This window comes from Sinocyclocheilus grahami, unplaced genomic scaffold, assembly GCF_001515645.1.
Source record: "Sinocyclocheilus grahami isolate Dianchi unplaced genomic scaffold, SAMN03320097.WGS_v1.1 scaffold660.1, whole genome shotgun sequence".
Taxonomy (NCBI): Eukaryota; Metazoa; Chordata; class Actinopteri; order Cypriniformes; family Cyprinidae; genus Sinocyclocheilus; species Sinocyclocheilus grahami.
In genome coordinates, this window is record NW_015505839.1 from 168,185 (window position 1) to 240,273 (window position 72,089).

The window sequence follows — 72,089 nt, forward strand, 5'->3', positions numbered from 1 at the left end:
GTTTCCCATATCTCATCTATCTGTGTCCCCATTCAAACACAACCATCCATCTCTGTGACTACACAGCAGTGTGTGCATGTGTGATGAAAGTGAATTTCAAAAAGGACAATTACAGGTTTTCAGCTAGTCCTGGTTATTCCATCTCCAACCACCATTCACCAACCATAATGGCCCAAAATAAAGGCAGCATGCTCCTGTTGGGCCAACCTTTTCTTCATCTTCTTCTCATATCATGCATTTGTCATGTCACACTCACACACAGTGATTGAAGCCCGTCAAGTCTCTTAACATATTGCAGGATGTGTCTTTTAAAACTTGAGGGATAATTATGCTGTGTGCAACAACAGGCATGCAAATGGCAAAAGTGAGTAGACTTTGATCAGTTGTGATGTGTGGGTTCATTTGTAACTGTCACAATAGTTGCTGCATGGAGGTGAAGCTCTGATGGGCGTAAATCAATGATCGTATGATTAATTAATCTGTCCTCAGTGATGCTGCGGTGTGATTGAATCAATGGAGGAATACGACATTTATGGGAATTATGATAGAGAATTGGTTGGCCATTGAGCTTATATTGATGGCAATATAACCATAATTAATTATTGTGATTAGTGGTAGACCGGACCCCTCCATAAACATCCTGTAAAAGCGTTCATTATTGATCAGAGCCCATCATGAGAGAGGGGGGGGGGGGGGGGGCTGAAGGGTATAAGTGGTTAAAACAAATGCCACATTTCACGTGGGAGGTACAAACACGACCAGCTGTCAAAGGGGATCAGATGCTTTAAAAGGTGGACAAAGACTAGAGGGACAGAATAATGTCCCCTCTTTAGAAGCATGAGGATGCTGTTTAAGCATGCATAAGAAATTAATCTCCTTGACACCCGGGTGCATTTTAATGAGATATTTTTAGAATCCAGCGTCACTGCGCACTGAGGATGCACATCACATAGTCATCATCTCTGTTCAGTCGTATTACATACACAGCAGTACATACTGAAGTATACACTACAGTATGTACTACACTATTTTCTATAACTACATATATACTAAATGCTATAACAATATACTCCTACAAAAAAGTACCTTGCTGATGCCATAGTACAATGATTGTATTAGATTGAGTACTGTGGTATTATACCATGGTACTGAATGATTACACAAAACAGGTTCTCATGAGGTTTACATGTTGCTATGAATAACACGGTATTGCCATGGTATTTCCAAAAAGTCTAAACAAACACAGTAATAGCATAGGGCTTTTTGGTACGTTTTTGTTTCTGTGAAATACTCTATATAGAATATTCTACTCGTACTATGTACTACACTAAAGAATATACTGAATACTGCACTATATACTACACTAAATACAAAATAACACACAATATACTCAATTCTTCAGTGTGCACTAGACAGGATAATTTACAGAACACCGTATACGGTAGTATACAAGACTTGATTCTATATCACACCCTACTGAATACTTCAGTATGAACTAGACTGAACACTATATAGCACACTACCACAGTATACTGAATATTCTAGACTATATACCATATAGTACACTATATAGAATAAACTACCCTTTGTTTTATACATTGCACAATAAACCAAATACTAATTCTAGTACACGATATACACTAAAAAACAACCTAGGAACTAGATGTATGTATTTTACCTTATTTAATATATTAAATACCACAGTATGAACAACATAGAATATACTACACTACGTATTAAAGCTACACTATACACTGTACTACAATATTCTGAACACTTCAAAATAATCTAGACTATACAGAATATGCTACTCTATGTACTATACACAATATACTAAATAAACTATAAATGACTGTATACTATGTAAAACACTATATTGAATATACTACACTACATATTGATATAGTATTGTATATTATATTATACTGCACAATATAGTATACACTACTACACTATAATAGTAAACAACTGCACACTATTTAGTCTACAACACAGAATGTACTATACTATACTACTCTATGAACTGACTACTAGATATCCAGTATCTAGATTGTGTACTACATTCTATAGAATATACTACACTGTTAAGTATGCACTATACAATGTATTAAATAATAAACAACTGCATACTGTATAGTGCACCACAGAGAAGATACTACACTACATACTATGTACTGAATACTACAGTAGATAGTATACTTAGATTGTACACTACATATTGATATAGTATTGTATATTACATTCTATAGAATATACTACACAATATAGTATACACTACTACACTATAATAATAAACAACTACATACTATATAGTGTAATACATAGAATACAGTATACTATACTACCTACTACTCTATGAACTGACTACTAGATATCCAGTATCTAGATTGTGTACTACATTCTATAGAATATACTACACTGTTAAGTATGCACTATACAATGTATTAAATAATAAACAACTGCATACTGTATAGTGCACCACAGAGAAGATACTACACTACATACTATGTACTGAATACTACAGTATAATCTACACTGTTTAGTACATTCTATAGAATATACTACACTGTTTAGTATACACTGTACATTGCATTAAATAATAAACTGCTTACTACATAGTGCGCTACATAGAATACACTACACTACATACGATGTACTGAATACTACGGTATAATCTAAACTGTATAGTACATTATATAGCATTTACTACACTATATAGTGTACACAACACAATTAAGTATACACTACACAATATATTAAATGATATACAACTGTGCAGTACATAATGGACTACACAGATCATACTAGACAGTATATTACATAACGTAGTGCATTAGAATATACCACACTATATGCTATTCATACTGTACAATAGGCTATTAAATACTTATAAACAGCATTATATAGTACATTGTATAGAATACTCTCCCTACTATGCACTGTACTACACTATATGCTCCACTGCCATGCGCTAACATAATCCAAATGTTTTATCAGGCACTGAAGATCTGCCGTGTAATATGCAGTGTTGGGGAGTAACTAGTTACATGTAACAGAATTATGTAATTTAATTACAAAATAAATGTAACTGTAATCTGTTACAGTTACTGAGAAACAAATGTGTTATTAAATTACAGTTACTTATGAAAATGTTAAAGATTGGTTACATCTGAATATTTTCACACACATTCAGATTTGATTGATTTCTTTCCTCTAAAATATGAGACACCAATGTTTCAGGAGTTCAGGACACAGAATAGGATACATGCTTATTCAATAACTGTTTCATTTCCTATTTGGGTTTATGTATATGCTTTATTATTTTTTAAGATTAACTGTTTTTTCCCCAACATTGTTAGATGCCAGTGTTTCCTGTCACAGCTATGCAAAGATTTGATTTCAAAAACAGCATCATGACTATTAAACAATATCTTATGATTTTAAATCTGTATTTGACCTCAGAACGATCTCAAGTAAAAAGTGCTACTAAAGTCTGATTCTGTGGTGGCTGTGCTTTAAAATGACATTTTTATAATCTTAATTCAAGAATGAAGGATTTTGAAAGTCTGACAGTGATCAAGGCAAGGCAAGTTTATTTATATAGCACATTTCGTACACAATGGTATAAAAGAAAGTAAAATATTCATAAAAAAATAATGCCAAACAACTACTGTAACCCTGCCTGCTTTAAATGTTTCAAAATGATTAACAGTTGAAAACATCTGTTAGAAATTTAGAAAAGCAATCAAAAAGTAACTACTTAATGCTTTTTAAATAGGGTAACTTGTAATCTGTAACCGATTACATTTCCAAAGTAACCTTCCCAACACTGGCAATTTGATATATGAACGTGCATAATTTCATCTGGTTACCAAGCACAGTAAGGAGTTTATTACTGCTTTATCACAGCCACGCATGACCCACATGGCCTCGGAAGGTTATAAAGGCTAAAGGTGAAAAGACTGGAAGACACCCGAACGAGCAGTTGAGCAAGCAGCTGCCATCTTTCCGACAGTGTCAAAGCTCAGCAGCATTCAGACCGGGCGGACTGGTCTGCTCTGCGCCTCCTGAATAATGAATGACTGACGCGCACATTGCGGCTCTCTCTGCGGCTGCGAGGGAGGCGGGTCGCGCATGCATTATGCAAAAAGCCGACCGACTCGACCGAAAGCTCCTCCTCTCTCGCTCCAAACAGGCTTTAGGAAGTTACAGGACACGGTGCCTCTCTTATTGTTCTTGGCCAGGCCTGGGAATACGAGAGCTGCGCCGTTTTGACGCAATTAAATGGGTGATTACGGGTTCGGCTCGTTGCAGACAGCGAACATCATCAGCAGCAGCAGCAGCAGCAGCTCCGCACTGCTCGGCGGAGGTGCGTTCACACCCTACTCCAGCCCGTCTCCGGTGCGCCCCAGCAGCTCGCCTCCGGTGTCCCCTCTTTTCCCGTCACATCCGCGCAACATGCAGGATGAGCCCGCGGGGCTGACAGCTTCTCAGTCCAGCGCCTCCGACAACGACCTGAGCCGTTTCTCCGCTGTAGGTCACGCACAGACAGCCGGTGACCTTCAGCACGACCGGAACACACATCAGCAGGCAGAGCCGCCGCAGCAGCAGCCGTACTCCTCCTCCTCCACGGGCCTGGACACCGATGCGCCATCGTCCAAGGTGAAGATCCAGATGGAGTCTCCCAGCGCCCACCACATCAACAACGGCACCGGCGGCAGTAACATGCTCTCGGCCGCTTTCCCGGAGATGCAGAACCCCGGCGGCGGCTCTGCTTCCCCCACCCTGCCCGGCTTCGGAACACCGTGGTCCGTGCAGACGAGCTCACCGCCTCCGCACGTCTCCAATTCCGCTAACGCAATAAACCAGATCCCCACCACCGAGTCTGACAACTACTACCCGGGCATCCCCTCCTCAATCAACCCCGGCTTCTTCCAGAGCTTCTCGGCCAACCCGTGCCCAGTGCAGGGCTTCAGCAGCCCCTTTCCCCCCCAGATCAACGTCCCCCCGCAGGCACCGCAGAGCCGCCGGTCCCCGGTCAGCCCGCAGATTCCTCCGCAGCAGGGCGCCTTTCTGCAGCAGAGGAACAACTACAACCACCACCACCAGGTGAGAGAACCCATTCAGTCAAACACAACATATAACGTGTTCACTGAGAAAATAAGCACATACTTAGTGCAGCTACGGAGCCTTTGTAGAAGGCGGCTGTTGGACTGTCATTGAGACGCAATGGCGGCCTTTACATTTTTTTAATTCTTTATTTTACAGTTATACTGTATATTTGATTAAATGCAGCTTTAGTAAGCATAGGATAAGTCTGTCCAAAAATCATATTAACACCAGTATGTGACAACAGTATGCATTATGCAACAGTAAATGTTTCAAGCTTGTAGCATCATACATGAAACATTGTGAATGGCAGTTGTGATCTCATAATTTTGGTGCTTTTTAATGCAATTTGGTGTTGTGTCATTACTTGTGGTAGTACAATCACTTGGTGAGTCAAGAAAGAGAAGTCAGTGGAAATGCACGGTCGGATCGAATTCAGTGCATTGTGGGATACGGTATTCTGAACAGCTTGCACTGGTTATTATACGAAACACAAGTCTGTCCAAAAATCATATTAACACCAGTATGTGACAACAGTATGCATTATGCAACAGTAAATGTTTCAAGCTTGTAGCATCATACATGAAACATTGTGAATGGCAGTTGTGATCTCATAATTTTGGTGCTTTTTGATGCAATTTGGTGTTGTGTCATTACTTGTGGTAGTACAATCACTTGGTGAGTCAAGAAAGAGAAGTCAGTGGAAATGCACGGTCGGATCGAGTTCAGTGCATTGTGGGATACGGTATTCTGAACAGCTTGCACTGGTTATTATACGAAACAGTTTTGCGCAAATGTAGCTGGTTATCTGCGTTCACACCGCATAGTGCAGAAAATAGTAGTATGTTTTTCCACACAGCCATGTTTGTTTCTGAAAGCGGACACGGGCCGTGGTAATATCGTTCAAGGGCTACACGTGACATTCCAGGGATGTCTTGACCTCTAGGGCGTTCAGTGAAATCTCCCATTGAGGGCTTAGAGGCCGGAGATGTCAACACCCTGCTAAACTGCAGCAGTTTTAGAAAAAGCTGTTATTACTGTAATCTGCTGTTTGCACAGGCATTTCACTTATATGGCACGGTGGCCATTTTGGTGAATGTTATTCCTTTGCTTTTCAGCATTTCTTTGATATTATATTTGCATATTTAAAAATGTATAACAGTGTTCATTGCATAGCTACCGAATCTACATTAGCACAAAATAAATTATAATTTATTAGATCAATGTTGTGCCTTTGCAGTCTGATTTGAACTTGATATAAGATGAGGTGCTGCCAAAATAAATAAATAAAAACAACAAATACACAGAATGCTTTTTTATTGCGTTGTCTTCCCTGGCAAGCAACAGCAAACATGCAATATAATCAGATTTACAAATAAATGACTTATTAGCCCGTTTTGTTTTCGATGAATCGACTCAAAACACAAGGTACTGATCTGAATCAGTCTAGCATCTGTTTCTCACATACAGTGAAGTGTTCTAGATGCATTATGAGTGATATGCATTGTGCAGAACCCAGTGTATTTGATGTTACAGAGGCAATATCTTCATATCTGGTGGTGGTGAATTATGGTAGGCCTCAGTGTGTGTGTGTGTGTCTGGTCTTGTGGGGGTGGGGTAGAGGCGGAGGGGGGACGGTCACATGATTTTAGGAGTGGCCCTATATGTCACAGTGATATTCCTACATGTGAAGTCATGCTGGTGTAACAGCTGTTAAGAGTGAATGTCTTTTAGCATGATATTAGGGCTAAGCTGAAGACACCCTTCATTCAGGAGTCCAGAATCATGTGTGTGTGTGGTAGGTGTGAGAGGTATGACCATGATCTTATATCACACTATGAGTTCCGGGAAATGTATGTTATCGTTGTAGTGAGATTTTTTTTTTTACTTTTAGTAAGGATGCCTTAAATTGATCAAATGTGACAGTAAAGACATTTGCAATGTTACAAAAGATTTCTGTTTCAAAATAAATGCTGTTCTATTGGTTAAAGAATCCTGAAAAAGAATGCACAGAAAAATATTCAGCTGCACAATTGTTTTCAACATTGATAATAATCAGAAATGTTTCGTGAGCAGCAAATCAGCATATCAGAATGATTTCTGAAGATCATGTGACACTGAAGACCAAAGCTGAAAATACAGCTTTGATCAAAGCAATAAATTACATTTGAACAGATATTCACATAGAAAACAGCTATTTGAAAATGTAATAATATTTGACAATATTACTGTTTTTACTGTACATTTGATCAAATAAAGTCAGCCTTAGTGAGCATACGAGACTTCTTTAATTGTCTAAATCAAAGACAATTAATGATTTCTGTATTAATTAAATTAATTAATTAAATACTATTAAAATTAAAGGTACTCAAAAAAATTAAAGGTACTTCATTTTCATTGTTTGCACTTTTTCGTTGGAACTTGATGAAACAAACCAAAGGTTAAGATCATTTATAACAAGTGAATGCTAAATCTGGAATCAGTACAAAAACATCTTAACGTTATGTAACACTTGAGTTAAAAATCAAACACACAAATCAGTAATATACCTAATATTGCAAAATGAATAGATCTGATTTTAAATGATGACTTTATAAGCCATTGTTCAACAGCCAATGAATGCATAACTGTGAATGCATATGAATATAAATCTGTGGTTGTGTCTGAAAGCTGAGAAATGCTGTCCGGATACGAATGTAGGAAGGCAACAAGATACGTCTGAAACCAAAACGTGTACTACATCCCGTCCACTAAGATGCCTTTTTAAAGTCAGCATTGATGTATCTTTCGCTGCCTGTGATATCCCACAATCCTGTTCATTCGGTTCTGTGTTAGTTGAGTTGAAGAATAAAATGGCATCTGAAAGCTGTAGTTGGCGGTCATTGTAGTAATTAAATATATGCTTTAATATGCACCAAAGCTTCTTCTGTTTGGGACTCTTTGTGCTTTGTTTCTTGTGTCTTTCTTATGTTTAAATAACCTACACACACAGTATAGAAAAGAATCACCCCCTTTAAAATAATCACATTTTGTTGCTTTGCAGCCTGAAATGAAGACGGACTCTTTTTGTTTTATACAGCTGTATTCACTCAGTGCAACTTATAACATCCAAGTAAAAGATATAACACCACCATGTCAGAAAAAAAATAAAATAAAAACCAGAATCACTGAGTTGGAAAAAGGATCACCCACTTGTGTCAGTATTTTGTCGAAGCACCTTTTGCTTTAATTACAGCCTTTAGTCTGTTGGGATTTGTCTCTACTAACTTTGCACATCTAGACTTTGCAATATTTGCCCGCTATTCTTTGAACAGAACTGCTCAACTTCAGTTAAATGTGATGGTGAGTGTTTGTGGACTGCAGTCTTCAAGTTATTCCACAGATTTTCAGTGGTGTTTAACAACTCTGTTTTTAATTTTTTTTCTGACATGTTGGTGTTATATCTTTCACTTGGATGTTATAAGTTGCACTGAGTAAATACAGCTGGATAAAACAAAAACTGAGTCCGTCTTCATTTCAGGCTGAAAAGCAACACAATGTGATTATTTTAAGGGGGGGGGGGACTCTTTTCTATACCCACTGTATGTGGTTTACTTCTTGCCACATAGTACTCTACACCATCTCTCCAGTGTCTAGACGCCATCAACGGTAATTATCTCTCACTATCCCTTAAACACTCAACCAGATTCTATGTGTGCACAGTCACACACACACACACACGCAGGCCATTACCCAATTACACACAAAGACATTATGGAGATGGGTGCAACACTTATTTGGGGAGAGTTGTGCACACAATGCAGTGACAACACATGCTGATACTGAAAATGTGTTTGTCTGTTCGTCACTGTATGCTTTGTGTGTTTTTGCCTAATGTTCTAGGATCAAGAGAGTGTGTGTTGTTGCCACTGTGTTCACGAGATGTGGAGTGTAAGATGTAAAGCTTTAAATCTTCTTACTTGTACAGCGAGGCAAAGCCTGGCCACGTTCAAAGCAACATACACACTGACATACGGGCGATTACGCCAGTCAGTCTCATTCAGATTCCCACACACAGGTTATATTTGTAGCTTTTAGTTTCTGTTAGCATTGAGGTCATCTGTATGCTAGTGTACTCCAAATAGATGATGAAATTAACCTTTAACACATTTATGCAATAAAGTGCACGCTCAATACAATTAAGCGCAACTTCGCACTTAACTAGGCAGATTTTTGTTCAATAAAATGCTCTTTCTCCAACACCACATGCTCACTGTCTACGGTATATCAACCTGAAATATACAGCTTATTAACGTAATTTGAGGAAAATAAACATTTATGATACCATTCATTCATGTCAGATGTTATTGCTGATTTGAAATGTTATAGAAAAGTGTACTTATGTAAAAGTACTTTTTGTTTTGTACCTGACTATACTTTCCGTCTGTCTGTAGCCCATGATGAAGCAGTCACCGTGGGGCAGCCATCAGGGCAGCGGCTGGTCCTCTGGAGGGGTGTCCTGGGGTAGAGACCATCGGCGCGGGGGCGGCATGGGTGTGCCCGGCTCGGTCAACCAGATCTCTCCCATGAAGAAACCCTTCTCCAGCAACATCATCGCCCCGCCCAAGTTTCCCCGCTCCGCCGGCTCTCTGGGACCTAAATCCTGGATCGAAGAAAACATGTACCGTACTGACAACAACAGCAACACGCTGCTGCCGCTGCAGGTATGTGCGGGCGCTGGGATGAGCTTTGAGGTATTTGGGTTGGGATGGGCGGCCCATGCAGCAGGGTCCATGCTATTATTGAATTGCTGGTCAGTATGCATCTGCATCGGACGTGTTGTGTGTGTGTACTCACTCACTCACTCACTCACTCTGTGCGTGGTTGTTGAGCTTCACTGTTGATCAAGAGGCCATTCAGGACCTTCTACAGGATCTGAAGACAAAGATGACTCACAGTGAGGTCATCAAGGGTTTCAGCGGTTTCATCCTGAAGGAACCTGTCCTCTCCCTTCATTATTGTTTGGCTCGGGCGGTTTCTCACAGTCTGAACTCAATGACCACCAACCTGTGTTTATTGATTTTCTAAGATCTCCTGGCACTGGGATGGTGAGGTATATATTTGCTCTGAAATGGGTTTAAAAATATAAAAATGTATGTATGCACTACCCATTCAAAAGTTTGGGGTAGGTATTTTTTTTTTCTTTTTCTGAAATAAATTAATACTTTTATTCAGCAAGGATGCGTTAAATTGATAAAAAGTGACAGTAAACACATTTATGGTAAACAATATTTATATTTTATATAAATGCTGTTCTTTTGACCTTTCTATCAACTTTCATGAAAATTGCTGAAAAAAAAATATATATATATCACAGTTTTCTCAAAAATATGAAGCAGCACAACTGTTTTCAACATTGATAATAATAATAAATGTTTCTTGAACAGCAAATCATCATATTAGAATGATTTCTGAAGATCATGTGACACTGAAGACTGGAGTAATGATGCTGAAAATACAGATTTGATCACAGAAATAAATTACATTTTAACATATATTCACATAGAAAACAGTTATGTTAAATTGCAATAATATTTCACAGTTTTATTGTTTGATCAAATAAATGCAGTCTTGATGAGCATAAGCGATTTTTTTCAAAAACATTAAAATCTTACCGACCCCGAACTTTTGAACAGTAGTGTATATATTAGAGGAACGATCATTTCAACCAAACTACTGTAGCAATTTAAAAGTACAGTTTTTAAAATGTTTAATGCAAGAAGTAAAATACATAAAACTTTAGCTAAAAATAATCCAGGAATGTTTTTTTTTACATGTAAATTGTGACACTTCTGTGAACATTTTTGAGTGATGTGCCAACAAACCATTCAGTTCTTCTGAAGTGATTATTTGAATCAACAGTTTGAACCATTTTTGCTACTAAAATTGAAATTAAAATAGCCAAGATTTTAAAGGAACAATATGTAATTTTCGCTGCTAGAGGGCGCGTATTCAAAATAAACAAAGAGGCAAAGGCGTAGTTTGATGACGCAGTGAGTGTGGAATCATGGGAGTTGTGGTCTTCATCCCCACAGCCGATGCAATCCGACGGGACTCGTGCAGAAATCATGTTCATGAATGAGCTAATGATTTATTAACGAAGTAGAATGAAGCAGGGTGAGGCTGAAAGCTGTCGAAGCGAAACGAGGCCGCTGAAAGAGTGCGACTCACGACTCGAAAGCAGCGGAGCTTTTATTATGCCACAGTCGAGCGCTGCCGCTCCTTTCGGTCGTGCGTATGTGGGGTAAAGCTGAGCTTTTATAAAAGCGGAGCTTTTATTATGACACAGTCGACCTCTTCCACTGCTTCCGGTCGTGCGTATGTGGGGTAAAGCAGCGGAGCTTTTATAATGCCACAGTCGAGCGCTTCCGCTGCTTCCGGTCGTGTGTATGTGGGGTAAAGCAGCGGAGCTTTTATAATGCCACAGTCGAGCGCTTCCGCTGCTTCCGGTCGTGTGTATGTGGGGTAAAGCAGCGGAGCTTTTATAATGCCACAGTCGAGCGCTTCCGCTGCTTCCGGTCGTGTGTATGTGGGGTAAAGCAGCGGAGCTTTTATAATGCCACAGTCGAGCGCTTCCGCTGCTTCCGGTCGTGTGTATGTGGGGTAAAGCAGCGGAGCTTTTATAATGCCACAGTCGAGCGCTTCCGCTGCTTCCGGTCGTGTGTATGTGGGGTAAAGCAGCGGAGCTTTTATAATGCCACAGTCGAGCGCTTCCGCTGCTTCCGGTCGTGTGTATGTGGGGTAAAGCAGCGGAGCTTTTATAATGCCACAGTCGAGCGCTTCCGCTGCTTCCGGTCGTGTGTATGTGGGGTAAAGCAGCGGAGCTTTTATAATGCCACAGTCGAGCGCTTCCGCTGCTTCCGGTCGTGTGTATGTGGGGTAAAGCAGCGGAGCTTTTATAATGCCACAGTCGAGCGCTTCCGCTGCTTCCGGTCGTGTGTATGTGGGGTAAAGCAGCGGAGCTTTTATAATGCCACAGTCGAGCGCTTCCGCTGCTTCCGGTCGTGTGTATGTGGGGTAAAGCAGCGGAGCTTTTATAATGCCACAGTCGAGCGCTTCCGCTGCTTCCGGTCGTGTGTATGTGGGGTAAAGCAGCGGAGCTTTTATAATGCCACAGTCGAGCGCTTCCGCTGCTTCCGGTCGTGTGTATGTGGGGTAAAGCAGCGGAGCTTTTATAATGCCACAGTCGAGCGCTTCCGCTGCTTCCGGTCGTGTGTATGTGGGGTAAAGCAGCGGAGCTTTTATAATGCCACAGTCGAGCGCTTCCGCTGCTTCCGGTCGTGTGTATGTGGGGTAAAGCAGCGGAGCTTTTATAATGCCACAGTCGAGCGCTTCCGCTGCTTCCGGTCGTGTGTATGTGGGGTAAAGCAGCGGAGCTTTTATAATGCCACAGTCGAGCGCTTCCGCTGCTTCCGGTCGTGTGTATGTGGGGTAAAGCAGCGGAGCTTTTATAATGCCACAGTCGAGCGCTTCCGCTGCTTCCGGTCGTGTGTATGTGGGGTAAAGCAGCGGAGCTTTTATAATGCCACAGTCGAGCGCTTCCGCTGCTTCCGGTCGTGTGTATGTGGGGTAAAGCAGCGGAGCTTTTATAATGCCACAGTCGAGCGCTTCCGCTGCTTCCGGTCGTGTGTATGTGGGGTAAAGCAGCGGAGCTTTTATAATGCCACAGTCGAGCGCTTCCGCTGCTTCCGGTCGTGTGTATGTGGGGTAAAGCAGCGGAGCTTTTATAATGCCACAGTCGAGCGCTTCCGCTGCTTCCGGTCGTGTGTATGTGGGGTAAAGCAGCGGAGCTTTTATTATGCCACAGTCGAGCGCTTCCGCTCCTTCCGGTCGTACGTATGTGGGGTAAAGGAGCGGAGATTTTATTATGCCACAGTCGAGCGCTTCTGCTGCTTCCGGTCGTGCGTATGTGGGGTAAAGCAGCGGAGCTTTTATTATGCCACAGTCGAGCGCTTCCGCTGCTTCCGGTTGTGTGTATGTGGGGTAAAGCAGCGCTGTTTTATCATACTAGATACATTTGAAAGTTATGTTATAATGCTACTCTGTGCGGTCGTCACCGGTCTATTAAATCGCACAACATATTAAAGTGTCTTTTGTTTAAAATCGAGGGGTTATGACGTCATTGGCAGGCGACACACTATGGACACGCTCCGTGTCACTAGTTAAAATAGCTTATTTCTCTGGATTTAAACATTCTTCGAAACATTTGGGATAATGTAAGTACACAAGTCAGCAAAATATATAACACTGTTCTAGTGGTTTTTTGATATTTTAATAAAAACATATTGTGCCTTTAAAATACTCTCACTATCATAGGTCGCAAAATGATGGCCAAATAAACGAAAATAAATTGCGATATTCACAATGTTTTATATTACCAAAAAAAAAAAAATGATCGCAAATATCTAGTAAATAATATTCAATATATTGCTTTCATTTTAGATCATGAGAATCTGAAAGTTTCTCACTTCCAAGCTGAACGTGAGAAACTGTGAGGGTGTGAGAGGCTGACAGAGAAAGGAGGCAAGAGTAACACATTTTTGTCATTGTTTTGGAGATGGAATGAAACAGCAGGTCATTTATACGTGAATCACTGAAGTGTACGAGGAAACTCCCCGCCTGTGGCACGCTTCAGCTTTAAACCTCCACTGCTATTGTTACTTTTCATCTTAGTACCGACATGGTACCATATACTGGTACTTTTAGCGACAGTGGAGAGTAAAGATGGCAAATCTTATTCAGGCCCTGTGTGCTAATGGCTGTAGATCCCCATAGAAAATCTTGGGTTAACCTGCTTTGTTTTGACCTGCTTTGTCTTTCTGTCATCAAGAGCTGTGGTTTGCAATATTGGTATGGTCTAAGGACTCAAGTACAAAATGACATTGTTTGTTTGTACTTCATTTTGGAGCAGATCAGTGTTTGGCACGTCACAGCTAATTCCTTTAATGCCAAGCCTAACAGAACTGAAACGAGGAACCTGAGATGCTTGCGGTCTGGCCTTCATCACTTTCTTTTCTCCTCTCTCAGGAAACAGGTCTGACTCCTGGTGTCTACTGCATTGTTCATGTCCTTAAACAGGGTTCCGTTTGGAATTCCTCACATTCCACAGCCTCTCCTCTCTCCTCCTGTCTTCTCCTTCCTTCTCCGCGTTCCAGAGATCAAATGTGTCATGTTCTGACAAGAGAAACAAGACAGAGGAAGGAGGAAAGGACAGAGATACGATGTTGTTACAGAGAGTTCATTCAATTTCACAAGCAATGTTTTGAACTTTCAGATTCGGATGTGAATGAGTGTTGTAGTCGAGATGTGTTTGAATCAATGCCGAGACCAGAACAGGGTGGAATCTGACTCCACATGCTCCTGAGTCCATGAAAATATGGAGACTGACTCCAAGACCCTATTTTCATGGTCTTGGTCTTTTAAAGAACTCAGGATCTTATGGCCTCAGTCTTGAACCAAACTGGTTTTGACTATAATGAGAACCTCTTTGAAATGGAGGAACAAAAGGTTATAAAAAGTTGATCTTATAAACGTTTTAATAAACATTTCAGCCTTGGTATTGATTGGTAGCATAAACCCCTAACTCTCGGATCAAGAGTCTTCAGGCCTCGTGTTCTTCACTGGAGGACTGAGCTGCTTTTCAGACACTATTTCTGGCAATGTTGCTGCTAAAACTATATTTAGCTTCTTGCAGCCTCGCGCTGTCTGTAAGCTCCGCCGTGAGGGCCCGTGAATACGACTGGATGCTGAAAGCGGCACAGGAATGATATAAGCTCCTGCTTTAACTGTGGGAGGCAGATGGCCGTGACAGGGCCAATTGGAAGCATCTGCGTGTAATGCGGTCAACACTTGCTCCCTTTGTGCTTTGCAAATGGCGTCCGTCATAAGTATACATTGATCTGTCAGCAAGGCTATAGCTGTAGCACATATTAGACTGTAGCCTATAGACCTCATGTAGCTCCGCCCCTTTTCAGCACTGCACTCGTCGTCTTCTGTCTTCCGTTAGTATTTCCACAGCGTAAAGGTAAAGGTGTACAAATTTATGAATGAACCGCTCGTTTTAAAATGTACTGACATTTGTTATGACATCTGCCTCGAATATTAAATAACTTCCGTTAACTCTACAATAAGTGAATCTACTTCACCACCAGCTGATAACAGAAGTTCAAAGACAGAATTATACAGATGGCTGCATGCTTGTTTTTTTCTTTTCTTTTCTTTTTTTAATGTGATATATATAAACTTTTTTCCACTCTAAATAATCTTTTCTGCAATGTAACGATTTCATGGATATTAAAGGTTCTTCATGAAACCGTTGCTTTCAAAAAATAACCTTTTATTTTAAGAGTGTATAAAACCTTTTTTGTGCATTTTTTATCTAAATTTGATAGTTTTGTTATTCATACTACACACTGTTGGAGCAGTATGGGATTCCGAACATATAACATGTCCATTTTCTCACCCAACACCAAAGTGCACATCTTCAGACCTAATAATTTTGTCAAGGTGCTTTCATGCTTGTTTGGTCTCAACACAGAGTGTTTTATATATATTATGTATATATATATGTTATATATATAATATGTCTTTTCCATTAGAATGACTGTATTTATTATGGAAATTATATACTTAAAGGGGTCATATGATACTGCTAAAAAGAACATTATTTTGTGTATTTGGAGTAATGAAATGTGTTTATGCGGTTTAAAGTAAAAAAAAAACACATTATTTTCCACATACTGTACATTATTGTTTCTCCTCTATGCCCCACCTTTCTGATGAGCTGAGGTCGGGCAAGAGTGAGCTGAGGCGGCGGGGGCGAGAACGGCGGGGTCGAGAACGGCGTGCCCGACGGATCCGACGAATGAGCGGCAATCACATGTGACGACCCCGGGCTGAACTCCGCTTCGTCCACGGTGAAAGTTGATGTATTAACTGAATGTAATGTTTTCAGACACTGTTGCAATTTAGTACATGTAAAATCTGAACGACAAACTGCTAGTATAATCAAGTACTTTACATGTGTTTTAGTATGTTAGCCAGCACATCAAAATAAGTGTACAACAGTTAAATTGTTAAATTTAAGATGATAATTTTTGGAAATATATTTTAAAACTTTAAATTTGATATCACAAGTGCACTTTTACAAAGTCTATAAGGCACTTAGCCATGAAAGAGTGCTCTTTAAGTACACTCAAGCGGCCTTTTATTAATATTATCTGTAAGTACACTACAAGTGCACATTCAATGCAAAGTCCATTTCTTTTTCAGAAGTGTGTTCATAATGAGGGTCTCCTGTGTTGAGCCTGAAGTGTGTGTGAGCGTGTGTTTCCTGTGATGTACACACACAGGTCTGTGAGGGCCAGCGGGTGGCGGAGAGCTGTGTTTATGTTCACATTCCTTCTTGGGCTCATTGCGGTAATGACGCAGATATCTTGTGGCATGTTGTCAGGCAGGTGTTGTGATGTTGTGACCGGGAGATGGGATGCCGAATCTGCAGAATAGAAGAGGGATATTGTGGTAATGCAGCTGAAAAACAAAAACAAGCGACACACACAAATCTGCCACACATACGCTGGTTTCGTTCTGCCTAAAAACAGCCACGCGCCGAGACTAGTTTGGCTGAACCTTCGGTCCAAAATACACTAAACCTAACAAAGCAGCCTGGTTAATTCCACTCGTGACAGCTCTACAAACAACATTCCAGCGGCCATACCAGCATTCAGTCTGCCGCAGTATTCAGGGATTCAGTGGTGACCTGCGTACTGGCGGCCCACATTCCCTGCGTTCTGGTGTGCCTGCTTGCATTAGTGTGCTGCATGCAATCCCATTATTCTGTACCGCACATACTGACACGTTCCTCAACTCCCTCTTCCTCAGGATCGGTCCAGGATGTATGACAGCTTGAACATGCACTCATTGGAGAGCTCCCTGATCGACATCATGAGGGCGGAGCAGGACCCTCTGAAGGGTAAGATCCATTTCCTGTCACCAAGAGAGTCTCAAAAGGCTTTTATAGACAGAATACATGTTCAGTACGGAAGTTGAGGACAGATTTCACGATATATGGCTCATGTTATGATTTAGCTTATTTTCTTTACTTTTGATTGATGGAAATAAAAAGAGGGTATAATTGAGAAGGCTGTGTTGAGCTTTGCGACGGCCACCGTTGGTTCTAGATGTTTCATAATATCTAAAAGTGGGGTTATAAAACAGATATTTGGGCTCTAAAATCTGATCGGATGACATTCAAAGAGGTTGTAAAATAGCCAGTGTGCGCACACCTGTGAACACACAGCAGTTAAAGGTGCACTAAGCAATATTTGCCAAATGATGTTGATATTTAAAAGCAGCAAAACAAACACGCCCATACCCCAACAGGACCTCGCCCTTATTTTGATAACTCCGCCCCACACATACGTACACAATCCTGGCAGCGACGATGGCGGAATCTGCTATGCCTGCTAGCCGCAGCATATTCAAGCAAAAGCCAACACAGATAAGTTGTGTGAAACAAAGCAAAATCAACACAACGCACCTACCAAGAAGAAACAAAGCAACCTCGGTGTCTGATTCCAGGCCTTCCGCTCCTTGAGTTTCTCCACCGCTGGAAAGCTGCTCCAATATTTAAACGGGTGCTACCTCTTGCCTGATCGTAACCCTTCTTTTTAATGTTTTGTTCCTTTGAAATGTTCCTATTTTTTTATCTGCCATCTCTCTCTATCTATAGTCGATCTGCTGATGTTTGTCCTGTGCACTCACTGAGCACTCTCATTACTAGACACGCCCCTTACTGCTGACTGGCTGCGAGTGTGTTTTGGGACTCGGTCCGACACTGTGGTCAAAAGCGTTTTTCAAAAGTCGCTTAGTGCACCTTTAAATTAACATAATCATGCACAAACGTGTTGCATCTCATATTTTTTGTCTTGTAACAGTTCTTTATTCATAAATTAGTCTAACTTAAGCAATAAGCTACCTGTGGCTGTGTGAAATAGTGAGTTTGCCATGCTGCATGTCAGTATGAAATCACAGTTGATTATTTTGTTCCCTACTTATTGTGCAGTATTCAACATATCATTACTCCAATATCTTTAAAATATTTCATCAAGATTGAACTCTTGTGAAAAAGTACACTTTAGCATACATTTAAAAAAGTACTTTTTACAAAAAATAATATACTTTAAAAATAGACTTAAGTATGAACTGAATGTAATGTTTTCCGACACACAATTGCATGTTAATTGTTGTTTAAATTTATATTAAATGCAATTAGGTGAACGTTTTGACCCCGTGAAGTAAGACTTAAGTACATATTTATATGTAATTTCATAAATACTTCTATTGTCTTTGAAATATGGTTAAAATGAAGTGCTGAATGTACGACAAGCATTTATGCTAAACTAAAATTTACTTTAGTTTAGTGTAATTTGTTTTGATACTTGTGTGTCATATATTTAAATATATTTGTAATTACACATTTGTAATGCTCCGGTTGCAATATACTACATTTAATATATTTTATAACTTTAAATGTATGTAAAATAACAACACGATTAAATTATAATCAATTACTTTACATGTGCTTTGGTATGTTAGTCAACACATCAAAACAAGTGTACTTCTTTAAAGCACAACAAAAGATCATTGAAACATAATGATTTAAAATGTACTTTAAAGTAAAACTTTTAAGTTGACATTATTTCAAAGTGCACATTTTAAAAGTGTGCTTAAGTGTGTTAAACAGTCATGAAAATGTCTAATGGGCTTGTATTTCATTAATTATATTATCTATGCATACAGTTTTTTTTAAAATATACTTTTATAAAATATTCTACAAGTGCACATTCAATAGTTAAGTGCACTTCTTTGCTAGGCCTCTGAAATGACTTTTCCTTCATCACAAATCTCGCATAGTTTGTAGCCCTTCCCTTCAACCTCCTCCGTATGTTTTGTTATCTTACAACCACTTTTCCCCATTAAGTGAATTCTCAGTGGATAAGATCAAGTCCCTTAGCATTTCATGTTGAAGGTTTCAAGTACTCCATGCTCTAGGGCGGCACAATTAATCAAATTTCTAATCGCGATTACAATTACGGATGCCACAATTACGTAATCATTCAAAGTCCACTTATGTTATTCTGCATGCTTAAGATGTGTTTTTTTCTTTCTACGGGTTATCTTTTAAGGGTTTTAATTCTAGTTTTAATATAACATTATAATATGCATATTTTTTGCTTTTTTATTTAAATTAGAAACCAATCCAATGTGTAGTTGACGGTTGAGGCTTAATGCTATAGAAAAGCAATAAACGTTTTTCAGTTAAGAGTGTTTTCAGCTTGTTTATTTTCATCGGTTGCTTCAAACAATGGTATACACACCATTCAATGTAAATTGTGATAATCGTAATTAATAATCGCAATTACAATTTCAAGGGAATAGTCGACAATTATGATTTTTGTCATAATCGTGCAGCCCTACAGTATGCTCCATGGTAATGCACTGTCTGTCGTGGCCTTTTGCTTTATTTAATCCCAAGTATCGTTCAGTGGGAGATGTTTTTGTGTTGAGCGGTGTGTCTCTGTGTCATAGGAGGGCAGAGAGGTGCGTGTGGTGCTGTGAGCAGGGTGTGGCACTGCGCTACACTCACTCCCTCTGCTTCTCTCACTGGAGCTTCTCGCTCAGCCTGCTGGAGCAGATGGACCAGACACATGGGGCGGCACCTACTGCAGAGACCGAGAGAGAGAGAGAGAGAGAGGGAGAGGGAAGGGTGTGGGTACGGCCTATATTTAGCGCAGGACACACTCTGCCATCCTGTGTTTGACAGATAAAGGACAGGAGCGTGAGTGAGGGTCTCTATGGTTTACACAGGCCCTCCTTTAAAGTCAACATGAAACCTTATTTATGTTAACACTTGATCGTGCATGATTTATAATGCAGCCGTTCTAAGATATCGCCTCAGTTGACACTATAATTTAATAGTGGTTACTGTTAATGTAATAAAGGTTACAGCAATAACAGCAAATAACAATATATAATAGAAATTGTATCATTTGGAAGGATGCTCTGGAATATCCTGTTTCAGTCAGGAAGTATGGAAGTAATATAACTTTCTAATGACATTTCATGTTGACTTTAATCTGTAAATTAGGGGGTTAATAGTACAAAACAACCAGATTATGATCTAAATGTTTTATTAGCTGAGCTACCTGTGCTTTAGCTTTTCAAACATGCTGTCGTGCGCTTAATCGAACAGATCATGGGAGATGTCCTGAGCGAACCACTCCTAAGAAACCTGCTTAATAAGCGACGGCTCGGTTAATGGGTCGTCACGAGCGGTTGCCGGCATCAGGGAATGTGCTGACACCAGCTAAAGCACTCAAAACAACACAATGCTGTTGAAATATTAAACACTTGGCTGACTTGGCTTGTGATGCTGTTGTGTGTAATCAAAAAAGCAGATGAAACGAAACAATAGTTTGATTCACTGTGGATAGACGACAGGAGCTCTGTGAAACATTGTAATGTATCTAGGAGCGTCCACGTTTAATAATCGGACACCAGATGGTGTGTGTGTGTGTTTGTGTGTGTGTGTTAAGAGGACTTGGAAGAATTACAGCTGATTCTCTGTGTACCTGGATGTTTTCTAAAAAAATCTGTCAGACAAGATTATGGATAAATCTCAGGACAACATGTGCAGGTTTCCACATTTGACCCCAAAATCAAACAGAAAAAAAAGAGAATTTATATTTAGCATACAAAAAAATAAAAATAAAAAATGAAGCCCTGCAGCCCTTGCAATTTCAACAAAATCTAATCTATGGGTGACAAATCAGCAGAATTTGCAACAACAATGTGTAATGCAACACAGAAAACCAAACATTTCTATTTGCCCTTCCCTCTATCTGACGGGGCCCCTCGCTCTGGCTGGGCCCTTCATCCTAACCATCCCCCAAGTTACAGAGCCCCTGACAAACACAGATGCAAAGTGAATTGTTCTGTGTCTTAAGTGCTCACGGGTCTAACTGGGATGTGTCATGTGACAGAGCTTCAGAGATTTGACGCTCTGTGTTTGCATGTGTCATGTGACCGGGGTCAAACGTAAGGGTGACCTAGTAACACAGCAAAGCTAGTTCATAATTTCTAGAAACATTCCTCTTGAGGGACAAGGGTTCCCTTTCAAAACCCACTGAGTCGCTTTGTTGTCCTCTGCCTTATCAGGCAGAATCCCAATGGAAATAGAACTTCTTAAGGCCTGTTTATGTGAATTATAACTATAACAATAACTATATTAGCATCCATATCAGCACACAATCTCATTCTGTTTATTATAAGCACACACTGCAGTTTTGTCGTTTACAGCTTTAAATGCTCAGTATCTTTTAATTCTGGGGGATTCTGATTGCTTGATTCTGATTGGTGTTTTTATCATTCATTAGTTGGGAAAAAAGCCGTTCTGAAAATGTTTCAATTAACATGTTGCTAAGCCAATGATATGATGTTTAATAAAACGCTACCAGAAATGCAAAGGTTGTTAGCTGGTCTGTTCCAGTGAGCTTGTAGCAGTGCAATCTGGGATCTAGATGCTTACAAATGCTCCCTACATAGGCAGCTTTGTAGGTTTTGTAACACTGGCATGTGGCTGTATGTTTCATACTGCTCTCTCTCTCTCTGTCTCCCTCTCTCATGTTCAGGCCGTGTGGGATGCCCCCACCCAGGCGCTGACAGTCTACTCATGCTCAATGGTAATTATGACAGTGAGCTACAGTTTATTTTTTCTTTTCTTCTGTCTGTAATACACTCATTTGTAGCAGAGGCCATCTTTAGAGACAGTCCTACCAATGTAGGCCTGGAAATTACATATTTTAAACTTAAAAGTGAGTTAAAAACTGCTTAAAACAAGTTACTATTCCCAGAGGTGTGACGTACTTGTACTAATTTGTGTATTTTAGCATGAATGGATGTCTGTTAGCATTTAGCATCCAGGGCCACAACTATTTTTTTTTTATTCTAGTAATTATATTGCTATTTAATTGTTACAGAAATGATGTTAAACCTTAAAGTTCTGCCCAGTCACACCTTGGAGCATTGAAGGTTACTGTACCTTTGGACCATTGGGCCACAATAAATCATTTTAAAGATATGTTTTATAATTGAAGTACCAATGTAGTCTGGGGCTTGATGTCTTCATCTGTGTTTCTGAAATCCTCTGCTCAGGCATGTGCTTCGGTTTAAAACTGTCATACTTATTAGTCATAATGCTGTTGTTTGGCTCACTTTGCCACTCTCAAATGTTCTCACTTGCGTCATTTACGGTGATGTATTGTTTGTTGCCTTAATGTTATTTTACACATATGTTCCTGATGTTTTTGCACCCAAGTAGTTCTGTAATGGAATTTCAACAATTTAGCATTTTACTTTGATACATGGTGAGGTAATCCTGTCTGACCAATCAGCTCGCTGCATCCAGACGGAGTGTCTGCCAGTTGGGCTCCATCCATTTTTAGCCAGCATGACTGAACTCTTGCTGCTTGTGTTTGGCTGAGCTGATATTCGGTTCGCTCGGTTTGGATCACAGTCTCTGAAGCTGCGCACGATTGTGCTTTGCTCTCTTGTGATGACATATTTCAGTAACAGCTGTTGCTTTCTTTTTTGGATATTTGGATCATCATAGATTATACTCTAAAAATAACTGTCGTTGTAGACAAAAGCCTTCATTTTGTTTACTTTGTTTACTTTGTGTCTTTAATCAGTGGTGTTTACTAAGTCTTTTTTGGTTCGATTGAATTTAACTCAAGTTCGTTTTCCCCCTTGGTGCAGATCATTTGGGCAGGTGTGAATACAGCAGTCGCACTCGGGTGCGGACCAAACAACCACACCGAGACCCAGCTGAAGAGGTGGTCTCGGTCCGGTTCCAAACGAACTCTGGTACACTTGAGAATTTCTGTCCAATGAATGGATTACCTTTAGCACACGTGTAGTTTTGTTTTGCAATTTCTGGTTCACTTGCAAAAAGGGCAGTGTGAAAGCGAACCACGCCAAACAAAAAAAATCAACATTGTATTTGGTCCGGACCAAAGCAAGTGAACTAGCGGACTTTCCTGGTCTGAATACATCCTAAGTCAGCCATTAGTATTACTATTGCTCATATTTAGGGTTAGTGACCTGAACAAAGCCCAAACCAGAAATATTACAAAGTTTTTGTCTGGTGGACCTCCATAGAGGTACATTGATGGATTGACCTGAGCCATATTTAGAGACTAGATTATCAGTTTTGGGAATGGATTTTGAATCTGTCCTGTGGTCGACCAGTATAGATTTTTCTGATGGCCGATGCCAAAATCTTAGAGAGCAGGGTGGTCCATATGAAGTGAAATATGTGATCAGCCTATTTAATCCAGAGGCCTTTAGCCCCCGGGGTCCAGGAGTTACGGGCGGTTAAATTTGCGGTCGGTCGCCGACCGATCTGGTGATCCAGGGGGGCTACCGACGCACGGAGGGTGGTGTTCGAGAGGGCTCCTTGAGCTGAAGGGATCCCCCGAATTTGGTGGAGATCCACTGCCGCGTTCGCAAGATAGTGACACCAGTCAACACTTTCACTTCAGTAAGGAGGTCCCTTGTTCAGGCAGCAGCATTCAAGCGTTGTCTTATTGGACCGTAAGTGCCCTGCGAAGTGGACTTTACATGATATTCCACCATGAATCCAGTTCCAAGGGAACGACACGTTACATTCAAAGGGCATTAAAGTGCGCGAGACGTGAATTTATATTGTATTTATTTACAGAGGTATATTATGTCACACTTCACACTTCTGTAAGTTTCGTCTGTGTGTGTGAAGACAGTAGCGCAAATCCATGAATGAATGTTCCGAAGTGACATAAACTTTAACCGAATAAAGTTGAATGGAATTGAATTTTGCTGAACTTTACTGTTCAGTGCACTGATGTCAGACTCATTTTGGATAATAAAGTGTATTGTTAAATTGTTATATACCCTGCTTCCATTACATATCTTGGTCACGTCATTATAAGTGTTTGATCACCACATTTGAGTGATCATTGCAAAAATGTGTTTATGTATATATATTCTGTTTATTTATATACTGCATTCTATATATAGTATCAGTCAAATGTTTGGACACACGAATGGGAAAGTTTCCAAACTTTTGACTGGTACTGTACTATAATATACACAAATAATATAAAAAAAATTTTACTCCCAAATATCGGTATCGGCCCAAAAAAAAACATATCGGTTGGGCTCTAATTAAAATGCAGTGAAAAACTGTAAAAAAAACTTCTCATTTTAAATGGAAAGAGCACAGACAAAGCCTTTACACAAAGAATATCGGACGATATATCGATATATGCCTTTTTTTACTCCCTAATATTGGTATCAGTATCGGCCCCCAAAAAAACATATTGGTCGGGCTCTACTACTTAGGCTTACAATGCTTTTGAGAAACTTCATGAGTGCGTCATGTGATTATTTGGAGTGACATGTGAAGAGGTTCTGGAATATTGTGCTTTTAGGAATAACAACTTAATTCATGTTTCTTCACTCAGATCAAAAGCTCTTCTTACTGACCCTTCAGTCTTCAGTTTATTCTGGTTTCCAGTTTATTCTGTTTCATGCCGGTTTGTACAAATTAATGAGAATATCATAAGACGCAGTCTACTGCAGCTTTCCAACAGAATCACATGACATTTAATAACTAATTTATGTTTAGGTAAACAGGTTACAAACGGTATCAGTATCGGCCCCCAAAAAAACATATTGGTCGGGCTCTACTACTTAGGCTTACAATGCTTTTGAGAAACTTCATGAGTGCGTCATGTGATTATTTGGAGTGACATGTGAAGAGGTTCTGGAATATTGTGCTTTTAGGAATAACAACTTAATTCATGTTTCACATCACTCAGATCAAAAGCTCTTCTTACTGACCCTTCAGTCTTCAGTTTATTCTGGTTTCCAGTTTATTCTGTTTCATGCCGGTTTGTACAAATTAATGAGAATATCATAAGACGCAGTCTACTGCAGCTTTCCAACAGAATCACATGACATTTAATAACTAATTTATGTTTAGGTAAACAGGTTACAAATTCATATGAATTCATGTCATACAACCTGCCCACACCACACTGAGGGTTAGGTTTAGGGCTGCAGGTTCATGATAACTTTTTTCTGTTTGTTTTCCAACAAATCACATCATACAAATTTGCAGTAAAATCTGGTTGCACCTAAATGGTCAAATACAAACAAAAATATGTCAGAATGCTTGTCTTGGAGAGTATGCATGTAAACACAGTTGGTGTCTTGATTGTAAACAGTTGGGAGAAAATCGGATGTGCGTCATTACATTGGATCCGTGAATTAGGTCTTAAAATGACAGCAGCCTAATAAACCTGCCGCTGTCTGTGTCCTTATTGTTAATCGAAACCAATCAAAAACCAAACTGATCTTGACTGAATAACTTTGTAGCTTTAATAAGAATCAATGTGAGTGTAATACAGTGAAGGCTATGCAGTGTTTTATTTTACATTTAAATACTTTCTGTAGTTTGTAGTATTTCTTGGTATCTTTCTTCTCTTGTGTTGATTTGTTCCATTGTTTGTAATTTGCTTCATTTTTATTTCAATAATTGCTTGAGGACTTTCTGACATTAGTTAGCCGAATTGTGAAATTATACTGGTATCTACAATTTCGGTATCATTACAACCTTATTTTCAGCAAGAAATAGTTATTTCATTATATATAGATCAGCATATACAAGATTTTAGTCGTATCGCCTATCCCTATGTCTAACTAGTGTACCTACATCTGCATGCTAGTTTCAAAAGTATGTTTGTGGCCTTAGGGAACACCAGCATCCAGACCATGATGACCAGCTGTAGTGAATATTTCATCCATAAACATTTGCCTGTATTTACACAGTCATGAAGTTAAGCGTTCAGTCAGATGTTTCATAGTGCTCTGTATTGTTTTTGTTCACATGCAGCCAGGAGCTATGGGAGACGACGAGGTAAAATCCACTGTTCGTTACGCTATCTGTGTTGGCATGGCAATATTCTGTGTCTGTGTATGGTGTATATGTGTGTACACTGCTCTTTGTGAACTCATCACTGACCACTAGCAACAATTTGATGAGTTTATCAATATAATGGAGTTTTACATGTGTTTTGAGGCTTATACTGACTGAGAGCCGCAGTTCACTGACTCAACCCATGATTCATACATGCATTGACATTACACTACATTGGCATTATCTATCTCAGGTGGTCTGATCACAAATGGACAGCGCTAAATACAACCGTGGACAGGGTTTAGAGTGATCCAATCACTCAAACCACATTCAGAGATAGTTAGAAACAAATGTGCTGTTTATATGTCCTATTGCACACTAGACATGAATAACCACCTGTTAACGTCATATATATTCATTGCACCAAAACAAGGGCCCTTGTTTCTATAGTGGTCATCAGAGTTGCATTTGAGATGCATAATGCTGATCACGGTCAGATCACCCAAGATGGATGTTAACACCAGGTGTAAACAAGGGTCCTCACCTGTCGTTCACTTTTTAACAGGACGTTCCTCACTCTTCCCCATCGATGACGGTCTTCTAGACGACGGCCATGGCAACCAGGGGGTCCTGGGCTCTCCTCACTGTTACCCCCATCAGAATGGCGAGCGCATCGAGAGGTTCTCCCGCAAAGTGTTTGTGGGCGGTCTGCCCCCCGACATCGATGAAGGTTCGTTTGAGAGAGTGTTTGAACCATATTGTATTATATTACATTGCAGTCTGTCTAGATCAGGGGTGTCTAAACTTGCTCCTGGAGCGCCAGTTGTCCTGCAGAGTTTAGCTCCAATGCTAACGAAACACATTGGATTGCATAGCCCAGGTCTAGATGTGTTATAAAACAGGAACGCGTCCTGCCTTTACGCCTCTGCTCACACTCTTAGTGGTTTCATCAGCTGGCCCGTACCATCCTTGAGCCATCTAGGGATCCTTATTATCAAGCCCTGAATCCACATTCTTACAGATGTCCACATTTATGTTTTGCACATCTGTTTCAGTTTTGCCCTGAAGCCTCTGAGATGTTTCTGGCATCTCCTGGTGGCAGGTTACTGATAACAGCACTGAGACACATAAAACCTCTAACCTCCACAGAGTGGAGTTTGCAAACAAAATGGCTGAGAAATGCTGATTTACTGTCATTCAGAGGACAATTTGATTTATATCAGTGAACTTCACCTTGCTTTTAACCTCTGATGTTTGATTTTGTTCTACTCGTACAGATTAAAATCATTATATTTCTATTCTCGCTATCTGACTCGCACGATCTCGTCTTTCCCACAGATGAAATCACAAGCAGTTTTCGGCGCTTTGGTCATCTGTTTGTTGATTGGCCACACAAAGCAGAGAGCAAGTCTTACTTCCCCCCTAAAGGTACTTCTAGAAATAATCACCACATTCATAGCAAACAGAGCAATAGTAATCTGCATGGACATACTGTAAACACACTACCAGTCAAAAGTTTGCACACACCTTCCCATTCTTTATTACTGTTTTTCACATTGTAGAATAACAAGTCTGCATAACAAGGACATCATGATCATGAAAAAGATAGATTTAATCAGATGCGTCCAAACATCTGGTTATGGATATATTATAATACAAATGACCAATTAATTATATTTACAAATTTCAGAAACACAAAAATAGTTGCTTATTTCATATTATATTCATGCAGTGAATGTGCGTTCAGAGAAATGTGACGACAATGTAGTGATTGAAGTCACTTTCAATCCAAACAGCTTTCTATTGGTCAGTGCAGAAAATCTGCATGACCACTTTCAACCCGATGCAAAATCTGCATGGAAAATGTCTATTGAATCTCTTTTCATTGTTTTTATTAAGTACATTTTAAATTTATTAATTTGAGTATTATAAATTGAACGTTTAGATATGTAATAATGAATAATGTGTGCTCTGTAACTAGCGAGATTCACCCAATGCCTCTGGTTGCTGTGATCCTTAGTTTTTATTCATTCAGTCAGAACTCAGATGTTACACTGAGCTCTGGTTGCCGTGGTTACAGTGATTGACTGTTGTCTAGGTTACGCCTTCCTCCTGTTCCAAGAAGAGAGCTCAGTTCAGGCGCTGATCGAAGCCTGTCTGGAGGAGGATGGGAAACTCTACCTGTGTGTGTCCAGCCCCACCATCAAAGACAAGCCCGTGAGTCCAGATACATTCACATGCTGCCAGAGTCCATGATACCATCTCAGTCATGAGAGGAAAGTGTGTTTATTCTTTCATTTGAGTCTGAAGTCTTCAGATATTTAAACCAAAAGGGACACAACAAAACATCACTATGATTGATTCCAAAACGGAATAAACATCATTCAATCTTGCCTGCATCTGTTCTTAACTAGTGTCTGACACATGCCATCTGTTTTTAAAGAAGTGTGTTGTTGCTTTGGAAAAAATACATGGATTTAATTTTAAATATGCTGTAATTGTGAATATTCTCTAATTGTGAAAAAGAAGCGCACTTTATGGTGGAGGGTGGAAGAGAGTGCTGTTCATTCACTTCCCCCACTTCCATTTCCTGCCGGTACGGAGTCTCGAACCCACGGCCTTTGGGTTACAAGTTCAATGAGCTTGCTGCTCTTCATTTAAATACTTGGCTAGTGCTTGCTTGCTTGCGTTCTCGAACCCACGGCCTTTGGGTTACAAGTCCAGTGAGCTTGCTGCTCTTCTTTTAAATACATGGCTAGTGCTTGCTGTAGCAGTTCAGAAACCCTCCACCTCCCCCAGCTCCACCTGTATAGATCCGTTACGGGTTGATTTCATGTATGTTATATGTGCAGCAGCAGTATTTATTGCATGCTCACTGCAGCATGTCTGTGGATGTATTGGCAAGTAGCAAGTACTTGTTGCTATGCATAAAATATAATCATTTAATTGTACTTATAAGCAGCATTTCTTATTTGACATTATTACAAAGTGAGTTGAGAAACAGTCATGGAACTCTTTTAGTACACTACAAATGCTTATTCAGTGTACAGTTCAACATACAATTAAGTGCACTTCTTTTTTCTGTTTTCATGTACACTGTGTTTCATATGCGGGATTTGTATGTGGTTTTTCAGGTCCAGATTCGTCCTTGGAACCTGAGTGACAGTGATTTTGTGATGGATGGATCTCAGCCGCTGGACCCTCGTAAGACCATCTTTGTTGGAGGAGTGCCACGTCCACTCAGAGCTGGTACGGCAAACACGTGGCTCGTTGTTGTATTTGTTTTAAACTACAGAATATGATGTCCACAATGTGAAGAGATGCCAGTTTTCTCAACAAAGATTCTAAAATTAATTTCACTGTGGTTCGTTTTTTAACTGTTTCAAAAAGTATTAAAAAGTTCGTTTTTTGGGGGTATTAAAGAGACTTTAATGGTATCTTTCTCTGCAGTGGAGCTGGCCATGATCATGGACCGCTTGTATGGTGGAGTGTGTTACGCGGGTATTGACACTGATCCAGAGCTGAAGTACCCAAAGGGGGCGGGGCGTGTGGCCTTCTCCAATCAGCAGAGCTACATTGCTGCCATCAGCGCCCGATTCGTCCAGCTGCAGCATGGTGACATCGACAAACGGGTAAGTAGACGGCAGTTACGTGTTTGTTTGAGACTAGTAACATCCAGAATAGCACACTACCATACTACTCTAAGTGTATAGTATGCATACTGTGCACAGTGCCGTCCTTAGGGGGGTGCAACTGGTGCGGTTGCACCAGGGCCCCGCGTCAGCTAAGAACGGCCCTGACTGTGCATAGTATGCTATTTTAATTTATTATTTCCTGTGTACATAGACTTGCTAGATTTGATAAAATGTGCAGTATAACAAAGAACATATGCCACTGATATTATTTTCATTTAATCCGTCGCATTGTGTTAAGAAACATAGCGCTCAAAGAGCACTTAACGTTGTAATATTACATTATCGGCAAGTATAGTTTGTGAAGAACACTACAAATGCACATTCAATACAATTAAGTGCACTTCTTGCATTGCATCGTTGTATGCAACATTAACTAGATGTAATAATTACACAAAATCTCATTAATCCAAGGCTATAATTGTATCATTATTTTACCCATCACTTTGTAGTCCATATCATATGCACACAATAACTATGTCATGGTCAGTGTTGGGAAGTTATTGTAATTAGATTACTATACAACTCATTCTCTCTATGAAGTATTGCATTACTTATTACAAACTACATTCTAAGTCCCATATCAACCTCGACCAGTTAAACAACATAAGGATAAACATGAACTGATCTTTCTTTTTTTATCTTTTTTTATAAATAATATCAAATTGCATAAATTATTCTTGAACTGACCAAATTATTTAAATGGAGATTACATTAAAAACGTACATTTTAATATTAGATATTACATTTTGATGTTAAATCCACTATTGTTTTATATTGAGTTGTTCTATTGTCTATACAATTAAATATTGTGCAAACTATAGAACAACTCTATATAAAACAATGGCGGATTACATCTGAAGTAACTGTAATTAAATTGAAGAAAAATTAAGAGTAATCCCTTACTTGAATTTTTCAAGGGAAAAGTAATTCAATTAATAGCCTAATAATTAATTACTTAGTAATGTATTTCACCCAACACAGGTCATGGTACTGTTTAATTAACTATACCAGAGTACTTTATCAGAGTAGAAATGAACCAAAAACAACCATGTTTCTCTTATTTATGTGACACAGGTGGAGGTGAAGCCGTACGTGCTGGACGACCAGCTGTGCGACGAATGCCAGGGGGCACGTTGTGGCGGAAAGTTCGCCCCGTTCTTTTGCGCCAATGTCACCTGCCTGCAGTATTACTGTGAGTTCTGCTGGGCAAACATCCACTCCCGCGCCGGCCGCGAGTTCCACAAGCCGCTGGTCAAAGAGGGAGCCGACCGCCCCCGGCAGATCCACTTCCGCTGGAACTGAAGACTGGGATCCCGGGAGCACCGGGAGCGGCAGCATGCAAGACGACGCAGAAACAGCACGTCTGCTGCGGGAAGAAAACGATGCTTAGTTTGGCCCCTGAACCCAAGCTGTCAGTATAGAGTACATAACCATATACAGTATATAGAGAATATATATGACTATAAATATATAAATATATCTTTATCTTTTGTAGCAGCCAGAAACACTACAAGCCTCAGTTTATTTCACCAAACCACATCTTTCTCCTCCCTCGCTGTGTATCTCAGGCTCGGAACAGAGTTTTTGTGGTACGTTCATGTTTTTTAAAAATGAGATTACGAAAAAAAAAAGAGATTGATTTTTTGTATCTTTTTCAAATTATTTTTATATGTGAGATTTAAAAAGTAGAAACGAGAATGTTTTCGCTTGGGGGGGCAGCCCTGTCCGTTCTGTTCATTCGTTCTGTCCGTCGTGTGTCCGTCTGCTGCTAAATCCCCCCCTAGTGGGCAAAGTGCGCAATTGTCTCTGGAAAACCCTTGATGACGTAATCTCTGATGCCTGCCCTGGATCTCGAACCAAAGGTAGCAAAACGTGCGGCCTGAAAACGAGACGTTCGCCGCGGAATATACAAAAAAAAATTCCCCCCTTGATGTTTCGCTCCAATGTGCTCTTAGCAGGAATAGGAATGATTCAATAATTAATTACTGACACTTTCCATTTTCCACTGGCAAAAAAAAAAGACAATACCTCAGAATATTAATCTGGCTTGTTATTGCTCTACTCTTGCAATTTAATCACAAGCTATAGAAGAAGCTTTGCTGCTAAATAGGATATAACGATTAGATAGTGTCGGTGTTCTATGCCATTGTGACGTCACTGGCGATGTCATACACAGAAATGCAGTCCGTTCCCTCTCGCGCGGCATGGCCGATCGTCGCCATGGAAACACAGAATGTGAAAACTTACATGCATGTTTGTGGCTGTACATCATTTGCATGCAGTATAAAGGTTACCAGCACATATAAGATAGAAAAAAACACAAACAAAACATGATGCATATTAACGATAAACAGAGGAATTTATGTAGCATGAGGCAAAAAAAGGCCAGACTCTTAGATATAAGATAATATAATATCGAAAGGAAAACAAATTTTAAATTCTTCGTAAAACCTTTGCATGCGTTGTTGTGATGATTCCTTTACGAACTTATTACGAGAGAAGTGACGTTAGTTTTTAGAGTAGTGAGTTCTGCCATTTTGTAACTCGATAATTAGTGTGCGGTGTGCTGTCCTGTGGTTTTCGTGTCTCGTCTTCGTGCCGTGTGAGTCTAGTTATGAATTGAGGTTTCAGTTCGATTTAAACTCTATGATCCAGAGGATCGTCTCTGGACGTTTAACCTTTGCCCTTCCTGAACACCCCTGAATGCCACCCCTCTTACTGCGATAGAGCGCAGGACAAGGACGTTTTCCGTGGTAGCTTTGATATGATGTAGTTCGTAGGAATTCGCGAAGGAATCGTACCCGTGGTCGTTGTCTGTGCGTGGTGGACGGAGCCTAGCGCCGCGTTTCGTAGTTTATTCTCTGGACAAAATCTATCATAAAGAACAGACGTGGAGAAAAGAGAGACGAGAGACGTCACAAAAGGAACCCTGTGGCGAAATGTTTTGTAGCGTTAGCATTTTCGATTGGATCGGTCTTAAGGACAATCTCTACAGAAGCAATGGTCGTTTGGTACTGTACTGCTCTTTCTGTCTGTCGTTCTCTTTGCACTCTATATATCCTTGTGTTCTCGGGTTTGGTGAAGAATTCAGTGCCCTTGTCGTACTGTCCAGTTCGTGTATGTGATTTAACCTTTCAACAGTGAGCTGAGATTGTGTGTTTATTTATTGCGTATATGTGTCTATTTATTTGTCGACGTGTTTCCAGACTCTCGAGGACACGTGATGCACTACCTTTTCGATTTCTCTCCTCTCTTTTCTCCTCTAAGAGAACCAATCCCTCTTTTTCCTGGCGTTTGGAGTCGAACGCAAAACAGTCTCTTTTATTTTGTATCACCTTTTTTTGTATACTATTTGGTTGTAGAAGAATTGCGACCTGTTTTAAGTCTATTGGATAATTTAAATATCTTTATTTTTTACATAGTAACTTATTTGATGTATTGTGTAAGACGCTGGACCCAGATTCTATTTAAGCGATTACGGCGATCTACCGTGCACTCGGAGTAAGTAGCGAAGGTGTTTCTGGGAGCTAATCAAGATGGCCGCCGTATCGTCGTCGTTCTCTCTGTTGGTGACGAGTAGCGCGCTCCGTTTTTCGTGTTCAACACTGTTGCTTTGTACGTGTATGTGTGGGTTTTTGTTGTCGTCGTCGTCATCGTTTTGAAAAATCATATTTATTTGACTATTTTTGTAGACAGATAACTATTTGATTTAAATTGTATTTTTCTATTTCTGTAGACCTCTGACTCTCACTTGATTTGCCCATGTATTTATGGTTACGTTCACACGCAGCGTCGCACTGGAAGACGCAAAAGGCCGTTGTTTTAAATCATCCGTGCAGTTGTGTGTGTATGAATCTATTTATGTATTATTGCTTAGCACACATCAATTTGATTACCATTTAATTGGTCGTGTATTTAATTTGAAGGAAGGAAGCGTTGAGGGTTCTACTATGTTCATGGAAAACACTTGAGACTCTCCCTGGTTAGACGGAGGGGTATCAGCCCTCCCCTCACTGATACTCAGAAACTTGAATATAACACATTTTGAAAGGCTTACTAACCTCGAATCTGTGTTGTGACGTGCAATACTGTTTCTAATGTTTGTATAAAAAAAAGTGAGAATTGCAGTGTATACCTTTTTAATGCAGATTTATTTTTTTCATTGCATATTTTGCAAATTTCTGATTCACAGTGTCATTTTTTACTGTCAGAAAAGATGAAACCCCTTTTTTTCATTGCAACTATTTTTAAATCCAGATATCTTTGTACCGATGTAAATGATTGTAGTTATTTTGGATAGTGTTTTGCTAACAAAAGGAGAAACTTTTTCATGCATATTTCTATTTTTTGTTTTTTTTGTTTCGTGTTTTTTTTTTTTTTTTTACTCTAATAGTAGCAAAATATTTGGGAGAATTTTTCATATTATATGTCATTAATATTATTTTGTATTTTTATGTGGAAAGATATGAATATATAATTTTATGATGCTAACTGCTAAAATATGATTTCAATTTGAATTATTTTTAAAGCTAAAATCTTTGTAATATTGTTAATGTTCTAGTTTCTAAATCAAGTTTGTGTATAGATTCACACAAGTGGTTTATGAAGTGTTCCGACTGTAATTATTACCGAATGGCTCTTTGATATGCAAACTGAATATCATGTTGTTCCTTATTTTGATTTGTTTTGTATTTAAATGGGGTGTTGATTACAATCTGTTTTCTTTCGTTTCCTGAATAAAGACCCATTCTGTTCAGACATAAGCCGCGTCTCAGCTGTAATCTTTTGGAACACGTTTTAAGTCGGTTTAGAAATATTTCTATTCGCAGCTCAATTGAGGATTCGAATCTATGAGCCTTCAGGTGCCCCCTGGAGGTAGGAGCACTATAGTGTCATACAAGGAGGGTTTTGCTGTTATTTTAATGTATTGTTATTATTGTAATTATTTCCATTTATAGATTCAGAAAACAAATTATAATTACCCAAAACAAATTCAATGATAAATAATATGTTTTCAAAGCTTCTGTTATCGATTTTCTAAAAGGAAACGCAACAAGTTTGATTGCAATTTATTCTAAAACTTTATTTCAAACCCATAGAAAAAGTATTATCAATTAATATTGCGTCTCCTGGTAAGACACTACAATTAAGCAGAAATGTACCTGCAAGTTTACACAAACATGAATGCATAAGTGATAAATACATAACCTGGCCCCACCTGTAAACCAGGTTGCTCATCCTGAAGGAGAACGGAAACGGAAACTGCGGCTCCGACGACACACAGACTCAGACAAGGTGAATACACTTCTGCACGTAATTGTTTCTTCAATAGTTAGCGTTTTTTCCCGCCTTAAAAACAGTAAGAATGACTGGAGTCATTCAAGTTTGGGAAATTCATTAATCAGAGAGTTAATTGTGCGAACGCTGTACAATGTTTGTGTTAAAGATCAAGTAAAAGTCATTCAGATGGGTCACGCTCTGTAAAAATGTAACATTAGATGTTTCAGAAGTTGCTGAATGGCCATCTCAGGTAAATAAGTACGAAGACCTCAGAGAGGATAACATGACCGACTGATCATGTTAAATTCAGGTCTATTTCCTTCTTCAAAGCTGTCTTGTTAAATGCAGCTACAGTGGCACCCAGCGCTTTTTTTGTCTTGTGTAATTGTGCACTTACGGTGCTGAGAGCAGTCAAAATGCACGTAAAGAAGCTGTCATACCGACGTTTCCTTTATAATTTGCTTATTTTAACTTTTATTTTTAGTTTTTAAATGCATTATTTTTGTACATAAACGTTTGTATTGTACATTAATTATTATAAATAATTTATTAATGCTTATAAATGTTAATATTCATGTTTTATATTCATTGTTTTTTTAATTTAATGTTTGTGTGTGTGTGTGTGTGTGTGTGTGTGTGAGTGTGTGTGAGTGTGTATAAGAAAAAAATATGTCCTGGCACTTCCACTGTGTCCAATATTCCAACACTCATAAAAAGTGTTCCTTTGTAGGTTAGCTCATTGTTTCAATAGATATGTATTCAGAGTGACCCTGATTCCCTTTCAAGGGAACTTCGAACTGCGTCCTCTAGGGGGCGCTATGGGGAATGCCTCGTCATGACCCCTGTCTGAAGCATACATTGAAAAAACACCAATAACAAGTTGGCCGGCGACAGCCCATGACGTCACTACCGGTGCGACTATTAATATAAATAGGCGCCGGGAGAACATGTCATTCACTTCTTTGTCTGAAGCTTGCGTTCGAAGCATGGCAGGAAGCCTAGAGGACGCAATGTCTTGTTTCCTACTCAGGGAACCACGGTTACATAAGTAACCTGAGACGTTCCCTTTCAAGGGAACTTTGAACTGCGTCCTCTAGGGGGCGCTATGGGGACCGGTATACCCATGCCGCCATGCTGAGGGGAATGCGGGCCAGAACCATGGCGAGCATTAAGTACCAACTTTACCATTTTCATGGTGAGTTGCCCCTGGGACGTCAGACGGTTTGTCCGTGACTTTATCCCCTATGGCCAAAGGCCTAGGCTACATACCCAAACTTACCTGTTAGGGCCAGACTCCTGGGCCCGGGGTAGAGCTCCAGGCTTGGAATAAAATAGATTCCTTTAAGGGGATACGACCAAGAGCCTAGTATCATACTAAGTCTTGGCCTGTCACACAGGGGCTACCGCTTCCTCTTAAATAAGCTCTGAAAGGAACTGTCTCAACAGACCCCTAGTAGCAACACCCTGTTAAAGAAGGTATCCTAGGATACCTACGTGAAGTGGCACCCAAGGTGAATGGGGCTCTAATCAGCTCAAGAAAGGGCACGAAGCAACCGCGCGAAGCCCTCTCCATATAGGATTTTAGAAAAGAACGCAAAGAACTAGCGTGCGAACTTACCACAATGTGGATTTTAGAAAGTGCACAAAGCCTTCATGTGCACACTTACCATAACATGGATTTTAGGATACCGTTCTAAGGGGCTCTCGTGGCACTCTGAAAGAGCAGCTCATAGATGGAATGGTGCATCCCAAAACCAATATGTTTGAGAGTCACCAACTCGATCTAAGGCATAAAGCTGGATTGGCTAGCAGTAAATCTCTAGCTGGGGGGGCAAACACCCAGCTCTCAAACGAGAGGGGAGCTCGCAATAATTTACTTAGCTGAGGGAGCAACACACCCAGTTCTGAATCGAGAGGGGGACACGGACCTTCAGCATGTTCCAATGCTGGAACTGCTAGCAGTAAGTTTCCGGGCTGAGGGAGCATAGACCCAGTTCTCAACGAGAGAGGGGGCTCGCACAGCATGATCATTAGAAATCAGAGGGTAAGCGTACTGCAAGCTAACCAAAAAAACTCAGTGCATCAGAGAGGCGGAGTGAAGGGCCTATGCTCACCTGATGCTGCTGGTTCCAGGTGCTCTGGGGAAAAAACAGAGAACTCAACTCTCACGTGAGAGGATAACTCCGGATTCAGAAAGAATAGCGCGCTCATAGGCAACCCTTTGGAACTTCGAACTGCGTCCTCTAGGGGGCGCTATGGGGAATGCCTCGTCATGACCCCTGTCTGAAGCATACATTGAAAAAACACCAATAACAAGTTGGCCGGCGACAGCCCATGACGTCACTACCGGTGCGACTATTAATATAAATAGGCGCCGGGAGAACATGTCATTCACTTCTTTGTCTGAAGCTTGCGTTCGAAGCATGGCAGGAAGCCTAGAGGACGCAATGTCTTGTTTCCTACTCAGGGAACCACGGTTACATAAGTAACCTGAGACGTTCCCTTTCAAGGGAACTTTGAACTGCGTCCTCTAGGGGGCGCTATGGGGACCGGTATACCCATGCCGCCATGCTGAGGGGAATGCGGGCCAGAACCATGGCGAGCATTAAGTACCAACTTTACCATTTTCATGGTGAGTTGCCCCTGGGACGTCAGACGGTTTGTCCGTGACTTTATCCCCTATGGCCAAAGGCCTAGGCTACATACCCAAACTTACCTGTTAGGGCCAGACTCCTGGGCCCGGGGTAGAGCTCCAGGCTTGGAATAAAATAGATTCCTTTAAGGGGATACGACCAAGAGCCTAGTATCATACTAAGTCTTGGCCTGTCACACAGGGGCTACCGCTTCCTCTTAAATAAGCTCTGAAAGGAACTGTCTCAACAGACCCCTAGTAGCAACACCCTGTTAAAGAAGGTATCCTAGGATACCTACGTGAAGTGGCACCCAAGGTGAATGGGGCTCTAATCAGCTCAAGAAAGGGCACGAAGCAACCGCGCGAAGCCCTCTCCATATAGGATTTTAGAAAAGAACGCAAAGAACTAGCGTGCGAACTTACCACAATGTGGATTTTAGAAAGTGCACAAAGCCTTCATGTGCACACTTACCATAACATGGATTTTAGGATACCGTTCTAAGGGGCTCTCGTGGCACTCTGAAAGAGCAGCTCATAGATGGAATGGTGCATCCCAAAACCAATATGTTTGAGAGTCACCAACTTGATCTAAGGCATAAAGCTGGATTGGCTAGCAGTAAATCTCTAGCTGGGGGGGCAAACACCCAGCTCTCAAACGAGAGGGGAGCTCGCAATAATTTACTTAGCTGAGGGAGCAACACACCCAGTTCTGAATCGAGAGGGGGACACGGACCTTCAGCATGTTCCAATGCTGGAACTGCTAGCAGTAAGTTTCCGGGCTGAGGGAGCATAGACCCAGTTCTCAACGAGAGAGGGGGCTCGCACAGCATGATCATTAGAAATCAGAGGGTAAGCGTACTGCAAGCTAACCAAAAAAACTCAGTGCATCAGAGAGGCGGAGTGAAGGGCCTATGCTCACCTGATGCTGCTGGTTCCAGGTGCTCTGGGGAAAAAACAGAGAACTCAACTCTCACGTGAGAGGATAACTCCGGATTCAGAAAGAATAGCGCGCTCATAGGCAACCCTTTGGTAAAAAGGGGAGCACTGCTAATATTACCACGAGAGCAGCCCACGGAGCGAACCCGGGCGCTCGATAGGAAGCAGCATGCTCATAGTAACCCTCAATGGTGAGGGGAGCGATACTTCCAAGTGTGTCAAGCTAGCAGTAAGTTTCCGGGCTGAGGGAGCATAGACCCAGTTCTCAACGAGAGAGGGGGCTCGCACAGCATGATCATTAGAAATCAGAGGGTAAGCGTACTGCAAGCTAACCAAAAAAACTCAGTGCATCAGAGAGGCGGAGTGAAGGGCCTATGCTCACCTGATGCTGCTGGTTCCAGGTGCTCTGGGGAAAAAACAGAGAACTCAACTCTCACGTGAGAGGATAACTCCGGATTCAGAAAGAATAGCGCGCTCATAGGCAACCCTTTGGTAAAAAGGGGAGCACTGCTAATATTACCACGAGAGCAGCCCACGGAGCGAACCCGGGCGCTCGATAGGAAGCAGCATGCTCATAGTAACCTCAATGGTGAGGGGAGCCATACTTCCAAGTGTGTCAATTAGATGCACACTGGTTGAGTGGAGCCCAAGGTACCGGGGTCTAACCAACTCAGAGAAAGGGAACGAAGTTATAACGCGTAACCCTTACCGTACAGGATTTCAGAAAGTGCGCAAAGTCTAGCGTGCACTATAGCCTTCTGTGCCTGTCTCTGATCCTCAGACTGAGACGGACCAGGACCCCAGGACGGGCTCAGACCTGGACCTTTGTGGAATGAAGAATTTGAAGGCCGCTGAACGTGCCTTCGCCTCCCTGAACTTCTTGACCACCGTCTCAACGGAGGTACCGAAAAGTTCGGAAGGCGAAACCGGAGCATCGAAAAGAAAGCCCCTCTCATTCTTCCCGATATCTGCCAGGTTCACCCACAGATGTCTCTCCGTTACTACCATTGCCGCCATAGACCTGCCAATAATGGAGGCGGCCTGCTTAGTAGCACGGAGAGCAAGATCCGTGGTGCGGCGCAGCTCAGCTACCTCATCAGGAGAAAGGCCCTCCAGCCTGATACGCCTGGAGCACCGCCATAGTGTGCAACGAAGCCACAGCCTGACCTGCTGCTGCGTATGCCCTGCCATTTAAGCGCGAAGGGGCTTAGATGGCAAGGAGGGAGTATTAAGGGAGGACGTCTCACCCATAGAGAGATGGCTAGTCAGCGTCTCTTCTACAGGGGGCATCCTCTCATAGCCGTTTTCACGCATCGCCTCAACATTCTGCTAGTGCTCGCCATAATAATAAGATGGAGATCGCTCTTACCACGTTCAAATGTACGCTTCAAACAAAACAGTCATTGAAGACAAAGAAGTGAATGACATGTTCTCCCGGCGCCTATTTATACTAATAGTCGCACCGTTAGTGACGTCATGGGCTGTCGCCGGCCAACGTGTTGTTGGTGTTTTTTCAATGTATGCTTCAGACAGGGGTCACGACGAGGCGTTCCCCATAGCACCTCCTAGAGGACGCAGTTCGTAATTCCCTTGAAAGGGAATCAGGGTCACTCTTAATACATATCTATTGAAAGAATGAGCTAACCTACAAAGGGACACTTTTTATGAGTATTTGAATGTATTGAAATATTCCAAGTGCTAGGACGCATTTTGTTGTATGGGGTGATTTTGCTTTTAGTTGTCTCCAAAACTATACAGTAAAATGCCTTGAAAATTAATAGAGTGATAGTCAGGGTCACTCCGAATACATATTAATTGAAAGAATGAGCTAACCTATAAACGAACATTTTTTATGAGTGTTGGAATATACGGAAATAATCAAAATTCAACAATGGAGTTTGATGGTTTGGGTGATTTTGCTTTTAGTTGTCTCCAAAACTATACAGTAAAATGCCTTGAAAATTAATAGAGTGATAGTCAGGGTCACTCCGAATACATATTAATTGAAAGAATGAGCTAACCTATAAAGGAACATTTTATATGAGTGTTGGAATATGCGGAAATAATCAAAGTGCAACAATGGAGTTTGATGTTTGGGTGATTTTGCTTTTAGTTTTCTCCAAAACTGTACAGTAAAATGCCTGAAAATGAAGACAGTGATAGTCAGGGTCACTCTGAATACATATGAATTGAAAGAATGAGCTAACCTTTAAAGGAACACTTTTTATGAGTGTTGGAATACTGGACACAGTGGAAGTGCTAGGACGCATTTTGTTGTTATACACACTCACACACACACAAACATTAAATAAAAAAAAACAATGATTATAAAACATTAATATTAACATTTATAAACATTAATAAATTATTTATAATAATGTACAATACAAATGTTTATGTACAAAAATAATGTATTTACAAACTAAAAATAAAAGTTAAAATAAGCCAATTATAAAGGAAACGTCGGTATGACAGCTTCTTTACATGCATTTTGACTGCTCTCAGCACCGCAAGTGCACAATTACACGCGCAAGACAAAAAAAAGTGCGGCTGGCTTGACCGTGCATTTTCAAAGCGCGGCTGGTTTGACTGCAGTGTTCAAATTTAAGGGGAGGAAAAACAAACAAACAAACAAAAACTTATATTTTCTCTCGGTTTTCCTGCATGAAAATTGAGCATGTGAAGTCGTTCCAAATTAAGTTTGTCATTGTTGTTGTTCATCTTGTTTCTCCTCTTATTTATTATTACTTGATATGCTACATATTAACCATTTTTAATTGGTTAATTGGTTTGATTTCAATTTTTTCAAACCCTCATCCACATCCGAAAATGAGGGGTATGATGGGACCCCTCAATTCGAACAATGGTGGCTCCCATGTCATATACATACTGGCTTAGGCAAATAAAACAGGAAGTATGGAAATTATGTTTAACTGACAGAAAGCACGATTTCCTAAATGTCGACTTTAGGATCTTTTAAGGTGTCTGGAAAAACGCTGCCATGAGTGAGTCAAGTGAAACCAAAGATAATGTTACATCCAGCCTTGAGGACAAAAGCAGCGGCAGCTGCTCCCCTACTGAACCCCACACATCCAATCAATCCGAAAGGTATGTTTGTTTATTTATTTATTTATTGTTTATTAATGATTCAAAAATCTCTGCATGTAATCCTATTGGTTAATTTGATGGCTTCGAACAGAACAACGATTAAAAAGAGATTCTTTGTTCAGTTCCTGATGTTGACTTGATTCCCTGAATGTTTTTGTAGTGTTGAGGTTCATCAGCAGAAGAGAGCTGCCTCTTCAGTGATTAGCCATGTTTCTATGAAGAGTGATGCATCAATGGATCCTCCAGTTAAATTCCAGGAGGAAGATCAGAGGTAATACACACTTATTTAGTGAGGCTATAGTGATCTGGCTGACATCTTTCTCATCATAAGCCAACATTCAAAATATTTATTTTCTAGTTTAGTTTGGTAAATGTCTGGACTTTGGACAGGATGCCGCATCACCACCTCGGGTGTGCATTATTTTCATATATATATATATATAGGGTGATATTCAGTGCTCATTTTCAGTTTTATGGACAAATTTAAGCCTACATTGTTGTTGCAAATTCTTTATTTTTTCAACCATTTTAGTTAGGAGCCTTGATTATGCAATCATTACAATGATTGCTATAAGCTAATATTTACAAAGTGACCTTCAGTCATTCAAGCTGTACATTTTATCAGCATTAAACCCATGAATTTGTGTTATTTGTGAAATGCTCTACCAGTTGAGCTGCACATTTATTTGATTTCCCTTACACTGTTTACACAGAATGATGACATCCTTCTCTTTATTAACGAATTAGGCGTTTCAGCTATTAAATCACTGTATGTTCTGTTCTGTCAAAGTCTCTCGGGAGATTGGCTCAGCTCTTCTGCGCACACCCATGTATCTGTTCAGAGTAACTGGTCAATGGAGCCACCAACTAATCTCCATATGACTGATTCTCCCGTCCAACGGTTTGTATTCATTTTGCCTGATTCTTAAAAACACTCATAGATATTCAATCATATTTTTCATCAATTTTCAAGTTTAATACTTTGTTTTAAATGCAGAGAGCAGCCAACAGAAATGCACCACCAATCGACCCCAAAGACACAAATGGCCCTTGCTGCTATTTTGCGGGTTAGCCAATTTATTTATTTACTTTTTACATTATTTACATTCAAAAGAAGAGTAAAATATTCAATAAAGTGTCTCTTTTTCATCTTAGCAACTTCAATGCAATGTGATCACTTTTGTAAAGAAGGAACTCAGAAAAATCGACAGCGTATTGAACCCTGATCTCACAGAGTGTACAAAGAGTCCACCAGATGAAGAAGACGAATTTGCTCTTGAAGCCAGAGAAGCAACAGTCAAAATCACATTACATATTTTGAAGTGTATGAAGGAGCAAAGCCTCTTTGACAAACTTCTTCAATGTTAGTATATGTGTATATGCATGGTTAGAGCATATAGTTTACATTAAGGGCAGACAAAGAGGAGTAACAATTTGTTTCTTATTTTATGTAGTTCATCAAATTGATGCTTGTCAGCAAAAGCTTAAATCCAGTTTGAAGAACAAGAGCCAATGTATATTTGAAGGTATTGCTAAGCAGGCAAATCCAGCCCTACTCAACAAAATCTACACAGAGCTCTACATCACAGAAGGAGGGATTGGAGAAGTCAATAATGAGCATGAGGTGAGACAGATTGGACACCAGAGACACAGGAAACTCCAATCAAATGCAATGACATCTTTAAAGCCTTACCTGGACAAAACAAGCCCATCAGAACCGTACTGACTAAAGGAGTTGCTGGAATTGGAAAAACAGTCTCTGTGCAGAAGTTTGTTCTGGACTGGACTGAAGGAAAAGCCAACCAAGATGTTCATTTTGTGTTTCCATTGTTTTTTCGGGAGCTGAATTTGATTGGCAAAGAGCAGTACACACTGGAGCAACTTGTTTATTTGTTCTTTAGAGAAATCGAGGGATTCAAACTTTCAAACTTGGAGAAGTTCAAAGTCATATTTATCTTTGATGGTTTGGATGAGTGCCGACTGCCTCTTGATTTTAGGAACAGCAAAAGGTGCTCTGATATAACTGAAACGGCCTCTGTGGATGTGCTGCTGACCAATCTCATCAAGGGGAATCTGCTTCCATCAGCTCTCCTCTGGATCACCTCTCGACCAGCAGCAGCCAGTCAGATCCCTCCCGAGTGTGTCGACCAGGTCACAGAGGTACGAGGGTTCAATGACCCTCAGAAGGATGAGTATTTCAGGAAGAGAATCAGTGATCAGAGTCTGGCCAATAGAATCATCTCACACATGAAATCATCAAGGAGCCTCTACATCATGTGTCACATCCCAGTCTTCTGCTGGATTTCAGCCACTGTTCTACAGAGAATGTTGAGTGAAGCAGAGAGTTGTCAGATCCCCAAGTCTCTAACTGAAATGTACACACATTTCCTGATCTTCCAGACATTGCAGATGAAAGATAAGTACAAGGAACTACATCACTTGGATCCACACTTGAGTAGAAACAACATCATGTCGCTTGGAAAACTGGCCTTTCGGCAACTGAGGAAAGGTTTTGTGATCTTCTACGAAGAAGACCTGATAGAGTGTGGCATTGATGTCAAGGATGCATCAGTATATTCAGGACTTTGCACCCAGATCCTCTGGGAGGAGTTCGGCCTATACCAAAAGAAGGTCTTTTGTTTTGTGCATCTGAGTTTCCAAGAGTACCTTGCTGCTTTGTTTGTTCACCTTCACTGGTTTACAACTCAAAATCCCAGTAGCGATGAATTCAAGATACCATTCCAAGACACAGACTTTGGGGAGCTCTGCATGGATTCATCTCTGTTTGATCTACACAAGAGTGCAGTAAATCAGGCTTTAAAGTCAAGGAATGGGCACTTTGACCTTTTCCTCCGCTTCCTCCTCGGCCTTTCACAGGAGCGCAGTGAGACCTTGTTTCGCCATCTTTCAATACAAATAGGACACATCACACACAGCAATGAGAACACGGTCACGTACATAAAAGAAAAGCTTGGGACAGGTCTTAGCCCCGAGAGGTCTATCAATCTTTTCCACTGCCTCAATGAACTGAACGACCACTCTCTTGTCAAGGAAATCCAAACGTACCTTCACTCCGGACAACTTTCAATGGAGGTACTTTCAAATGCGCAGTGGTCGGCTCTAGTCTTTGTGCTGCTCACCAGTGATGAAGGACTGGAGGTTTTTGACTTGAGAAAATTCTTCAAATCAGATGAGTGTCTTTTCAAGCTTCATCCCGTTATCAAAGCCAGTCGGATTGCAATGTAAGTGCCATCAAACTTCTCATTTCAAAGTACAGGTACAGTTTTGAAGATATGGTAAGAGATTTGTTTTATAATTCTTAGATTGTCCTCATGTAAACTGACGAAGAAAAGCTGTTCACCTTTGGCTTCTGTTCTTGAGTCCAATCCCAATGTCCTGAGAGAACTGGACCTGAGTTTCAATGACCTTGGAGACAAAGGGGTGAAAAGTCTCTGCTCTGGACTGAGGAGTCCACATTGCAAACTACAGACACTAAAGTACATTTCTGCCTCTAGCTTACCTACAGTATTAAAATCCAACACATATCACAGATGTCATAATACAGTTGGTAAATGGCTATCCCTCTCCATTGTTTCCTTCTAGACTGGAGTTTTGTGGATTCAGAAGAGACAGCTGTTCAGCCCTTGTTGCTGCTCTTACGTCAAACCCATCACATCTTAAGGAGCTGGATTTGAGCTACAATAACATTGGAAATGATGCAACAACCAGGCTTTTGGGTTTAGTGCCAGACTGTGGGCTGGAGACTCTTAGGTCTTTATTTTTGTTTTATTTTTTTCCAGTGACTTGGTGGATATTGATATGATAGTTATCAGTTTAGTTCAGGAGTCAAAATCCTTCAGCCAAATTCCCTCTTTCAGTAATCCTTTGTTGAAGTCACACAACTCATCTTTGGATGGGTTGGAAAATGTGACAAAATTCATCTTTCCAACCAAACCGTGCCCCGCTGGTTATGCACTAAATTGTGCAGAGGATGTGTTAATTTGCTCAACCCTGTGGTAACATGGCACAACGCAGCACAGAACTATTTGACTTCCCAAATTGCTAAAACAGAACTAGTAGAAAGAGTTGATGACTATATTGCTGACATTCAATCATTCAACAGATATTAATTTTCTCTTGCAGGCTTTCAAGCTGTGGGATCACAAAGGAGGCCTGTGCTTTCCTCACATCTGCGCTGAGTTCAAAACCCTGCCAACTTAAGAAACTGGACCTAAGTGATAATAGACTTTGGGATTTAGGAGTTGGGATGTTTTCTGGTTTACTTGCAAACCCAAACTGTAACCTCGAAGAGTTGAGGTAGGTGTGCAATGATCTTATGTGTGGAAAATGTCTCTTTTATTTGCCGCCTTATACTGTTTAGTGGCCAAGAACTGAAGGTGTGTAGAAAGGGCTGGATTGATAATCTGGGCATTTTACCCGGTCAAATTTGGTACATTCATAGGGGAGATTGAGTCTCTAACCCTGGTCCTGGAGAACCCCCAACAGTACACACTTTGGATGTCTCTCTCATCTGATGCAAACATTTCAGGTCCCTATTAAATGAGTAGGGTTGAGTAACAAAACCCGGGCCAATATGGCACCGGTACCTATGTAACCAGTATGTACTAGAACCGAATCAGAACGCAGATTTCAGTGCCACTTAAATGCCTGAGCGATCGATTGAAATATTTGTCCTGGTTCTCAGAAATGGACGTAAGAAGCATGGGCGTCGCAAGGCCATTTTTAGCGGGGCTATAGCGATTAGCTCCATAAACTGTACACAAATTCGTGATCGCCTCAGAGTCAGTCCCCTTTAAATTTCATATGAAAAGGGCGGCAGACTTCGTCTCCTCCCCATCTTTCAGCGCGCTCTTCAATCCACAGCGTGAGCAGACTCAAACAGAAACAGAGGACACACGGTGTGTTTATCGATAGATTGTTATAATATCTGTATCTGTGCAGTTCTTTGTCATACATACAGTTTACAAAAGGTCACGAGGGAGCAATCGGTTTCCCATCTAACGTTACTGTAAAGTTTTCACTGCGTTTACCCCTCATCACACCACAGCTGTTTCCTCCAGCGAAAATCTAGCCCTCTAGCATAAAATGATCATGTTGCTATTTTTATTTGAAAATGTTATATTTAATATAAAACATATTACAGTGCATGTGGCATACCATACAGTCATTCACAGAACTGATTAAAGACAGGACTCAATCAATTCACTCATTTGAACTAAATATCAGAGTGATTGACAGAGATACAGTAGGAACATTATGTGTGGTTTTGTATTAAATATTGTTTTGTATTAAATAATGACCCAGATCGTGAAATATATTTATTAGCCTTAGAGTAAGGGAAGCACAACTCGGGAAATGAGAGCATCCGAGGAGCACGTGAATGCTATGTATATTTATTTTAAATATTTTTAATGTTCTTTAATGTTATCCATTGTTGTTTTAGTTTTTTGTGTGGCACCGGTACCGTTTTAAAGTATCGATTTGGCACCGGTATCGTAAAAAAAAACAATCGATACCCAACCCTACTAATGAGCTGATGAGTTGAATCAGGTGTGTTTGTTTAGGGAGACATAAAAAGGTTTTGTTGTTCCTAAGTATAGAGTTGGGGTTACTCCAGGTTCTGGGGCTCGTTCTTCGTACGTCGCTAACTCAGTTAGATGGATTTGATTGTTGACGATTTGGCATGATCTTGGATTATTTGGTTTTTCGAAGCTCATCCTGGACTTGCTGTCATAGCAACAGCTCCGTAAGCTTAAACCTGCTCGGGACTGCCACTGCTACTCTATTACAAGAGTACACTACTAATCCGGGGACAATCATTTAAAATAATAGTAATTAATTAATTAGAAAATAATATTATAATGTTGTGTAATCTATAATACTATAGACAGCCAGTTTTACTCATTGAAATATTTATTCGTGATAAAATAATAACTTTATAATTGTATTGGAGACTTACACACATGCTGTACAGTTAATCTGAGTTGTGCATTAATTTGAGTGATGACAGATATTATGGCAGTGGCTTGATGGAGCGCAGGAGATGCACATAACATGATCTTGACCTTTAAGAAACTTTACTTAATGCGATCACATAACAAATCTGCTTCAAAGATAAAATGACATGAATTGCTAATTACAACATTGAATAAAAATGTAATATATGTACAAATATTAGAAATTGTGAATATAAATAATTAGGAATGTAAAAAAATAAAATAAAAACAGTGCACATTTCATTTATCTATTATAACATGTATGTAGTTTTGTTCACATGGCTGTTTCCTTATATAGGTCCAGGAATTTGTCAAGTTTTTCGTCAGATGTCTTTTTTAATTCTATGATGTCATTACGTTGCTGTCTCGCCACATTGCTGATCATGGTTTCGAGTATCGATACTGCCCTTTTCAATGAACATCTCAACACAGGGATCTGTCAAACTATCTCAGATGTGTTACGCGAGGTACGAAGAACGGACCCCAGGATTGGGAACCACTGCTATAATGCAAACAGCACCAAAATTACATTATGCTTCTTTTCAATAATTTCATAATCCATGTCATTTGGTTCCCTGGGGTCATGCCAGGTTCAGTGATACCAGTGGTTTCAAATTATGCCCAACTCAATATTACTTTTTTTTTTTGTATCACATGGCGACTGATACATGCCAAACCATATCAACAAATTCGCAAGTGAATAGGAAGTGAGGCTGTATCTTTAGATCACGTTGGTGTATTGAAATTCATTCCCAAGAATTTTCCTTTTTTAGATTAGAGAGACTAATCTTACAACTTACAACTAAAAGTTGTGGGCTGGGTCTGGAGAACTCTCGTCTCCGAGCTCTAGATCTCTCTGACAATGACGTGCAGGATTCTGGGATGAAGCAGCTCATGAACTCACTGAAGGATCCATCCTGTAAACTTGAGAAATTAAGGTTAGGCTTCAATTTTTAACATTTTCACAGCACTTGATTGGAGTGTTTGAGAGCTGTCTTTGTGTAAAACCGATAATATATTTTTGTTGTGATAATTATATTCAACTTTTATCCAACATAAAATTAACCTAACATGAGAAGTAGCAGAAATAAATTTAATTAACTAATGTGATTACAAAAAAACATAACTACGTTTTGTGTGCAGCCCTGTAATTTTTTAGTTTGACCTCCTGAGGTTAATAAAATTTACTGTAAGTTAAGCGACTTGTTAAAAAAAGAAAAAAAGACTTGCATAAAAAAGTTTGGCTTTTTAGGCTAGAAAATATCTTGTCATATGTACTGATAATGATTGATTAATCAACTCCTACATAACAGGTTTGAAATATGATGTCCATTCATTATCATGGAATTATAAATGAAACGTTTTTTGCCATATTCTCCAGGCTGTCTTGTTGCAGACTGACAGATAAGGGTTTCTCGTCTCTGGCTTCAGCTCTGAGATCAAACCCCTCCGGCCTAAAAGAGCTCGATTTGAGCAAAAATTTCCCTGGATGCACTGGAATAATGCAGCTTTTTACAGTCCTTAGAGAAAACACTGCTCTCGAAAAGCTGTGGTCAGTATTTGCCTTAAGGCTGGATGGTTGCATCAAGTATATCAAATAAAAGTCTTACACTTTTAAAGATTATAATTGTTTTGAATTCTATATCTCTGCAGTCTAGACTCTTGTGAACTCACTCCAGATATGTGCGGTTCAGCAGCTAAAGGTCTGAGCCAAAGCTTAAACCTGAACGAGTTGAACCTAAGCAACAGCAACCTAAAAGATGAAGGTGTTCGGCTGCTTTGTCTTCGACTACAGGAAGGCAGTTGTGCGATGAAGTCTTTAAAGTAAGATTAAATAATCATTGACTTTGACATTTTATCTATGTAAACAAACAGAGAATGCATATTTAGGAATTATAAAATCTTCATTTTTTTTCATCTGTTTTCATTTTAGATTATCCAACTGTGGTCTCACTGACAGCAGCTGTCAATACTTGGCTTCAGTTCTTAGTTGTCAGTCCATATCTGTTGAGCTGGACCTGAGCAGAGACGCCATCAGCCAGCAGAAGGAGCAGTTTCTGATTTCTATATCAAACATCAATCTTTTATTCTAGTTTATATGCAAGTGTTGTGTCACATTTTTGCAGGTGAAGGTTTCGGATCTTCAGCAAGCCGTGGAGACTGTAGATATTAAGGTTACACTTTATTTCGATAGTCCACTTTAGACATTCTACTAACTATATGTAACTTCGTAACTACATGTCAACTACATGTCAACTAATTCTCATTAATTTGCAACTACATGTCTACTAACTCTCAGAGTAGACTGTTAGGGTAGGTTTAGGGTTAGTAGAATAACTTGACAAAGAAAGTGTTAGAAGATATTAAGCAGACAGTCTACTAATACTCTATTAACTACTAGTTGACATGTAGTTACAAAGTTACTTACTGTTAATAGAATGTCTAAAGTGGACTATCAAAATAAAGTGTTACCGATATTAATGTATGGTTGCTGGCGGAAAATGTGTCAATGAAATGGATTAGAATGTAGAGAAGACAAAATAAAGGCATGCATATGGTGCAGTTTGTGCAGCAATGTCATTGTATAATTTCTTCACTGTTCATTATGTAGTGTGCGATTGCTGTGGGAAATGTGTGAGCTCACTGAGGAACGCTGGAGGCGTGTCTTTTAAGTGGGTGGTTAAAAACTCTCTCCTGAATGCTGAAAGATCACTGCACACATCTTACAGAAATGCACTCATTCAGAGAGACTGATGAATGGAGAGGGATGGAGACATGCATGAGCATGAGGACAGATAAAGAGAAGCCATAGAGAGTGACAGCAGTGCAGAGGGAGAGATGATTATGCCATATATGTATCTGCTGCAGACGTTCGGCTTATTCATGGATGTACAGAAAGGAAGAAAGAAAAGAAGTAAAGCACAAAAAGAGAAACTAGGATACGGCTCACACTGAGGAATTCAAACAAGCAAAGAACAGCACCGAAAGAATAAATCAAGACGACGAAAACAATCCTGCAACAGAAACCGGCAAGTCACTACTTTTGTTGTTTAGAGCATTTATTAAACAGGTTCAAAGGTGCTGCATTTTTCTGGTTTTGTCATCAGTTGTGTAACTTTTTAATAAAAGATGCTTTTCAAAGATATCAGAGATTATATTAATTAATTAATTAATTAATTAATTTGGCTAAGATCAGGTCTCGTGTTTTTCATGTGTTGAAAATGCAAAGAAATAGTTTCGAAAAAATTTTTTTTTTATCATTTATTCCCCCTCATGTTGTTTCAAACCCCACAATAAAAGAAACGCATAAGTAACAACTCAAGATTTGGTTCTGTTTCTCACACAAATCTTTTGCAAGACTTTTAATAGTGCACAAGTCATATGGATCACCATCATGATACTTTTAATGTGCGTTTCTGTCATTTCTGGAGTTTCACAGCCTCAGTTCACATTTACTTTTATTGTATGAAAAAAGCAAAAAAAGCAAACACACCACAAAAGAAAGACATATGGGTTTGGAAAAACATGAGAGTTCGTAATCGATTAGTTTTCATTTTTTGGTTGAGCTTGTCCTTTAACAGACTGCAGTATTGAGAGTTGAGTGTGTTGTCACAGTAACAGTGTTTGTCTCTCAAGGGAGGATGTTTGGTGCTATCATTTCACACTTCTGCTGAACGTCACAGATGTTTAATTTGCAGTCTCCATCTCAAACCACATTTAAGAGCGTATAAATGTGTGTTACGGCCCAATCTGCTGTCACAGCTGTGCTTGGCTCATCAGTACAACTATGAAGGACAGATTTCTAAAAATATAAATTCTTTTGGGAACGGTGATATGATTTTCGACACTTTTTGTTTATAGAGATTCACTTAAACCTGATCTCTGTATCTTTCACATGAGCACCGCAGCTTAGCAAGACCAAGTCCCAATGGCCTGTATTACTTGTATGGTTTCAGAATGGTTTATTTGAGTGCTAAAAATCAGCTGGTCTCAATATTTGGGTGGCAAAATTCAGAAAGCCAAAGATGAGCACACCAGCATGGATGTAGTCCAACTCTCTTGTGTCTCTCAACATGTGCTTGTTTGCTCTTCTGTGCATTACCAGATGTATTTTGCTAATTTTATAAACTTAACAAAATCACAATTTCATGGCTCAAAATCTCCAAATATCACAAAAAGCCTTAGAATATATATATATATATATATATATATATATATATATATATCACGCCTCAGTTTATTTGCAGCATTCCAGGTCAACCAGGAGCACCGGGAAGGACCGGACCCCCTGGGCCTCGTGGGGAGGATGGCCATGTCGGAATCCCAGGAAGAGATGGGAGGGAAGGGCGGAAGGGGGAAAAGGGAGAAAAAGGAGAACCAGGTAGAGGAATTACCTAACCAACTGAATGGTTTTTCAGGCAAAGCTAGTCTAGAATGGTGTGAAAGATCACAAAATGTTTGCCGCTAAAGTTAACTGAAAATGATTCTAGGTCAAGGTTCCTCAAATCTGACATTGAAAGGACGCTGCCATGCAGGGTTTAGATTAAACCCTGATCAAACTCACCTACCTGCTACTCTTGCAGTGTCTCAATTCAATAGCTGTGCCCTTCACAAGTCACATTTGTCGGGAGCATACATTATTGAGGCTGCCTCAATACAGAAAAGTCATCATTACATTACAAAGTAAGAAAGAAATACAGTAATTAATGAATTTTCTGAAATGAGACATCCTCATGCAGCTGACAAATGTGACGTCCAGAAGGCACAGCCTTCGAAATGAGAGACTTTACAGGACAGTGGCTCTCCAGGGACAGATTTGAGGAACCCTGTTCTAGGTTTTTCTCCTCATTCTGCTCTTTGGTACAATTTTAGTCTTTAGCTTTACTCTTGATCCAGATATAGCTTGATCTTGATTGGCTGGTTCAGGTGTGTTTGATTAGGATCGGAACTAAACTCTGCAAGAAAGTGGACCTCGAGGGCCAGAGTTGAGAACCCTTGCAGTAGAACAGGGGTGTCAAATTCAGTTCCTGGAGGGCCACTGTCCTGTAGAGTTCAGCTCCCCAGTTAAACACACCTAATCCAGCTAATAAAGGTATTCAGGGTTACTAGAAGTGCAGAACAGTGGCCCTCCAGGAACTGAATTTGACACCCCTGTTCTACTGCAAGGGTTCTCAACTCTGGTCCTCGAGGTCCACTTTCTTGCAGAGTTTAGTTTGACACATGCGCGGTAGAACATGTCTGGATGTTTGCTTCAGTACATTTTCTGGTAAGTAATGACAGGTTATCACATTGTGAGAAATCACACACAGATAAACATCCTGTTAAGGATGAGTGATATCTTACAGAATAAAGACCTGAAGGAATTTTTATGATGTGAATGGCAGATTTCTAGTCCTGGGAGAAATCGGAGTTAGAGAAAGATAGACATCATTGCATTTTATCGTTTCCAATCACATCCACATCAAAATATGTTACAGTCTGAGTATGATGTTTTTTTACTAATGATCATTTGATCTAAATCATTTCAGACGGGGCCAGTGCAATTGGGATGTTGTTTGAAAGGATTTGCTATCTAATATACTAATATACTATTTCCATTTTTAAAATGCAGTTGTATAGTAAAACATTTTTTTATAAAATATATGTCAGTCAGGTGTGCTATTTTTGAACGGAAGAACGTGTCCAGTGTGAATGGCCTCTAACTTGCTGCAAATCGCCGTTTATATTGTTGATGCAGAATACTGAAAATGAAAATGTTGTTACCTATCATAAAAATAAAAGTGAGATGCTTTTTGACACTGTTGTACATTCCTATTGTTACATAGTGTTGTGGACAGGAAGACAGGAAATTCGAAATAGTGATCAACACACAGTCTTTAATCCAAAATGCAAAGGCAAACAGAACAGACGAGAGTATACAACACCATAAACGTAAACGAGACCGGACCCTGAACGCAGGAAAAAAGGAGGAACTTAAAGTCCGCGTGAACCGGAAGTTGCTGCCGACTTTATTTCAGTGTAGTGATGTATTTCCATCTGAAACGGAATATTGAATAGAGGGCATGGTTTTATGCTTGCGCTCCTCCTCTCTGTCTCTCACTCATAGCAATCTAACGGTTGGAGGGGTGTGTTTAAGGATATTCTGCCCAAGCCGTCAAACTGACATCATCAGAAAAGGAATGCCATTCCAGAGCGGAAGTAAATGTTCAGATTTTGATTAAAGATTATGAAGACAAACTATTTTTTTCAGCGGATTAACTTGCACAGATTAATTGTTTACATCAAGACTAGCAATGTGCGCTAGTAAAGTAAATGAAGTCAATTCTGATTTCATGCAGACTTTAAGTATACTGACAAACTAGGTAAATTAACAAAACACAGCTGAACTGAAGAACTAATCGTATTAGTAACTATGACAATTAAAGAGCAGTGGGAAACATCCAAATCCAAAGTTAGCTTCACTTCCTGTCTCATGAGATACCTTCATCTGATTGATTTTTGAAGGCAGAATCGATGTATCCTTCGCTGCCTTTGATATCCCACAATCCTGTGCGTTCCGTTCTGTGATGGTTGAGCTAAAAAATAAAGACGGCGTCTGAAAGTTGCATTTGGTGGTCAGTTTGTGTGTAAATGTATATTTCTGACAAACGTTTTTGCACTTTTCATGTTAGTTCTAGCGAGAAATCAGTATTGTAGTAATTAATTATTTGTTTAGTTATCACCAAAACTCATTCTATTTTGTTGTAGATCATTATGCTGACTCAGAAGCCAGTCCGAAATCAGTTTCATGAGGTGCCTTCATGCAAAAACGCTGCCTGCAAAGTCATTGCCTGATAGGGCAGTCAGGCAGCTGCCTAGTCTTTCGGACGCAGCCCATGAAACTAACGAAAACAGCCTAAACGTTCATGAAACATAAACTAACAGAACATATCTGTGACACTTACATACATCCAATCCCCAAGATTAAAGGTTTCAACTGGGGATTTAACAGGTGTAGGGTGAAAATGTTAACTTTTTCCACATTTGTTTGGAAGTAAATTTCCCCACTTCTTCCATATTTTGCACATACCAGTATATAGCCCACAACATATTCAGACTCATAGATCCCACTTAAAAATATATATAAACATATTTTAGGTGTGGATTTTGTATGTTAATAAGTAAATATGTAACATTAATAAAAAAAAAAAAGTAGTTACCCTTACAGAACAAAACACATGAATATCACATGTTCACATGTTATGAAATCTGAAATGTGCTTTGCACATGGGAAACGTGGTTTTGGAATGCTGTGAATGTGCACATGGGTTTCCACATGGGTTTAACTTATTTCATGTGATTTTAACTTGTGATTGCTCATGTGAAATGTATGTGATTTTTCTGTAAGTGTAACTACATTTTGTATTTAAACATTTACTTACTAAGGATACAAACGTGGGAAATATTATATTGTATATTAAACAAAGAGTATATACTGTTTAATTTGCTGACCAATAAATGCCATGACAACTCATGCTGCATTATTTCTTGCTGTGTGTATTCATGTGTCAAATGAACCCAAAGATTTGAACAGAAACTCCCTTGGTTTTATTGTGTCACTGAGTCACTTCTTGAATTCAGTTTAATTTGTCATATGAGAGTTTGTCTGCTATTAGAGGAAACAGCTCAACCATCTGGACTGTTCTGGGACCTTGACCTGAACAAAATTTCTGTGGCTATAAGAGTGTTAGAGTAATATTATATATATTTTGAATATTCTGGGCATTATACTTTTTTTTTTAAATCTGTTTATAAGAAGAAGAAAAGGGGGAAATTTGTTTCAAGGTTAATTTCAAAAGTTGTATAAATAGGATGATTGGACCAATATGTCCCTGTAATTCTGCACTGTGCGCTCATAAGCGAATTTTAGTGCGTAAATCCACTCCATGTGTCCCTACTAAAGGGATGAGAAATAGTGGGACAATGTGTTATTGCAGATGACAGATGATTGTGTCAGAGGATGGAAAAGTAAAAAATGTTTTATACTAAAGATCAGCACCTTCACATGAGTAATGCAACAAATGTAACCCAAAGATTTGAACAGAAACTCCCTTGGTTTTATTGTGTCACTGAGTCACTTCTTGAATTCAGTTTAATTTGTCATATGAGAGTTTGTCTGCTATTAGAGGAAACAGCTCAACCATCTGGACTGTTCTGGGACCTTGACCTGAACAAAATTTCTGTGGCTATAAGAGTGTTAGAGTAATATTATATATATTTTGAATATTCTGGGCATTATACTTTTTTTTTAAATCTGTTTATAAGAAGAAGAAAAGGGGGAAATTTGTTTCAAGGTTAATTTCAAAAGTTTTATAAATAGGATGATTGGACCAATATGTCCCTGTAATTCTGCACTGTGCGCTCATAAGCGAATTTTAGTGCGTAAATCCACTCCATGTGTCCCTACTAAAGGGATGAGAAATAGTGGGACAATGTGTTATTGCAGATGACAGATGATTGTGTCAGAGGATGGAAAAGTAAAAAATGTTTTATACTAAAGATCAGCACCTTCACATGAGTAATGCAACAAATGTACAGTGTTTTGCATTTATGGAAGCCAAAGCTCAGAATTCTGATTACAGCCATCTGAACAGGATCAAATAACTACAGTACAGAATGTGGACATGTATACTCACCGCATCGGTTGCTTTTGCATTCTTTGGGAAAAATGAAAAACAGCTTTACTGCAGAACACATTTGTTTTCTGGAGCAAACAGGAAGATATGTTTCCAAAAATACAATGAATGAGGTCAGATTTGTTTTTTCACTAAACTGAATGCCTGCTCACATGCTGCAGTAGACATCCTTGTTCTCTGGAGGGTTTTATTCATCTTATAATCTGAAAATCTACTGTCCAATAAATAGTTGAAATCAAAACAGAGTGAAGGGTTTGCTATTGAAACTGGTCTGAAGTCAAATCTCTATTAGGACGTATTTTAGAAATGAATCTAATACACTTGTGCTGTGTTTAAGATAGCATCACTCAGACTGTGATTAATGTAAGATTGGTTTTGGCGAAATAATACGCTTTCTATTTCACAGTCATGTGTAATAATAGATGGCATTATTAAATTAATAAGTAATTTATATATATATATATATATATATATATATATGAAAGCTTATTTATTGAGCTTTCAGATGATTCAGAAATTTCAAAAAATTGACCCTTATGACTGGTTTTGTGGTCCAGGGTCACATATACAGTTGTTTTCCTGTGACCATAAACTAAATATTGTAATACGCACTACACTTCAAAGGTTTGGGTTTTTTAAAGGATTTTATTCAGCAAGGACACATTAAATTGATCAAAAGTGACTATAAATACATTTATAATGTTACAAAATTTAAAATTCAGGTTTGATCACAGGAATAAATTACATTTTACAATATATTACAATAGAAAAGAAGTATTTTAAATAGTAATAATATTTCACAATTTTACTGTATTTTTTAATCAAATAATTTCTGCTTTGGTGAGTCTTCTTCTTTACACACCGCCTCTAGTTTAGAACTTGAAACGAATTCTGGTAGGATCCTGTCATGGTTTCCTCCTCCAGACGGATCCAGATGCACAGGCTGATGGAGACTCATCCTTTGCTGCCAGGCTGAAGTTTCGTGATGCAGCTAGACGTGCAGCCAATCACAAAAGGGTAAGAAACTGCTGTTTCTCCTGCAAGGATAAGAAGCATCCTCAAAAAGTAAAGAAAGGGTTATATATTATGTATTATAAAAGTGTACATTCAATCTGTTTGTGCTCTGTATAAATTAAGAAATAACATAGATGTGTGTTTGGTTTCTGAGCAGGCTGAGGCTGGTTTGCCGACTGCTGAAGAGGCGTACAACTTTTTCACCTTCAATTTTGACCCAGAGCCTCAACAGCAGCGGCGCCATAAGAAAACACACTCCAAGAGAAGAGAAGGAGAGGAAGAGGGGGAATCGGAGAGAGAGTATGAAAGAGAAGAAGAGTCTGAAGCCAGGGTGACTCGAGTTTGTATTTTCTCTGGTTGTGATTAGAAAACAACAAAATCAAGTTTGCAGCATTAATGTAAAGATGGACACTAACAAACAACAAGGTCAAATCCACACACAAATTCTAGCAGTGAATGCATGTTTAGGTTACACTTTATTTTAAGGTGTCTGTAACGGGGCGACAGAGACGTGAGACGTGCGGATCCATCTGCAAAGCTTTTATTCCTAAGAGAGTGTTTGTGATTTCTGCAGGGAAGGAAGTGGTTTGGAGATGATGGGTGTATTATTGCTCTGCCTGAGCCAATCAAAGTGTCCTCGTCCAGACCGCCTCTCTTCCAGCTGGAGGATGAGCTGGACCTAGCGCTGCAGGCTGTCTACAGAAAGGTCAGAGATCTAATTATCCATAGCGATAATTAAAATATTTTGTGTGTTTTTGTGCTGGTTCCTTTAGCCCATCATAGGTATTTTTTTCTAACCTTATTAAATGTATGCATCATAATTTTCTGTCGAATTGCTACATTTAAGCAACAAATGCATTTCGAATAATACAACACATACTGTTCAGAATAATTGCACATTCTGTTTAATGCAGCTCAGAGGTGGCATGAATGCAATAACGGTTGCATTAAAAATGCTATGACATTGATGTTTTCTGCAAAAAAAAGGACAGTATTCAAACGATACTTAAAATAAGAAACAAACTCTTAATCAGTAAGTTATTAAGTCATTCTTCTTCATGAAAGTGTCAGGGTCTGGCGTCTGGTGTTCTCCCTCTCTCCTCCAGAGGGCGCCAGCTCCCGGACTCCTATTCCCCAAACGGAAATATCCTGTAGGTTTGGAACACACCTTAAAATCTCATAGCAAATAATTATTTTTCTAATTCGGCTCAGCTCTAAAACATTCCATGTGTTATTATTTTTTATTTTTTCAAATCTTTGTCATTGTCTAAGACACATCAGGCCATCCACTCTTGGCTCTTTATGCTGTTGAATGCTAAAATGCAGTCCTGTAATGTTTACTAGTGCTTTTTGGTGCGATATGCTCCTTGCAGCCTGTTTCCAGGCAATATGAACTGCCAATAATTTTTGTGGCGATGAGAGGTGTGAGAACGGAGATGGGATCCAGATGTGTGATGATGTCACGGGTTCTGCTGTGAGACAGGGCAGCGAGGTCACATGTGCCTGTCACGACTCACAGGAGGTATGTAACAGAGGTTCTCATGTGCACGGACACACACAGAACGGAACGATAACACACCCATTCAGCCATGTGTGTTTTATCAATCTTAGAGGTGCTTGTGTGTTATGAATCCTGCATGCAAATAAAAGTGAGCCAGAAGAGGAGCACACTATTAAGTGCTCACAGACATGTGGAACTGAGGGACATTAAGTGTTTTGTTAATGCAACCCATTGGAACATGAAAGAGTGAAAATGAGAAACATCAAGCACGTGGCTGATGAACAATGAGAAAACTGAAGTATACCGAGTCCTCATGCACAGTACACTGCACAATACAGGCAAAAGAGCCAAGCTCAATCATTCATCAATCATAGTGAGATAAATAAAGAAAAAGGCACTTTCCATGGTACACGGAACAACATGCGACCTGCAACTATTAAAAAAGCTCTTTTTTTCTTTTTCAACAAGTGATAATAAAATGTGGACATGTCTAAATACAGTTTACAATAGAAATCTTTTCTAAAAATATACACACTACCATTCAAAAGTTTGAGGTCAGTACTTTCTTTTTTTTAAAGACATTAATACTTTTATTCAGCAAGGTTGTGTTAAATTGATAAAAGGTGATAGTAAAGACTTGTTAGAAAATATTTCTATTTATAAAAAAACAGGTTCCAAAAAATTAGGCAGTACAACTGTTTCCAACATAGATAATAAATCAGCATATGAGAATGATTTCTGAAGATCATGTGACACTGAAGACTGGAGTAATGATGCTGAAAATACAGCTGCGCATCACAGCAATAAATTACATTTGACAATATATTCACATAGCAAACAGTTATTTCAAATTGTAATAATATTTCACAACTGTATTTTTTCTGTAATTTTGATCACATAAATGCACCCTTGATAATCAGAAGAGACTTCTTTAAAAATCTTACTGATCCCACACTTTTGAATGGCAGAGTAGGTATTAAACTGTATTCAAACATGTCCCACATTTCAGTTTTAGTTATTTATTATTATTTTTGATATACATTTCTATTTAGGTTTTATTTATAATTACAATTAATAACAATTTGATGTAGCGTCAAGCCTAATTACTATCTCCTCTGGCTATATGGTTCAAATATAATGCCACTAGTTAAGCAGATATGTTGCAACATTAATTGAACTGTAAGATGGAGTTGTGGGAGTCATTGAGGTCCATCCAGCAGTAAACAGGTCGTTGGCTGCATGGTACAGGTTGCATATTATAAATGTCAGACAGCAGCTTCATGCTCGGCTGGGGCAGGGTCTTGCAGACTCTAGTACCTTCAGGATAAGTATCCTGGGGGTAGGAAGTAATGTGAAAAAGACTAATATTAGCGAAGAAGCCATTCAGTCATTTTAAAACAGAGTTGTGTGATTAATAGCAATTAAAACAGTGGGACAACCAGCTGGATGTAGATGTATCCGGCCTCATCTTCTCCCACCATCCTCTCTTCAGCCGTGAACACGTGCTGGCAGCCCGTCTCGCCTAGCTGCACGATCAGCACCTGACCAGACGGCACAAGAACCTCACACGACTCATGACTGATAAGGTAACCTGAAGGAGTGCCAACAAAATCAAGCTTCCTGTTCTCAGCCTCCCATTCTTCAGACTCATTCTGAATGTGTGTGTGTAGCTGAACAGCTTGAAGAACACAATTCATAATATGCTGGAGCTACACAGAGGAGAGGCTCTGAGTCAGGTGACCCAGCAGAGGATAGCAGAGTACAAACAGAAATTTCTAAGAAATTTATGATCCTCGTTTCCTGATATTTAAATTGGTTCCTGGTCTCTTCCTGTACCGTCAGACACACCCGTCAGCTGCGTGATGTGGAGCAGGAGAAGGACAGAGCTCTTCTCAAAAGCCTCTTCAGAGTTTGGAAGGAGCTCAAAGCTTTGAGAGACTTCCAGAGATTCACCATCACGCCCTTCAAACTCTTCATCAGGAGGTATGGCTTCTTTCGTGTGTTTCTGACTCTGTGTTTGTGCTGCGTTTCATGAGATGAGTGGCTTCTGCAGGGAGAAGGTGGACGAAGAGCAGGACGAGCGGGAGTTTGAGAATGGCATTATGGCGGAGGCGTCAGAGCTGCAGGCGGAGGCAGAGGAAGACTATCAGAGGAAGATGAGTGAATACAGAAGACAGCATGAGGCATGGAAATCCTGGAAGAGAAAACAGGTACTACTACAGCACAGTGGTGGATGAAGTACACAAATCAAGTACTTGAGTAAAAGTACAGATCCGTATAATAAAATATTACTCCAGTAAAAGTAAAAGTACTCAGTTTTCAATTTTACTTGAGTGAAAGTACAAAAGTACTTGATTTTTTATGTACTTAAGTAAAAAGTACCGATAGATGAATGTTTATTTTGCAGGCTACTTTTATCATTTAATTTTATATTAGCATATATATTTCTTTATAATCCTACTGCTCAAAATACCTGGGATTTTCCCAAAATAACCAATAAGGAAATAATTAATATAATAAGGAAAATATAATTAGATTTTCATAATGATTTGTTTCGTCTCAAACCTTGTCTGTGGTGTAAAAACACCCCTGGCCAAATGCCCCCAGAGGGCATCACTTCCCACTTTGATAATTACTGTAGTTACCATGTTCTGAACATCACATCCTTTATTTTTCCCTCAGATGTAATCTATCTAGGTGGTTGAATAAAAATATTTGGATTTTATTTTTTTAAAATTACCTCAATTTAGCACCAGCAAGCTCGTTAGCTAGACTGTTAGCATCAGTTAACATTATTGACTTATTTTCAGCATGATTATGAATAAACATTTGTCTACTCGGCTAGTTGATCCAGATACATAGTAACTTAAGCTATGTGTGCTGACAAACAATATAAAAACAGATGTCACATAGGGCTAAATGCATAGCATTTTAGTAAAACTGCTAACTTTACAGCAGCGGGGAAGATGAACGTGCATGAAATATTTGATTTAATCTGCGTTATTTTAATGTTTTTTTTTTACCAAAAAAAACATAGAGACTCTGATGTTAATGTGTCTGCATTCAAGCATTTCAGTGGGCTTAAATAGATCACCCTTTACAGCAGATTTAGTTCACAAACAACTGACAGCTTTGACCTAAATATGATTTTCAGTTACAATAATTAATCCTAAAATTCGACATTAGTAACTTACTTTTAGCAGCATCAGTCACGTGCGCGCTCACAATATCTCCCGGTTCTTACTTGTGAATTCAGTTCACTGGAGACTCACACTAAACGGTTCATTTGAATCAGTGAGTTGTCGAGTTGTCTAGTTTGGTGCATTTTGCGAACCGATTTAACAGGTTCATTGAAAATAATCAGTTCATTCATAAATCAGACACCACTTCTGCGTCTCGGAGCATAAGTTTTATGTAATGTAGTGAAGTAAAAAGTATGATCTTATGCTTTGGAATGTAGTGAAGTAAAAGTAAAAGTTACTCAAAATAAAACTACTCCAGTAAAGTACAGATACTTGAAAAATTTACTTAAGTACAGTAACGAAGTAAAACTACTTTGTTACTGTCCACCACTGCTACAGCAGGGCTCTACAGTACACTCGCAAAGCGTAGACACGATGTAAATAAGATATTCGTTGTGCCGTGTAGACAGCTTCATTGATCATAATGGACGTATGTGAGATCACAATGAACTTAGGTGAGAGCCAGCTTTTTAATGATTATAAGTGCAGTTTGCAAATGGGCTATTGAGTTTATACAACAGTTCAGTAAACAAGAAGTTAATATTAAGTGACTTACATTTTATGAACACCGTTGCCTGATTTTTGTCAACAAAAAGTGTTACAAACAAAGTCACAGCTGAGCTGCTGCGCATCTCCAAGCAACGCAGTGGTGTTTCGTTCATGCATGAATCTGCATTTTTGAATGAATCTAGTGAGTCAATGATTCAATCAGCCATTCATAGAGACATGAATCAGCTGTTTGAACGAATCAATTGAATGAATGATTCAGTCATAAAATTAGTGACTTGCCGCCACCCACTGGCGGTTTTAGTTTCATTTTTAAAGGATAATTTCAGTTATTTAAATCATTTAATATTTCTGTATTCAAAACTTTATATTTAAAACATTAATCTCATAACGTTATTATGAATTTAAATGCATTCATGCCACCTCTGAGCCAGTCTGACACCTCTCATCTCTGCAGTGCAAAGATTAATTTTGTTGATACTGATTTCATTTGCTTGGAAACTAATTCTTCCTGATTGTCTGATTTTGTTAAAATAATTTAACGCAATTAACGCAAAATTACTGAAGCACAATTTCTATTCTAACCCTTTAACCCAATGTTGCTTCTCTGCTTGCGATTAGATAATTTTAAGCCGCTAAACTCCGGGAAAGTTTTCAGTCCAATGATTCAGTAAGCCAATGCATTCAAACAATCCGTCCAAAACAGTGCTAATATAAAGGAAACCAGGCTGATTACATCAGAGATAGCAGAGAGAACAGAGACTTGCGTTGCGTTTTCAGAGAATTATTCATTCCGGTGTGTTTCGCTTTTAAACACAAGCTCTATTTTGTGATTGTCTGATTGTCTCTGAAGAGCGCTAGCCCTCACATGTCATGCGTTTGTGTGAAGTACAGACTGAACACATTGTCAACACATCCCACCGCTGTATGGCCAGATGAGACGCAAACTACGTTTTCTCGATTGGATAACCAGTCTCGCTAGTAAAGTTTTGATGGATGAAAACTGCAATCAAGGTAAAGACGATTGCGGTGGCGTACAGGAGTCGTACAGTAAACACGTGTGAGTCCGTTATAATAATGCGTGTATGAGTGCTCTTGACGCACCAATCGCACATTGTATTTATGCACAGGCACAGACATTTCCATACATTCACGTTGTTTCCACACACATTCACGGTAATTTTTTGATTGGTCATGTTTATGTTGCTGTGTTTAGTTATACTGAATGGATCCGTGTACTGTAGTAGATCATGCAGTCAGTAGGCGGTTGGTTTAGTTTTTTTTTGGCGTCTCCATGTGGTCCTGTTCGGTATCGCAACTTGACTTCTCCAAAATGTAAAAAAGCTCTTTCACTGTACATATAATATAAAATTCAGATTTTTTTTTTCTTTCATATGTGCTTATATGGGGTCCTTAGATCATTTGGTTCTTTGGTGTCCTTTTGTAGTTTCTAAGTGTCCTTTTTTGGAAAGACATCTAAATTTATCTTGAAAAAAGCTTGCAGAAAATATAGATTTTTGAGAATCACCCTTCAATCTTTTGGTTTACTTTGCTGGATATAACAACTGATGACAAAATAAACATTTGAGATAAATGAGATAAATGGTCTATGCTTAATTTCATGAAGTGAGCAATTAATCGCGATTAAATCACAGAAAAAGGATGAGATTAATCAGATAAAACATTTTAATCTATTGACAGCCCTAGTTTTAATTAAAACATGTTGAAAAAGTGTATTAATATAATTAATGAATTTGACATAAAAGATGACATTTAATAAGGTTAAGAAATGTAAGTGTAGAGCCCTGCTACACATGGCATGCTATTGTTTGCCCTCTCATTGGTAGTTTCTCACATTTGCATAAAGCGCAAAAACAAAATGCATCACCAGCAGTATGTCCCCTCAAGTCATTAATTTAAAATCAATGATTTTGTCTCTTTGTTGTTTCAAATCTTGGTCAGTATTCACACACACACACACACATACATACACACACACACACACACACACACACACAGATACACTTACCTCAGACCTTCAGGTAGTCACTGTTTTTAAAAAGTTTAATACTTAACTGTGTTTGCTAATTTAAGCAACACTGTTATTATTAACTAGCGTTATTAATGCATCCATACTGCAAATGGAGGCAGAAGTCGTGTAGTTTATTCCAGCCTTCAGCAATTGAATTGCTTTGGAGCCGTCGATGAGAGAGATCGCTCTGATTAGCTGTTCAGTTTAGTGAATCAGTGTACGAGAAGAAAAAAAAAGTGAAGAAAGCAAATAAGCGGTGAAGTCAACAGTGCACACAAGAAGACATATTGAGAAGAAGTTGCATTATGAATCCATTGGTTTGAGGTTTGTATATTCACAGTCTTATTTCTGGTTGGCCTTTTTGAATGATGAAAATAGACTACTGCCACCTGCTGTTATGGAGAGTTATTTCCTCTCACGCTAGTTGGCCATTGGCTGTAGTCTTTTGCGGTGTGTTCAAGCACAACTTTTTGGACATTATGCAGGCAACATGAGGCGACACCACAGTTGACTTTATTTGCTGCTAGTTCTCAGATGTAGATTTGGTGGGCCTTTAGAAACTTGGGCTCTGGAAACCACATAGCAACTCTCTGGAATCACCCTGACTTTTGCCCAAATAAACACTCAAATTTTCTCCAGAAAATGTAAAAATGGTGGTTTTGTTTGTCTTTTCTAGTGCAGAGTTTGCTCGTAGAGAGGATGTGGCCAAACGTGCCCTCTTCATTAAGGTCCTGTACAACCATAAAGAAGTTTCCAGAACAGACAGTCGAATCCTCAACATGGATTTCAGAGTTCACTTTGGTCAGATCTTCAACCTCAAGATAGTGAACTGGCCAGAAAGCATCAAACTACAGGTACGGCTGGGTTGTGTGTGCATATGCACAGCTGCATTGCCGTTTGTCTGTATGTGTCTTTGAGCTTCTGGTTGTTATCTCGCAGGTGTTTGAAAGTGTCGGCTCGTCCTCCTCCCAGCTGACTGAGGTGTGTGTGCCGGTTCCAGAATCTTCTGTCCTGACCGGCAGTGCACCATTTGAGCAGGTGGAGTTTAGCAGCAACCAGAGAGTCACGTTCAACCACGAGGGGGTCGGTAATGGTAAACTCCTCTATAAACCTTCCTAAATGGATTGTTTTGTGCGTCACAGTCATAAGTCATGAAGTGAAATGATGCAGCCTTCGGTTTGTTTCATATCTTGTTTGTGGTAGGTGTTCCGTTCTCTTTCGAGGCCGATGGCACTAACACGCAGACCCTGTTGACGTCAGGGAAGCTCTCCTGCTGCGTGTCATGGGCTGTAGGGGAACATGACGTCCCCCTCGCTCCCCCGTCTAGTCAGCCTGGAGGGGGTATGTACAGGTCAGAGAGCCAAATCGAGATTCAGCCCCCCATTAGCGCATTATTTTCAGAGTTGTGCTGGATAAGATGTGCTGTTTTCTCTCTCTTCAGTGGTCTCAGGCAGATGGACGCTATAGCATGTATTGGAGCATCTGGGCTGAACGACATGAAGAAATTGGGGAAGTGGGCGGCTGAGTCTCGCCTCGACCCTAACGACACCAACAATGCTTCCATCGTGCAACTACTCTCGGTACTTTTCCCAGAATTCTCTATACAGTACTTCACAAGACAAATGACATTAAGTAAGGGATAATGTACCTCTATAATTGTTTTCCATTGTTTAATTTTAAGTATTTGCATCACCAAACTAATATGCATCTAAAGTGTATCTAGAAAGCCATCTGCCAATGAGCGTGAGGATTCTGTCCAACGTTTAGTTAAAAAACTGACTTCAACACCACAGGAGAGAATTCCAATAAGAGTCTAGTATTCAAGAGCGCTGTCTTTTGTCTTGGTGTCTCTCTCTTTGTCTCTGTAGGTGGTGAGTGGTGGAGACCTGGCAGTGCCTGAATATTTCCGCCTGGAGCAGCTTCAGGAGGAGTTTAATTTCCTGACCGATGAGGAGCTGCAGCGTTCCCATCGCTTCCGTCTCCTGAGGCTGCAGAGTCAGGAGGTGCCGGAGTTCCGTAAATTTAAATACATCCCGTTCATGGAGCGGGAGATTTCCGAAAAAGTGTTCCAGGTTAGATCACTTAACCTCTGTGAAAACTGCCTGTGTCCATCAGTGACATAACAGACATACTAAACTTCTGGGAAACAATGAGCAGAACAAGTGGTGGGTGTCCTAAGATTGTTCAGACTGGATGAATCGCCAAGGACTTCAAAATAAAAAATAACACTGTCCAGGCTGGAGTCAAAAATTGCACTGCAAGACTGAAAAAAAAGGAAATTTTTGTAAGTCATTGTAACACCATCTAGTGTCAAGCAGATGTCTGTGCAAGACATTTTCACAGCACAAAGTCAGTTTTCCAGCAGCTGCAGTGCAGTGCATCTTTTTAGGTAGTATGCACCTGTAAATAGTTCATGTGTTTATTAAAGGGTTAGTTCACCCAAAAATTAAAATTAGCCCATAAATTACTCACCCTCAAGTCATCCTAGGTGTATATGATTTTCTTCTTTCAGACTAATCCAGTCGGAGTTATATAAAAATTAGTCTTTGATCTTTCAAGCTGTTTCATGGCACTCAGCGGGTGTTGCATGCATCAGTCCAAAACAAGTTAAATAAAAAGCGCCCATCCATAAAAAAAGTGTCTCACACGGCTCCTGGGGGTGAACAAAGGCCTTCTGTAGTGAATCGATGCGCTTTTGTAAGAAAAGTATCCATATTCAAAACGTAATAATCACTTTAATCTAGCTTGCGCTCACTGTTGTAAACGGAAGCAGTTCCGGGCGGATGACGTATGAGGTCGGCTTTGTGCATGCGCCGGTCAGAAGTGACACACGCGGAAGCGCAGGGGAGAGATCACTAATTAGAAGTACATGATTTGCAAAGAAGAATGTCGGAGGATTTCGATATAAGCCAAGAGGAGACTGGTTTTCCTTTGCTAAAGTAAGGAAACTTTTGCTTCCTTTGCTCCTGTTAACAAACGTTGGTTTTCACGAGATTCCCAGAACTGCTTCCCGTGTACAACAGTGAGCGCAAGCTACATTAAATCAAAGCGTAAATAAACTAAGAAAACGTGTCCTTGTGTCGCGGCTGACACAGAAAAGCATACGCAGTTTACTTTCATTGGATATTCTCTAAAATGACGCTACGGTGATGCGGAGGAGAAGAATTGTTGAATAAAGTCATTGTTTTTGTTTTCTTTGCGTACAAAAAATATTCTCGTTGCGTCATAAAATTCAGATTGGACCACTGATTGCAGATGGACTATTCAGACGACGTCTTTCATACTTTTCTGGGCCTTGACAGTGTTATTTACTAGGCAGTCAATGGGACAGTCACAACCTCCTGGTTTTCTTAGTTTGCTTAGTTGGGGACACTTCATTTCCAGCGTTATCGTTGACATGATTGCAAAGATATTATTTAAACTGAGCTGGATGTTGACATCACTGAATTCAATGATGAACTGTCTTTAACTGAAAAATGAGTGTTTACTGTTGTCATTTTGCATTATTGACACTATTTTCCTAATTAATGCTGTTCAGTTGCTTTGTCACAATCTGTATTGTTAAAAGCGCTATATAAATAAAGGTGACTTGACTTGACTTGACTTTTCAACCAAAATATCTTAAATCGTGTTCCGAAGACGAACGAAGCTTTTACGGTTTTGGAACGACATGGGGGTAAGTGATTAATGACAACATTTTCATTTTGGGGTGGAGTAACCCTTTAACGCATCCTTGCTGATTAAAAATATTTCTTCTAAACAAAAATCTTACTTACCCCAAATATCTTTATCGGTTTTGTCTTCTTTATATTTTAATGATATATAAGACAGTGGACATTTATGTGAGTTGTATATAGGATAAATGTGGTATGTATGGATTGCAGCAAAGGGCCCTTAAAATCAAATTCTCTGTTTGTCTCTCAGGTGTGGGAATCCGTCAGTAATCGTTTCCACATAGCAAAGCATAATTTCATCCTGTGGTTTCCATGTGGTTTCAGAGGACGAGGTTCCCAGCATCGGGTAAGCATCTCTGTTGTTGATCTAATTCACTTCTGCAGACTTTAAATAGAGGCTTTCTTAAGGCAGCTCATCTTTAACAGTCCGCCCACGTCTAGATGTCATATTCAGTCTGGTACTCATGTGCTCACCCGGCTGTGCCAGTAACAAATGCTGACTTTTAGTTTGAAGCTAAATCCAGCTCAAGCACTGCAGTTCCTTATGTTTAATGATGATTATATGGAAGATTAGCATGTTCGATGACAGTGTATGCTATTGACAGTCTTTGGTTTAATGACTTGGTTTGAGCACAGACTGCAGAGAACGAGAGGTTTTATCTAATCTTAAATCAGTATAAAGTGATCTTTATTTGACGCTTCCTGTCTTTTTATTTCTCTTTTTTATCCTGTATGTTTGTATATTCAGTGGTCCAGGTGCTGGGTATGTCCTGAGGATTTTTCTGTTTTATTTTCAGTCTTCTGTATTCCTTTATTTTTCTTGTGTTCCTCCCCTCAGATTTTTGTGCTCATGAGGTGCCACTCTCTGTAGAGTTAGTCAGTGTAAAGTGGAACACTAAAGGAGAAGTTTAGCTGAATGTTCATGCTGCTCTTTTCCATACAATGAAATAATACATTGACCAGGGTCTGTCAAACCCCATAAAGAACAAAAATATTCTAAAACAATATAAAATCATTAAAGTTGTGTAAGGAACTGAAAGATAATATCCTCTGGTTTAGCTAATGATATTCAGAACAACAGCATGATCCTGAGTGTATTGCTTTCATGTTCCTGAATGAATATTTTCTCAAACAAATAAGTTGTGTGCATGATTCAATGACTCACTCATAAAGACAGTGGCTCTCATTCAACAATAATTATGTTGATTGTTCATATTTACACACACAGGAACACTTATGATGAAAAATGTCACCCCAAACTAGTAATTAGCATAAAACACCCATATTCTCCTTTCCACAACCTTTCCTTTATAGCCTTTTTTCACTTTCAGTACAAAAGTTTATAAATCATGATTTGTGCGTGAAAATGGCACACACATATTCGTGCATATGCAGAGTTAGTGAATGAGACCCAGTCACTTATTTCGTTCCAGAATGAATCATTTTTTTTGAATGAATTGGTTGAGTGAATGATTCAGTTGACTCACTCATAAAGAGTCGCCACCTACTGGTATAATGATGCCACCTACAGAAAGAGTCACCGATGCATCTCCATCACTAATGTACCGACTGACTGTCCATCAGGAACATCTGTTAGTAGATGCGTGTTTGTTTGTGTTCAGGATAGAAATAGAGACTTTAAACCAATGCACTGTATGTGAGGCTGAGAACGTCCTGTCTCTATGTCTATTGTTCACTAATACCACAGTGTGTTATGGGATATCTCCACTGACTCTCAGCTGACACTCTTTCAGGCTGTTAGGCTGGAACCTGTTCAAATTGGCCGAGCCCAAATGGCCCCTGAAGCCTCGCAGGAAGGAGAGGAAAAGGTGACGGCTCAGAACCTCTCAGATGGAGACATCAAACTCCTGCTCAACATCATCAGAGGATACGACATCCCCGTCCGCAGACCGTACGCCAGGTACCTGTACACTTCCAGAAGAAGACACTAAACCATCACTTTTTCTCATGTATCGTTTGTTGTATTTTCAGCAAACCCCCTGTGTCAGCTAAGTCTGGGCAATCATTCACAGAGCCGTTTACAGCTCCTGTGTCGTCCCAAACACCTCAACAGGGCAGCAAGTGGCCCTTCGGACAGGTAACAGCTCGACTGCATCACTGCACCATACCTGTACCTTTACCTGTAATAATACTTGACTGTAACTGTATGTATACATTTATGTGTACTGTAGCCTCTGATCAGGCCGTTTGTGGAGGTGTCTTTTCAGCAATCTTATAACCGCTGAGGGTCCAAACCCCTGCTGGAACGAGGAGATTGTTCTGCCATTCAGGTCAGACTAAAACCTACAGCACTGACGTGAGAAGCCAGAATAACATCATAAACTCTACATGTCACTACAACTCTCTTCCTAAACCGAGTGAACTGTATCGCTGTCTACTGCCTCCTAAATAAAACAGAACCCCATAAGTAATACTCTTACAAGCAAAAAAAAAAGTACCTCGGTAAAAATGGGCGATATTTTTTTTTTTTTGTATTATTCTCCAGGATTGAATGATGCATAAATATTTTTAAAATAAAAAAAATGATAAATAATGGCGTATAAATAATGAAGAATTAATTATAATATATATTTACATCAATATTTGTTTTGACGAATAATAAATGTTAATTTTTTTATTGGATGTTCTGCATTGTTGAATGAAGCATGAATATTTAAAAAAAAATATCTTGATAATTTAGAATTTATGTTTTTTTTATTTTCTTATCCAGTATTGAATAAATCATATATTTATATATATATACATTAATAATAGTATGTATTTATTTCTGTTGAGAAATTACAGTTTTTTTATAATTTAGGTTTCTCTTTTTTTTTCATTGAGCTCGTCACAGTATATTCTGTGATGTGATGTAGCATTACAATTTGGCCAAAAATTAGATGTCTTAAAAGGCAGCATAATGCTCTTGTCTAACTTTTAGAATAGCCTTCATGTTAGGAGTGCACCTATGATACAGGGATGCACCGAAACCAAATAATGTGCCGACAGGAAATTTCTATGTAGTACACTTGTTCCTGTTTGCAATAGTGCTGCTGTGCTGTTTATGGTGTAGTACAGCTGTACTGGGCAACGCTGGTAAAATGACGCTACCCTCTCATGACGCTATGCTCTGCTCACATGATAATAACTGATAATTATAGCTTTGTACATTAATTGTATAATTTAAAAAAATCAGTTAAATCTGATTCTGTTGTATAGAACTGAATAAAAATAATATATTGATATTTAATATATTTACTGTCCAATTTTATTGTTTTACTTTCAATAAAAGTGTGGTTATTTTTTACTGGCTTGTATTTTTTAAATTCAGTGTCAATTAAATTATTGAGTTAAATTAAGAAGTCGTACAAAATTGTTTTATATTATTTCATAAAATTATAAATAATTATTAAAAAGCATTTTTGGTTTTGGTTTTTGGCCAAGTGCAACCAGAATTTTCGGTTTCGGTTTCGGCCCAGAATTTTCATTTCGGTGCATCCCTAGTACTTTGAAATGCTGTCTAGGTAGGCAGCTAGGTTTTGATATAATGGTCAAATAAGTAAAAAAAAACGAATACTACACTCATCATATCAAACTTAATCAGAAATG

The 72,089-nt window shown here is 39.5% G+C and overlaps 2 protein-coding genes and 1 pseudogene across 5 annotated transcripts; all 3 read left to right on the forward strand.

The window, feature by feature from the left end:
* Nucleotides 1–3,943: 3,943 nt before the first annotated feature.
* Nucleotides 3,944–31,781, forward strand: cpeb2 (cytoplasmic polyadenylation element binding protein 2). 4 transcript variants are annotated; one of them, XM_016242478.1, is made up of 11 exons: nt 3,944–5,109; nt 9,543–9,812; nt 17,029–17,119; nt 21,840–21,890; nt 26,144–26,167; nt 26,733–26,897; nt 27,506–27,595; nt 28,266–28,384; nt 29,302–29,416; nt 29,618–29,799; nt 30,937–31,781. In XM_016242478.1, the coding sequence occupies exons 1-11, from the start codon at nt 4,285–4,287 to the stop codon at nt 31,162–31,164; spliced, it is 2,160 nt and encodes a 719-aa protein (XP_016097964.1). In that variant the 5' UTR covers nt 3,944–4,284; the 3' UTR covers nt 31,165–31,781. The 4 variants fall into 4 exon arrangements, with proteins under 4 accessions (XP_016097964.1, XP_016097965.1, XP_016097966.1 ...); XM_016242479.1 differs by lacking the exon at nt 26,144–26,167; XM_016242480.1 differs by lacking the exon at nt 21,840–21,890 and having other exon boundaries at nt 3,945–5,109.
* Nucleotides 31,782–41,711: 9,930 nt separating this feature from the next.
* Nucleotides 41,712–49,986, forward strand: LOC107558786 (NACHT, LRR and PYD domains-containing protein 3-like). The gene is given in 13 exon segments (XM_016242471.1): nt 41,712–41,818; nt 41,979–42,089; nt 42,816–42,885; nt 42,974–43,181; nt 43,273–43,473; nt 43,476–45,060; nt 45,142–45,315; nt 45,422–45,589; nt 45,962–46,135; nt 48,609–48,773; nt 49,217–49,387; nt 49,489–49,659; nt 49,769–49,986. Coding segments are annotated over 13 exon segments (3,465 nt in total). The 3' UTR covers nt 49,929–49,986.
* Nucleotides 49,987–56,614: 6,628 nt separating this feature from the next.
* Nucleotides 56,615–72,089, forward strand: part of LOC107558787 (coiled-coil and C2 domain-containing protein 2A-like) — a 52,435-nt pseudogene continuing 36,960 nt past the window's right edge.

Excerpts from the sequence above, each read along its gene's own strand:
- cpeb2 (XM_016242478.1), top strand. The coding sequence starts at position 4,285 with ATGGGTGATTACGGGTTCGGCTCGTTGCAGACAGCGAACATCATCAGC. Across the intron at positions 5,110-9,542 it reads ACTACAACCACCACCACCAG|CCCATGATGAAGCAGTCACC; the intron begins GTGAGAGAACCC and ends GTCTGTCTGTAG. Across the intron at positions 26,168-26,732 it reads GAGCTATGGGAGACGACGAG|GACGTTCCTCACTCTTCCCC; the intron begins GTAAAATCCACT and ends ACTTTTTAACAG.